The sequence below is a fragment of the Plecotus auritus genome (genome assembly GCF_963455305.1).
Source record: "Plecotus auritus genome assembly, chromosome: 4".
NCBI classification, from domain to species: Eukaryota; Metazoa; Chordata; class Mammalia; order Chiroptera; family Vespertilionidae; genus Plecotus; species Plecotus auritus.
The window spans coordinates 105,460,632-105,532,720 of NC_137775.1; the positions used below are offsets into that span (position 1 = coordinate 105,460,632).

At 42.7% G+C, this 72,089-nt stretch overlaps 1 protein-coding gene and 2 pseudogenes across 3 annotated transcripts; all 3 read right to left on the minus strand.

Annotated features, from left to right (window-relative positions):
* Window positions 1–19,772: 19,772 nt before the first annotated feature.
* Window positions 19,773–42,468, minus strand: LOC308246768 (large ribosomal subunit protein uL11-like; the record flags this gene model as incomplete). Its single annotated transcript, XM_080665140.1, has 2 exons — window positions 19,773–20,247; window positions 42,445–42,468. The coding sequence occupies 2 exons, from the start codon at window positions 42,466–42,468 to the stop codon at window positions 19,786–19,788; spliced, it is 486 nt and encodes a 161-aa protein (XP_080521266.1). The 3' UTR covers window positions 19,773–19,785.
* Window positions 42,469–43,313: 845 nt separating this feature from the next.
* On the minus strand, window positions 43,314–43,866 carry LOC308246769 (protein SPT2 homolog; annotated as a pseudogene). The gene has a single exon. The product of its transcript is annotated as a protein SPT2 homolog (transcript).
* Window positions 43,867–43,956: 90 nt separating this feature from the next.
* LOC308246770 (protein SPT2 homolog) lies at window positions 43,957–52,250 on the minus strand (annotated as a pseudogene). Its single transcript has 2 exons — window positions 51,732–52,250; window positions 43,957–44,725 (listed from the first exon to the last, which is right to left on the minus strand). The product of its transcript is annotated as a protein SPT2 homolog (transcript).
* Between the last annotated feature and the right edge of the window lie 19,839 nt (window positions 52,251–72,089).

Here is a 72,089-nt window from a genome sequence, read left to right on the forward strand (position 1 = left end):
TGTCAGAAAGAATTCAGAGAAATGGTCATAAGGTTGCTGAAAAGAATGGAAGACAAATTCAACAATATGTGTAAGAACCATGAGGAAATGAAGAAGAACCAAGAAGAAATGAAAAATGACATCGCTGCTATAAAGAATTCAATAGAAAGCATCAAGAGTAGACTAGAAGAAGCAGAGGACTGCATCTGTGAGCTAGAAGACAAGGTAGAAAAAAATTCCCAAGCACAGCAGAATCCAGAAAAAAAAAAACCTTAAAAAACATGAGGAGAGCCTAAGACAGCCGTGGGCAAACTACGGCCCACGGGCCGGATCCGGCCCGTTCGTCTGTTCTATCTGGCCCGCGGAGCCGAAAGAGCGGAGGGTTCTCTTGCTCTCCCCTCCACTCCTTCACCAGCAGCAGTGTTAACATGGCAACGTCGGGAAACACGGCCGCAGCTCCTTCTTCTGAGTGGGTAGATTTATATCTGCCCATTCAGTTGAAGGAACAACCTGTCAATCTTCCAGAGGCTCCTTGTAATGCCCGCAGACGCATCCCCCGACATCACCCTGGGAATGCGTAGACATGTTATCGTGGTGATGTAGGGAGACACACCCCTGGAGAGCACAGTATCAGAGCATTAGCTAAAAAGGAGACCAACAACACTGTTCCCACTAAAGTTGATGTTTTAAAGACCAAAAACCTTTCAACCCAGTCTACATTGCCATCTACATCTACGTCCCGGGCATAATTTGGAAGTTGCACTAAAGAAAATGTTTAATTTACTGTTTACACATTTTGTTCTTTTCTATTTGGTTTAATTTTAAATTATTTTATTATATTTAAGTTTAATTTGAAAGGCTTTTGTACCTTTCCTTTGTTAGGCAATTTTATTTTGCCTTTGCCATCTTCAATATAAGGTATGTTATTGTGCTATGATTTCTCCATTTTTTGAAGTTTCAAATTATAATAATTAGTGTTTACATTCTTCTTGTTAAAATGTTTGAAATGAATAAAACTATTGAAATAAAAAAGACCGTACCCTTTTATGTAATGATGTTTACTTTGAATTTATATTAGTTCACATAAACACTCCATCCATGCTTTTGTTCCGGCCCTCCGGTCCAGTTTAAGAACCCATTGTGGCCCTCGAGTCAAAAAGTTTGCCCACCCTTGGCCTAAGGGAACTTTGGGACAACATGAAAGAAAACAACATCCATATAATAGGAGTGCCAGAAGGAGAGGAAACTGAGCAAGGAATAGAAAACCTGTCTGAAGAAATAATGACAGAAAAGTTCCCTGATATAGGGAGGAAAAAACTCACACAAATCCAAGAAGCTCACAGAGTCCTAAACAAAATGAACCCCAAAGACTGATGCCAAGGCACATTATAATTAAACTAGAGGCCCGGTGCATGAAACTTGTGCAGTGGGGGTGTGGGGGGGGGAGTCCCTCAGCCCAGCCTGTGCCCTCTCATAGTCCGGAGCTCTCTGAGAATGTCCAACTGATGGCAGTTGGACATACTTAGCACTGCCATGGAGGCAAGAGAGGCTGCTGCCACGGCCGCTGTGTTCACCAGCCTTGAGCCCAGCTTCTGCCTGAGTGGTGCTCCCCCTGTGGGAGTGCACTGATTACCAGGGGCACCTTCCACGTTGAGAATCTGTTCCCTCGTGGTCATTGTGTGTCATAGCGACTGGTCATTCTGCCGTTGGGCTGAATCCAGCTCTCCAATATCCCCCAAGGGGTCCTGGATTGTGAGAGGGCACATGCCTGGCCGAGGGACCCCACTGGTGCACGATCGGGGTCGGTGAGAGACACGGTATGTGGGCCAGCTGAAGAGAGACTGTGGGAAGGTTCCAGAGCATGTCCGGCCTGTCTTTCTCAGTCCAGATCAGCCAGACCCAGCAGCAAGCTAACCTATCGGTCGGAGCATCTGCCCCCTGGTGGTCAGTGCATGTCATAGTGACTGGTCGACCATCTACTGTCTGCCCCCTGGTAGTCAGTGCATGTCATAGTGAGCAGTTGAGTGGCCTTAGCATATCATTAGCAAACTATGCTTTGATTGGTTGAAAGGCTGACTGAATGACCGAACACTTAGCATATTAGGCTTTTATTATATAGGATTGGCAAACACCAACAAGAAAGTAAGAATATTAAAAGTGGTCAGAGAGACAGAAAGTTACCTACAAAGGATCCCCCATCAGACTAGCAATTGATTTCTCAACAGAAACACATCAGGCCAGAAAGGAATGGAATGAAATATACAAAGTCATGCAAAGGAAGGGTCTGAATCCAAGAATACTGTACCCAGGAAGAATATCAATCAAAATTGAGGGGGAAATCAGGAGCTTCATGGACAAAAAAGGACAAGAGAGTTTATCACCACCAAACCAGCAATGCAAGAAATGCTAAAGGGTCTTGTTTGCAAGACACAGCCCCCTGTTCTCCTGAGCACTGAGCCACACATCACCACTTCAGGCTGTCCACCTGGCCCCTCCCCCTTATGATGTAACCAGTGTTACATCACCGCTTCAGCTGGCCACCGGATCCCACCGCCACTGGCTCACATGACCACATCTGGGTATTCCTGAGGCCCTGGCTCACCAAACCAACTTCCGACTGGCACCAGGCCTCTCCCCATGATGATGTAACCAGGTCCTGCTGGCCACTGGATCCCACCGCCCCAGGCGCACATGACCACATCCGGGTATTCACAAGGCCCTGGCTTACATTACCAACTTCCGGCTGGCACCAGGCCCCTCCCCATGATTACATAACAAGATCCACCTGGCCACCTGACCCCCCTGCCATGGCCATGGGCCACCGGACCACTTCAGCGTATGCCCCAGGCCGTGGCACAACTGACCAACATCCATCTGGCTACCTGGGCCATCCCCTTAGGTTCGAGACACCGCCCCTGGTACGTCAAGCACTGATCCACACGGGCCGAGTTTTTTGTCTCCTCAGGCGGAGGGTGGACTTCCCAAATTGCTGGAAGTTGGGTTAAAGGCCTAAAACCCACAGCCCCAGATAAACTTCTTCTGATAGCCTGCCTCCGAATCCGTGGGGAGAGCGGCAAGCAAGGGGCCACCAGCCCTCCTTCAAAAAAGCCATGGGGGTCCATCTGCCTTGGGACTTCCTATTGTCCCCACCATGGGGGCATCTCACCCTCGAGTGGCCTTCAACACAGACAGCCTTGCCTACGGGCTTTAAAATCCGGGCCAGAGTTCTGTTAAACCCCTTAAAAACCTTTCCCTTGGGGGAGCCAATTCCTTGCCCTACAGTGTCACTTACGGGTGGCGGGGCCCTTAGGTCTGGCTTTCTGCCTCACTTTCTGGGAACGCCCTTCCTTGAGGACAGTGACCTTCCTGGTGCCATCCAGTGTCCGGACCACAGGGAAGTGGGGCTTTGGCAACCGCTTGTGACCCTTCTCCGCATTAGGTGGCCCCACCAGCCTATCCACTAGACCACCTAGAGCTGTTGACGGGGCCTAAGCGCTAGCTCAACTGACCACTTCTGGGTGTTCACCTGGGCGAGCCCACACTGGCGATTATGTCACCATTTGCAGCTGTCCACCTGGCCTTACCTCTGAAAAGGTAACCAGGTCCAGCTGGCCACCATACCCCAGCGCCCCTGACTCACGTGACCAAAAACAGGCTGGCACCAGGCCCCTCCCCTGATGACATAACCACGTCCAGCAGGGAACCTGACGTCACCGCCCCCCAATGCCCTGGGCCACCCAACCTCTTCTGGGTATGCCCAAGGCCTTGGCACACCTGACCAATGTCCGGCTGGCCAACTGTAACCTCCCCCTTGTTTTTGAGACACTGCCCATTGTTCGCCTGAGCACTGAGCCACAATGGCTGGGCTTCTTCGTTCCTCACGTGGAGGGTGGACTTCTCTAATCACTGAAAGTTAGATTAAAGGCCTAACACCCACAGCCCCAAATCACCTTCTCCTCATTGGCAGCCTCCGACCCAGTGGGGAAGGCGGTTTACCGCCAGCCAACCTTCCAGACAGCCATGGGGGTCCATCTGCCTCAGGACTCCCGATCATCCCTACCATGGTAAATCTCATCCTGGAGTGGCCTTCAACCCAGAAAAAAACTGCTTGTGGGCTTTGAAATTCTGGCCAGAGTTGAGTTAAGACACAGAAAACCGTTTCCCTTATGGCACCCAACTCCAGGCTCCTCCAGTGTAACTAATGGGTGGTGAGGCCTCAGGGCTAGCTTTCGGCCACACATGTGGCAAATGCCCTTCCTTAAGTACATGGACCTTCTTGGTGCCATCAAGGGTCCGGACCACAAGGTAGTGGGGATTGGGCAACCTCTTCTGACCCTTCTCCACATTAGGTGGTCACACCAGCCTATCCACTATGCCACCTCCAGCTGTTGACCGGGCCAAAAGCGCTGGCTCACCTGACGACTTGCATGGGTACACGTGGGTGAGCAAACCCCGGCAGTTATGTCTCCGCTTCCGATTGTCCACTGGGCCCTTGCCCCTGATGACGTAACCATGTCCAGCTGGCCACAGGACACCACTGCTGCTGGCTAACTTGACCAAATTCCGGCTGGAACCTGACTCTGCCCCAGGATAACGTCACCAGGTCCTGCAGGCCACCAACCCACCCCACCGCTCAGGGATCATAGGACACTTCCAGTTATTTCCCAGGCCCGGCATCTCCGACCAACATCCAGCAGGCCACCTGGACACTCCTCCTTGTTTTTGAGACACCGCACCATGTTCACCCGAGCACTGAGTCACAGTGGCTTGGGTTCATGGCACCCTATGCTGACTGTGGACTTCCCAAATCGATGGAAGTTGGGTTAAAGGCCTAAACCCACAGCCCCAGATCACCTTCTCCTCATAGCCTGCTTCCGATCCCGTGTGGAGCACGGCAAGGAAGGGGCCACCAGGCCTCATTCAAAAAAGCCACGAGGGTCCATCTGCCATGGGACTCCACATCGTCCCCACCAAGAGGGAATCTCAACATGGAGTCGCCTTCGAACCAGACAAAACTGCCTGTGGGCTTTGAAATCTAGGCCAGAATTGTGTTAAGCCCCAGAAAAGAGTTTCCCTTCTGGAAGCCAAATCTGGGCCCATCCAGTGTCACTAATGGGTGGGGGGACTGAGGGGGAGCTTTCGGCAACAATTATAGCAAATGCCCTTCATTGAAGACATGGACCTTGTTGGTGCCATCGAGTGTCCGGACCACAGGGAAGTGGGGCTATGGCGAACCCTTGTGACCTTCCTCCACAATAGGTGGCCCCACCAGCCTATCCACTAGTCCACGTAGAGCTGTTGACTGGACCCCAAGCTGTAGCTAACCTAACCACGTCTGGGTGTTACCTGGGCAAGCCCACTCCAGTGGTTATGTCAACATTTGTGGTTGTTTATCTAGCCCCTCCCCTGATGATGTAACCAGGTCCAGCTAGTCATCGGAAACCAGAGCCCATGGCAGACATGCCCTACATCCGGATGGCACCAGTCCCATCCACCTGATTACATAACAAGTTACAGCTGGCCACCAGAACCCACAGCCCCTGGCTCACGTGAACACATCCGGGTATGCCAGATATCCTGGCTCACATGACCACCTGCTGCCTAACACCTGGCTTCTTCCCATGATGACTGCACCAGGTCCACATGAGCTCCGACCGACCCCACACCACAGGGATCACTGGACAGTTCTGGGTATTTCCCAGGCCCTGACACCACTGACCAACATCCAGTTGGCCACCTGGGCCCTCCCTCTTGTTATTCAGAAACCGCTCCTAGTTCGCACAACCAGCGAGGGACACTGCCCATGCTTCTTTGCCCCTCAGGCGGAGGGTGGTCTCCCCAAAGGGCTGGAAGTTCGGTTAAAAGCCTAAAACCTACAGCTGAAGATCACTATCTTCACAAAAGCTGCTTCTGATCCCGTCAATACGGGGGCAAGCAGGGGGCTGCCAGCCCTCTTTCAAGAAAGAAAGGGGGTCCATCAGCCTCGGGACTCCGCATCGTCCCCAACATGGGGGCATCTCGCCCTGCAATGGCCTTCGACCTAGAAAAAAATGACAGCTGGCTTAGAAATCCAGGTTGGATTTTCTTTAAGCCCCAGACAACCTTTTCCCTTCTTGCAGCCAACTAGAGTTCCCTCCAGTGTCAATAATGGGTGGGTGGGGGGGCCAAGGGACAGATTTCAGCCTCACTCATGGCAAAAGCCCTTCCTTGAGGACATAGACCTACTTGGTGCCATCCATATCTGCACCACAGGAAAGTGGGGTTTTGGAGACCCCTTGTGACCCTCCTCCTCATTAGGTGGCCCCAACTTCCTATCCACTGGAACACCTCCAGCTGTTCACCTGGCCACAAGCGTTCGCTCACATGACACTTCCGTGTGTTGACCTGAGTAAATCCAGCCGCCGTTTACATCACCATTTCTGGCTTTCCACCGGGACGGCCCTCTGATAAGGTAACCAGGTCCAGCTGGCGAATGGACCCCAGCGCCCTTGGTTCACGTGACCAACTTCTTGCGGGCACCTGGCCCCTCCCCCTGATGACGAAAGCAGGTCGGGCTTTCCATCAACCCCACATCCTCTGTCTCACTTTACAACTTCCAGGGTGTGCCAAAGGCCGTGACTCACGTAACCAGCTTCAGCCTGGCACCTGGCCCCTATCGTTGATGAGGTAAAAAGGTCTGGAAGCTGACCCAACCCCCAACACCCACCCCCGGATCACAGGACACTTCCGGGTATTTCGCAGTACCTGACACACCTGACCCACATCCAGTTGGCCACCTGGGCCCTCCCCCTTGTTTTCCAGCCACTGCTCATCCTTGGCCCGACCACTGAGCAACAATCCCCGATCTTTTGTGCCCCTCAGGCGGAGGGTGGACTTCCCAAATAGCTAGAAGTTGGGATAAAGGCCTAAACATACAGCCCCAGATCACCTTCTCCTCATAGCCTGCCTCCGACCCCTGGTGGAGGGCGGCAAGCATGTGGCTGTCAGCCTTCATTCAAAAAAGCCGTCAGGGACCATTTGCCACGGGACTCCACTACGTCCCCACCATGAGGTAATCTCAACCTGGAGTCGACTTCAACACACAAGTCTGCCTGTGTGCTCTGAAATCTAGGCCAGAATTGTGTTAAGCCCCAGAAAACCATTTCCCTCCTGGCACCTACTCTGGGCCTATCCAGTGTCACTAACGTGTGGGGGGCCAGAGGGCTACCTTTCGGCCTCAATTAGAGCAAATGCCCTTCCCTGAGGAAATGGACCATGTTGGTGCCATCCAGTGTCCGCACCACAGGGAAGTGGCCTTTGGCGACCCCTTGTGACCCTCCTCCGCAATAGGTGGTACCACCAGCCTATGCATTAGACCACCTAGGGCTATTGACTGGACTCCAAGCTCTAGCTAATCTGACCACTTCGGGTGTTCCCCGAGGCGAGCCCACCCCAGTGGTTATCTCACCGTTTGTGGTTGTCCACCTGGCCCCTCCCATGATGATGTAACCAGGTCCAGATGGCCACCGGAAACCAGAGGCCCTGGCTACGAGGCCTATCTCCGGATGGGGGCAGTCTCCTGTACCTGATGACATAACAAGTTATAGCTGGCCACCACACCCCACAGCCCCTGGCTCACGTGACCACATCTGGGTATGCCAGAAGTCCTGGCTCACGTGACCCCCTGCTGGCTAACACCTGGTTTCTTCCCATGATGACTTCACCAGATCCACATGGCCTCCTACCGACCCCGCACGCCCAGGGATCCCGGGACAGTTCCGGGTATTTCCCAGGCCCTGATACGCCTGACCAACATCCAGTTGGTCACCTGGACCCTCCCCGTGGTTTTCCAGACACCGCTCCTTGTTCACACGACCACGGAACAACACTGCCCGTGCTTCTTTGCCCCTCAGGCGGAGGCTGGTCTCCAAAAAGAGCTGGAAGTTCGGTTAAAAGTCTAAAATCGACAGCTGAAGATCCCCATGTTCTCAAAGGCTGCCTCCGGTCCCATCCATAGGGTGGCAAGCAGGGGGCTGCCAGCACTCTTTCAAGAAAGCCAGGGGGTCCATCTGCCTCGGGACTCCGCATCGTCCCCAACATGGGGGCATCTCGCCCTGCAATGGACTTTGACCCAGACAAAACTGACCAAGGGCTTAGAAATCCAGTAAGGAGTTGCTTTAAGCCCCAGACAACCTTTTCCCTTCTTGCCGCCAACTTAAGTTCCCTCCAGTGTCACTAATGGCTGTGTGGGGGGCGGCTGAGGGACAGATTTCAGCCTCACTCATGGCAAACGCCTTTCCTTGAGGACACAAACCTACTTGGTGCCATCCAGGATTCGGACCACAGGGAAGTGGGGTTTTGGTGACCCCTTGTGACCCTCCTTCGCATCAGGTGGCCCCAACTTCCGATCCACTGGAACACCTCCAGTTGTTGACCAGGCCTCACCTGAAGCTTCCCTGTGTTGACCAGGGCAAACCCACCCTCCCGGTTACGTCACCGTTTCTGGCTTTCCACCGGGCCAGCCCCCTGATGAGGTAACCAGGTCAAGCTGGCTAACGGGCCCTGGAGCCCTTGGTTCACGTGACCAAATTCGGGAGGGCACCTGGCCCCTCCCCCTGATGACGTAATCAGGTCGGGCTTCCCATCCACCCCACCTCCTCTGTCTCACTTGAAAACATCCGGGGTGTGCCCAAGGCCCTGACTCAAGTGACCAACCTCAGGCTAGCACCTGGCCCCTCCCCTGATGAGGGAAAGATTTAGGGCAGCCGACCCGACCCCCACAGCCCCCCTCACCGCCCAGGGATCACAGGACACTTCCGGGTATTTCCTAGTCCCTGACACCCCTGACCCACATCCAGTTGGCGCCCTGGGCCCTCCCCCTAGTTTTCCAGACACCCCTCCTCGTTGGCCCGACCACTGAGCCACAATTCCCGGCCTTTTGTGCCCCTCAGGGGAAGGGTGGACTTCCCAAATCGCTAGAAGTTGGGTTAAAGGCCTAAACATACAGCCCCAGATCACCTTCTCCTCATATTCTGCCTTTGATTTCTGGTGGAGGGCGGCAAGCATGGGGCTGCCAGCCCTCATTCAAAAAAGCCATCCGGGTCTATCTACCGCGGGACTCTGCTATGTCTCCACCGTGAGGGAATCTCAACCTGGTGTCGACTTCAACACACAAGACTGCCTGTGCGCTTTGAAATCTAGGCCAGAATAGCAAACGCCCTTCCTTGAGGACTTGGACCTACTTGCTGCCATCCAGGATCCGGACCACAGGGAAGTGGGGTTTTGGTGACCCCTTGTTACCCTCCTCCCCATTAGGTGGCCCCAACTTCGTATCCACTGGAACACCTCCAGCTGTTGACCAGCCTCAAGCGTTCGCTCACCTGACGCTTCCCTGTGTTGACCTGGGCAAATCCACACTCCCGGTTACGTCACTGTTTTTGGCTTTCCACCGGTCCGGCAACCTGATGAGGTAACCAGGTCCAGCTGGTGAACGGGCCAAGGCGCCTTTGGTTCATGTGACCAACTTCTCGAGGGCACCTGGCCCCTCCCCCTGATGATGTAACCAGGTCGGGCTTCCCATCTACCCCACCTCCTCTGTCTCACTTGAAAACATCCGGGGTGTGCCCAAGGCCCTGCCTCTTGTTACCAACCTTAGGCTAGCACCTGGCCCCTCCCCTTTATGTGGGAAAGAGGTCGGGTAGTGGAACCCCATGCTCCCCCCCCCCACCCGCTCAGTCCCCAGTTCACAGGACACTTCTGGGTTTTTCCCAGTCCCTGACACCCCTGACCAACCTCCAGTTGGCTACCTGGGCCCTCCCCCTTGTTTTCCAGACATCGCTCCTTGATCGCCTGTCCACTGAGCCTCACTGCCCGAGTCTTGGCCCCTCCGGCGGAGGGTGGCCTCCCCAAATGCTGGAAGTTCTTTTAATTGCCTAAACCCTATAGCTGAATATCCCCATCTTCTCATGGGCTGCCTCTGATCCTTTTGAGAAATTCATGGGGTTAAGGCAGGGTTTTGGGTTAGTGTTTGGGGAGGGTTAGGGTTAGTGCTAGGGTTAGGGTTAGGGCTATGGTTAGGGTTAGGGCTAGGTTTAGGTTTAGGGTTTGGGTTAGGGTTAGGGTTATGGTATATAAACATTTGGAATTCACAATGAATGAGCTTGAATCACTTGGCATAAGTGAAAAGAGTAGCTACTTATGAAAAAAGCAGGAGAAACACTTGGATTTCATAATGTTTGAGCGTGAATCACTGTACAAAAGTGAATCAAACACTGAGAATTCACAATGATAGACTTGGGAAATATTTAGGAATGTGCCTCATACACTTGGAATTCATGTTAAAAGAGCTTTAATATTGAAAGGACACAATTTAGTTACTGGGAAATGTATTCAAAGAGCTGAGAAGTGAGTTCAATACCGTTTACATTTATTATTCCGTCAAAATGAGTTGGCGTTTTTGGATGAAAGTTGGTTAAAAATTCTTTTTCATAGATCTGATATAACAGTATTAAAGTATTCAAAACTCTGAGGAATCAAAATGATAGTTAGGCTAGTGTTCAAAATAGTAATAATTTTCGCTTCAAGAGCTGGTATATATGTAATAACGCTGTATAAACCCTTGGAATTCACAATGAAAGAGCTTGAAACACTGGACAAAAATGAAAAGAGCTGGAATATATGGGAAAAAGCTGTATAAACACTTGACTTCACAATGAATGAGCCTGAATCACTGGACAAAAGTCAATCCAACACTGCGAATTCACAATGATAGATTAGGGAAATATTTAGGAATGTACTTCAATCACTAGGTTTACCTGTTCATAGAGCCGTAATATCTGATGGACACTGTTTAATCACTTGGAAATCATGTTCTAAGAGTAGAGAACTGAGTTTGATTCTGGTTACATTTATAATTCAGTCTCAATGATTTGGCGTTTTTGAAAGAGGGTTGGTTAAACATTTGAACATTCATTTTCATGGGGCTCAGATACCTTAAAAAGTTATTTTCATACAGCAGATATAACAGTTTAGGGTTAGGGTTAGTGTTAGGGCTAGTGTTAGGGTTAGGTTTTGGTTTAGGGCTAGGGTTAGTGTTAGGTTAGGGCTAGGGCTGGTTTAAGGTAAGGGATAGGACTAAAGCTAGTGCTAGGGTTTGCTTTACGGTTAGGGCTAGTTATAGGGCTAGGCATAGGGCTCAGGTTAGGGCTTAGGTTAGGGTTAGGGCTAGGGTTCGGGCTAGGGCAGCCGTGGGCAAACTATGGCCCGTGGGCAGGATCCGGCCCATTTGGCTGTTCTATCCGGCCCGCGGAGCCAAAAGAGCGGAGGGTTCTCTTGCTCTCCCCTCCGCTCCTTCACCAGCAGCAGTGTTAACATGGCAATGTCGGGAAACACGGCCGCAGCTCCTTCTTCTGAGTGGGCGGATTTGTATCCGCCCATTCAGTAGAAGGAACAACCCCTCAATCTTCCAGAGGCTCCTTGTAATGCCCGTGGACGCGTCCCCCGACATCACCCTGGGAATGCGTAGACACGCCCCTGGAGAGCACAGTATCAGAGCATTAGCTAAAAAGGAGACCAACAACACTGTTCCCACTGAAGTTGATGTTTTAAAGACCAAAAACCTTTCAACCCAGTCTACATTGCCATCTACGTCCCGGGCATAATTTGGAAGTTGCACTAAAGAAAATGTTTAATTTACTGTTTACACATTTTGTTCTTTTCTATTTGTTTTAGTTTTAAATTATTTTATTATATTTAAGTTTAATTTGAAAGGCTTTTGTACCTTTCCTTTGTTAGGCAATTTTATTTTGCCTTTGCCATCTTCAATATAAGGTATGTTATTGTGCTATGATTCCTCCATTTTTTTGAAGTTTCAAATTATAATAATTAGTGTTTACATTCTTCTTGTTAAAATATTTGAAATGAATGTTGTGGGGCGACCCGCAAGAGACGACCACCAGAGACTGAGATCAAAATTTATGAGCCTTTATTGAGCTGGCAAGCGACTGCAGTTGCAGCACTTCACCGCGGTAAAGGCCGAACTGCAGTGCAGTCCACAGGTGTTACAGCAAATTTATACTCGGGAACCACAAGAGGGAGTTAGGACAGTTACAATGACAACCCAAAGGTTACAAAAGCTATTTCAGCCGTTTCTAAGAAACTCAGGGCACAGGTGCAACGCCTGGGCACGCTTGGCCTGAGCATGAACCACCACCTCCCTCCAAATTCCAACCGACCCATTGTTCCGTGACTTCCCTTGGTCTTAAGGCATCCTGCCTCCTGGCAACGGAGTGGCTGTGCAATGTTTGTGGCCCAGAACAATGAATAAAACTATTGAAATAAAAAAAGACCGTACCCTTTTATGTAACGATGTTTACTTTGAATTTATATTAGTTCTCACAAACACCTCATCCATGCTTTTGTTCCGGCCCTCCGGTCCAGTTTAAGAACCAATTGTGGCCCTCGAGTCAAAAAGTTTGCCCACCCTTGGGCTAGGGTTAGGGTTAGTGCTAGGGTTAGGGTTAGGGTTAAGGTTAGGGCTAGGAGAGAAACCAAGATGGCTGCATAGGTAAGCACCTAAACTGCTGCCTCACACAATAATTCCAAAACTACAACTCAAAGACAGAACGGACATCATCGATAACCACAGGAAGGCTGGCTGAGTGGAAATTCTACAACTAGAAGGAAAGAGGAAAGCTCACGGAGAATCAGAGGAGCAGCAAAGGAGGGCTGAGGTACAGAGATGCGTGCAGAGAGGAAGGCAACTGAGTGCCTGGCTGACTTTCTCTGGCTGGAGGGGGAAGGAAGCCCCCAACTGCACTGAACCCAAGTTCCGACTGCACTGAACCCAAGTTCCGACTGCACTGAAACCCAGTTCTGGGCGAAACCCCATGGACCCAGGCTCATACAGTGGGAGTCTGGACTGTCAGGTAGAGAGAAAGGCACACGGAGACTCGGAGACCCGGGGTAGCCGTGATGGGTCTGGAGGCGCCCGCGCGCACACAAGTGCTCACAGAGAAAGCTGAATGCGGAGGTTGCCGCAGGCATTCCCTAGTGGAAGGGAGTTGGAAGCTCCTGACTGCACTGAACCCTAGTTCCGACTGCACTGAACCCCAGTTCCAGGCGAGCCCCTGGGGACCCACGCTCTTACAGGGGGAATCTGGACTGTCAGGCGGAAACTCAGGGGAGTCGCGGAAGGTAGAGGTCTAGATGCGCACGCGCAAGGGCAGGGCTGACGGGAAGCCAACACTATCTGCTCCACCCTGAGACTCCGCCCCATCCAAGCTGAGCACAGAGGCTTTTGTGATTTTGCAAGTCTAATCCTATAAGGCTGTCTCCAGCACCAAACTTCTCCCAGCGTAGACACAGCTGATCCTCACAGCCAACTAGCCTGGAGGTCAATTCCTCCCAGTGATACCAACAACAATCAAGACTTAACTACAACAAGGCTGTACACACAGTCCACAAAGGGGTGCACCAAGAGTGTCCACCTCAGGGCCATATAGGAAACCTAGCACACAAAGCTACCCTACCAACTCAGGGAATCAGTGAAAATGAGGAGGCAAAGAAACAGATAACAAACGAAAGAAATGGAGGAAAACAAACGACTGGATATAGAATTCAAAACCACAGTTATAAGGCTTTTCAAAAATATCCTAGAAAAGGCTGATAAATTTAGCGAGACCCTCGAGGATATGAAAAAGGACCAACTAGAAATTAAACATACACTGACTGAAATAAAAAATATTATACAGAGACCCAACAGCAGACTAGAGGAATGCAAGGATCAAGTCAAAGATTTGAAAAACAAAGAAGCAAAAAACACTCAATCGGAAAAGCAAAAAGAAAAAAGAATCCAAAAAGTTGAAGATAGTGTAAGAAGCCTCTGGGACAACTTCAAGCGTACCAACATCAGAATTATTGGGGTGCCAGAAGAAGAGAGAGAGCAAGATACTGAAAACCTATTTGAAGAAATAATGACTGAAAACTTCCCCTACCTGGTGAAAGAAATAGACTTACAAGTCCAGGAAGCACACAGAACTCCAAACAAGAGGAATCCAAAGAGGACCACACCAAGACCATAATTAAAATGCCACGGGCAAAAGACAAAGAGAGAATATTAAAAGCAGCAAGAGAAAAACAGTTAATTACCTACAAGGGAGCACCCATACGATTGTCAGCTGATTTCTCAACAGAAACTATGCAGGCCAGACGGGAGTGGCAAGAAATATTCAAAGTGATGAAAAGCAAGAACCTACAACCAAGATTACTCTACCCAGCAAAGTTATCATTCAGAATGGAAGGTCAGATAAAGAGCTTCACAGATAAGAAAAAGCTAAAGGAGTTCATCACCACTAAACCAGTATTATATGAAATGCTGAAAGGTGTTCTTTAAGAAGAGGAAGAAGAAAAAAGTAAAGATAAAAATTATGAACAGCAAAAACACATCTATCAACAAGTGAAACTAAAAATCAAGTGAATTAAAAATCTGAGGAACAAAATAAACTGGTGAATATAATAGAATTAGGGGCATAGAAAGGGAGCGGACTGATAATTCTCAGGGGGGAAGGGTATGGGCGGTGCAGGAAGACACTGGACAAAAATTGTACACTTATGGATGAGGACAGTGGGGGGGAGGTAAGGGCAGAGGGTGGGGTGGGAACCGGGTGGAGGGGAGCTATAGGGGGGAAAAGGAGAAACAATTGTAATAATCTGAACAATAAATATTTATTAAATTAAAAAAATAAAAAAGGAAATAAAAGGTTAGGGCTAGGTTTAGGATTATGGTTAGGGTTAGGGTTAGGGCTAGGTTTAGGGTTAGGGTTAGGGTTAGGGCTAGGGCTAGAGCTAGGGTTTGCGATAGGGATAGGGTTATGGTTAGGGCTAGGGATAGGGCTAGGGCTAGGGCTCTGGTTAGAGCTAAGGTTAGGGTAAGGGGTAGGGCTAGGGTTAAGGTTAGTACTAGGGTTATGGTTTGGGTTCTGGTTAGGGTTAGGGTTTGGCTTACGGTTAGGGCTAGGGCTAGGGATAATATAGGGCTAGGGTTAGTGTCAGGGTTAGAGTTAAACCTAGGGCTAGGGTTAGGGTTAGGGTTAGGGTTAGGGTTAGGATTAGGGCTAGAGTTAGGGTTAGGTTTAAGTTTAGGGTTAGGTTTAGGGCTCGGGTTAAGGTTAGGTTTAGGGTTAGGGTTAGGTTAGGGCTAGGGTTAGGGTTAGGAATAGGACTAGGGCTAGAGCTAGGCATAAGGCTAGGGTTAGGGTTAGGGTTAGGGTTAGAGTAGGGTTAGGACTAGGACCAGGGATAGGATACGGCTAGGGTTAGGGTTAGGGTTAGGGTTAGGGCTGGGGTTAGAGTAGGGTTAGGACTAGGACCAGGGTTAGCATACAGCTAGGGTTAGGGTTAGGGTTAGGGTTAGGGCTGGGGTTAGGGTTAGGGTTAGGCCTAGGATTAGTGTTAGGGTTAGGGTTAGGGTTAGGGCTAGGGCTAGGGCTAGGGCTAGGGTTACGGTTTGCGTTAGGGTTAGGGCTAGGGCTAGGGTTAAGGTTAGGATTAGGGCTAGGACTAGGTTTAAGGTTAAGGATAGGGCTAAATCTAGGGTTAGGGTTTGCGTTAGGGTTAGTGTTAGGGTTAGGGCTAGGGATAGGGCTAGGGCTAGTGCTCCAGTTAGGGCTAGGGTTAGGGTTAGTGCTAGGGTTAAGGTTAGAGCTATGGTTAGGGTTAGAGCTATAGTTAGGGTTAGGGTTAGGGCTAGGTTTAGGGTTAGGTTTGTGTTAGGGCTAGGGTTAGGGTTAGGGCTAAAGGTAGGGTTACGTTTAAGGTTAGGGCTAGGGCTAGGTTTAGGGCTAGGGCTAGGGCTCGAGCTAGTGCTAGGGCTAAGGCTAGGGCGAGGGCTAGGGTAAGGGTTAGGGTTTGGGTTAGAATTAGGTTTAGAGTGAGGGGAAGGCTAGGGTTATTATTGAACTAGGGTTAGGGTTAGGGTTAGTGTTTGGGTTAGGGTTAGGGTTAGGGTTAGGTCTAGGGTTAAGATTAGGGTTATGGTGTATAATTCACAATGAACGAGCTTGAATCACTGTACAAAAGTGAATCAAACACTGAGAATTCACAATGATAGACTAGGGAAATATTTAGGATTGTGCCTCATACACTAGGAATACATGTTAAAAGAGCTTTAATATCTGAAGGACACAATTTACTTACTGGGAAATAGTGTTCAAAGAGCTGAGAAGTGAGTGCAATACTGTTTACATTTATTATTCCGGCAAAATGAGTTGGCGTTTTTGGAAGAAAGTTGGTTAAACACTTAAAAATTCATTTTCATAGTCCTGATATAACAGTATGAAAGTACTCAAAACTCTTAGGAATCAAAATGATAGGCTAGTGTTCAAAGTAGTAATAGTTTACGTTTAAAAAGCTGGTATATATGGAAAAAAAGCTGTATAAACACTTGGAATTCACAATGAATGAGCCTGAAACACTGGACAAAACTCAATCCAACACTGAGAATTCACAACGATAGATTAGGGAAATATTTAGGAATGTACTTGAAACACTAGGTTTACCTGTTCATAGAGCCATAATATCTGATGGACACTGTTTAATCACCTGGCTATCGTGTTCAAAGAGTAGTGACCTGAGTTGGATTCTGGTTACATTTATAATTCAGTCTCAATGAGTTGGTGTTTTTGAAAGAAGGTTGGTTCAACATTTAAACATTCATTTTCATAGTGCTCAGATACCTTAAAAAGTTATTTTCATACAGCAGATATAAGAGTCTAGGGTTTGGGTTAGGGTTAGGGCTAGGGCCAAGGTTAGGGTTAGGGTTAGTGTAGGGGCTAGTTTAGGGCTAGGGTTTGCGATAAGGTTAGGGTTAGGGTTAGGGCTAGGCATAGGGCTAGGAATAGGGTTAGGGTTAGGGTAGAGTTAGGGTTAGGGCTAGTATTAGGATTAATGCTATGGTTAGGTTTAGGGATATAATTAGGGTTAAGGTAAGGGCTAGGTTTAGGTTTAGGGTTAGGGTTAGGCTTAGGGCTAGGGCCTGGGTTAGGGTTAGGGTTAGGGTAAGGGCTAGGTCTAGGGCTGGGCTTTGTGTTAGGGTTAGTTTTAAGCTTATGGCTAGGTCTAGGGTTAGAGCTAAGGCTACGGCTTGGGTTAGGGTTAGAGTTAGAGTTAGGTCTAGGGCTAGGGCTAGGGTTACGGTTTGCATTAGTGTTAGGGTTAAGCTCAGGGTTAGGTCTAGGGTTAGGGTTAGTGCTGGGCTTACTGCTAGGGCTAGGGCAAAGTTTAGATTTAGTGTTGGGCTAGGGTTAGGGTTAGGGTTTGGGTTAAGGTTAGGGTTAGGGTTAAGGCTAGGGTTAGGGTTAAGTTTAGGGTTAGGGTTACTGCTAGGGTAAGGGTTAGGGTTAAGGTTAGGGTTATGGTGTATAAACATTTGAAATTCACAATGAATGAGCTTGAATCACTGTGCAAAAGTGAATCAAACACTGAGAATTCACAATGATAGACTAGGGAAATATTTAGGTTTCTGACTCATACACTAGGAATACATGTTAAAGAGCGTTAATATCTGAAGGACACAATTTACTCACTTGGAAATCAAGTTCAAAGGGCTGAGAAGTGAGTGCTGTACTGTTTATATTTATTATTCCGTCAAAATGAGTTGGGTTTTTGGATGAAAGTTGGTTAAACACTTAAAAATTCTTTTTCATAGACCTGATATAACAGTATAAAATTATTCAAAACACTTAGGAATCAAAATGATAATTAAGCTAGTGCTCAAAGTAGTAATAATTTACATTTAAAGAGCTGGTAAATATGGAAAAACACTGTATAAACACTTGGAATTCACAATGAAAGAGCTTGAAACACTGGACAAAAGTGAAAAGAGCTGGTAAATATGGAAAAACATTGTATAAACACTTGGAATTCACAATGAATGAGCCTGAAACACAGGACAAAACTCAATCCAACACTGACAATTCACAATGATAGACTAGGAAAATATTTAGGAATGTATTCAAAACACTAGGTATACCTGTTCTTAGAGCCGTAATACCTGATGGACACTGTTTAATCACCTGGAAATCGTGTTCAAAGAGTAGAGAACTGAGTTGGATACTGGTTACATTTATAATACAGTCTCAATGGGTTGGTGTTTTTGAAAGAAGGTTGGTTAAACATTTGAACATTCATTTTCATGGGGCTCAGATACCTTCAAAGGTTATTTTCATATAGCAGATATAACAGTTCAGGGTTAGGGTTAGAGCTGGGGTTAGGGTTAGGATTAGGGTTAGTGTTAGACTTAGGGTTTAGGGCTAGGGCTAGGGATAAGGCTAGGGTCAGGGCTCGGGTTAGGGTTAGAGTTTGGGCTAGGGCTAGGGTTAGGGCTAGGGTTAGAGATAGGGTTATGGTTAGGGCTAGGTTTAGGGCTAAAGCTAATGCTAGGCCTAAGGCTAGGGCTAGGGCTATGATTAGGGTTAGGGTACGGGTTAGGGTTAGGGTTATGGTGTATAAACATTTGGAATTCACAATAAATGAGCTTGAATCACTGGAGAAAAGTGAAAGCAACTGCTATATAGGGAAAAAAGCTGTAGAAACATTTGGAATTCACAATGAATGAGCATGAATCACTGGACAAAAGTGAATGAAACACTGAGAATTCACAGTGATAGAGAAGGGAAATATTTAGGAATGTGCTTGAAACACAAGGGTTAGGGTTAAGGTTAGGGTTAGGGTTAGGGTTAGGATTTGGGTTAGGGCTTCGATTAAGGTTAGAGTTAGGGCTAGGGCTAGGATTAGGGCTAAGGTTAAGGTTAGGGTTAAGGCTAGGTATAAGGTTAGGGTTAGTCTTAGGGTTAGGTTTAGAGGTAGGGATAGGGCTAGAGTTAGGGTAACGACTAGGGTTAGGGCTATGGCTAGAGCTAAGGTTATGGTCAGGGTTAGGGTTAGAGTTAGCATTAGGGTTAGGACCAGGGCTAGGGTTTGCATTAGGGTTAGGTTTAGGGCTAGGGACAGGGCTAGAGCTAGGGCTCAAGGTTACTTGTAGGGTTAGGGTTAGAGTTACGACTACGGTTAGGGTTAGGGCTATGGTTAGGTTTAGGGTTAGGGTTAGGGTTAGGGCTAGGTTGAGGGTTAGGGTTAGAGATACGGCTGGGGTTTGGGTTAGGGTTAGGGTTAAGGTTAGGGTTAGTGTTAAGGCTAGGGTTAGGGTTAGTGTTAATGTTAGGTCAAGGGTTTTGGTTAGACTTAGGGTTAGGACTAGAGTTAGGTAGGATTAGGGTTAGGGATAGGGCTAGGATTAGGAATAGGGTGAGGGCTAAGGCTAGGGTTAGGGTAGGGTTAGGGTTAGAGCTATGCTTAGAGTTAGGGTTAGGGTTAGGACTAGATTTAGTGTTAGGGCTAGGGTGATGGCTCGAGCTACTGCTAGGGCTAAGGCCAGAGGTATTGCTAGGGTTAGGGTTAGGGTTTGGGTTAGTGTTTGGGATAGGGCTATGGGTAAGATAGGGCTAGGGTTAGTGCTAGGGTTAGGGTTAAGGATATGGTTTGGGTTAGTCTTAAGGCTAGGACCAGGGCTAAGATAGGGCAAGGGTTAGGCTTAGGGTTAAGGTTAGGGATAGGATTAGGATTAGGATTAGAGTTAGGGATAGGGATAGGGTTAGGGCTAGGGTTAGGGTTAGGGTTTGGTTTAGGGTTACGGCTTGGGTTAGGCCTAAGGTAAGGGTTAGGGTTAGGTTTAGGGATATGGTGTATAAACCCTAAGGGTTAGGGTTAGGGTTAGGTTTAGGGATATGGTGTACAAACATTTATTTTTTTTTTCCTTTTCCTTTGTAGTTCTTAACTAGCCGGACATTCCACTGTACCACTGTTGATATCATCTATGATGTCATGAGGGTGGCGGCCATCAACATTGCACCCCACAGATTGGGCAGTCCCCAGGATCTCTTTAATGGTTCCAGAGAGTTCTCTAGCTAAAGATCGGTGCCGCATCTGTCGGGCAATGCTGACAATCTCATCGAAAGTGATATTTCCACTGTGCTTAATGTTTTTTTGCTTCTTTCTGTCTCTTGGCGGTTCTTTGAGGGCTTTGATGATCAGGGCAGAGGCAGAAGGCACTACTTCAATCTGGGCCTGTCTGTTCTGAATGGTCAGTTTCACTGTAATCCTCAGACCCTTCCAATCACCAGTTGCTTTGGCGATGTCATCACCAACCTTTTTTGGAGACAGGCCCAGGGGGCCGATCTTGGGGGCCAGGGCAGACATGGCACCCACTTCCCCACCGGTGCACCTCAGGTATACCTAAGGCGTGCGGGCTGCAACGCCGCCACAGGTGTTCCGGTCCTCCCTCCCCATTTGCACGTGGGGAAGCTGAGGCCCAGAAAGAGTAAGAGGCTTGGCTAGGGCTTCACGGCGCCCTGAACGCGGCACCAGAAAGGCCTCTAGTAGGCAGCAGCTTAAAAGCGCGACACGGTAAAAGTAATTGCGGAGGGGCCGCAGGCCCGACGGGCTGCTGGGAAAAGGGCTGGTGTATAAACATTTAAAATTCACAATAAATGAGCTTGAATCACTTGAAAAAAGTGAAAAGAACTGCTATATAAGGAAAAAAGCTGGAGAAACACTTGGAATTCACAATGAATTCGCTTGCATCACTGTACAAAAGTGAAGCAAACACTGAGAAATCACAATGATAGATGGGAAATATTTAGGAATATGACTCATACACTAGGAATTCATGTTAAAAGAGCTTTAATATCTGAAGGACACTATTCAGTCACTGGCAAATCTTGTACATAGAGCTGAGAAGTAAGTGCAATACTGTTTATTTACATTTATTATTCCGTCAAAATGAGTTGGCCTTTTTGGATGAAAGTCATTTAAAAATTCATCTTCACAGACCTAATATAACAGTATGAAAGTATTCAAAACTCTTAGGAATCAAAATGATAATTAAGCTAGTGTTCAAAGTATTAATAATTTATAAAGAGCTGGTATGATACCTGTATGAAAATGTTAAAACTCTCAGAGCTCAAAATAACAGACGAGGGAAATGTCTAGGACAGTATCTGAAAGACTGAATATGTTTGTAGAACCTTAAAACCTCTGTGCGGTGTTGAAATACTAAGACTTTGTATATAAAGGGCTGTGAAAGTTTGGATATTCGTTAAAATAGTAATCACTCACATGAAAAGAGCTGGTATTTATAGAAAAACGCTGAACAAACACTTGAAATTCACAATGAAAGAGGTTGATTCACTGGACAAAGGTGAATCAAACACTGAGAATTCGCAATGATACACTAGGGAAATATATAGGAATGTGCTTGAAACTTTAGGAATACATGTTACAGATTTTATATCAGAAGGACACTTTTTAATCACAGGAAAATCGTGTTCAAAGACCTGAGAAGAGCATGCGATACTGTTTACATTTGTAATTCAGTTTAAAAGAGTTGGGGTTTTCAGAAGAAAGTCGGTTAAACACTTAAAAATACATTTTCACACAGCTGACATGACAGTATGAAAGTGTTCAAAACTCTTAGAAATCAAAATGACAGTTTGCTAATTTTCAAAGTATTAATAATTTAATTACAAATAGCTGGTATGATACCTGTATGAAAATGTTAAAACTCTCAGAGCTCAAAATTACAGACCATGGAAATGTCTAGGACAGTATCTGCAAGAATACGAATACGTTTGAAGAACTTCAGTACCTCCACTGCACTGTTGAAATTCTCGGAATTAGTATTCAAAGAGCTGTGGAAAGTACATTAGTCTTTAAAATAGTAATCACTCACGTTTAAGAGCTGGTATATATGGAAGAACTCTGAATCAACACTTGCAATTCACAATGAATTGGCTTCACTCACTGGCCCAAAGGGTATCAAAAAACGAGAATTCAATGCTGGAATAGGGACATATTTAGGAATGTGCTTGAAACGCTAGGAGTACAGAGCTTTTATATCAAAAGGACACTGTTTAGTCACTGGGAAATCGTGTTCAAAGAGCAGAGAAGTGAGTGCAATACTGTTTCCGTTTATACTTCAGTCTAAATGAGTTGGCGTGTTTGGAAGAATGTCGGTTAAACACATAAAATTAATTTTCATAGAGCTGATATGACAGTAGGAAAATATTCAAAATTCTTAGAAATCACAATGATAGGCTAAGGTGCAAATTAGAAACAACTTACATTTAAAGAGTTGTGATATAATGAAAATCTATGAACACTTAGAATTCACAATGATGGAGCTTGAATCACTGGAAAAAAGTGAATCAAACACTGAGAATTCACAATAATGCACGAGGGAAATATCTAGGAATGTGCTTGAAACTATGGGAATACATGTTCACAGAGATTTTATATCGGAATGGCAGTGTTTAGTCACAGGAACATCATGTTCAAAGACCTCAAATGGGCAAAAATTAAAACCATTTCCCCTAAGAACAAGAACAAGACAGAAATGCCCACTCTCACCACTCCTGTTTGACATAGTACTGGAAGTATTACCCACTGCAATTAGACAAGAAGAAGAAATAAAAGGCATCCAAATTGGAAAAGAAGAAGTAAACCTGTCCTTATTTGCAGATGACATGATATTGTACATAAAAAACCCGAAAGACTCCATCAAAAAACTAACAGACTTAATAAATGAATTCGGCAATGTAGCAGGATACAAAATTAACACCAAGAAATCTATGGCATTTCTATACACCAACAGTGAACTTACAGAAAGAGAGACTAAAAAAGCAATCCCATTTTCCATCGGACCAAAAAAATTAAGATATTTAGGAATAAACCTAACCAAGGAGGTAAAAGACCCATATGCGGAAAACTACAGGACACTGAAAAAAGAGATAGAGGAAGAGGTAAACAGATGGAAGAACATACCATGTTCATGGATTGGTAGAATCAACATCATTAAAATGTCCATACTACCCAAAGCAATCTATAGATTCAATGCACTCCCCATTAAAATACCAACGGCGTATTTCACAGACCTAGAAAGAACTCTCCAAAAATTCATCTGGAATAAAAAAAGACCCCGAATAGCCATAGCAATCCTGAGAAAGGAGAATAAAGTAGGAGGGATCTCAATACCAGATTTCAAGCTGTATTACAAAGCCACTGTCCTCAAAACAGCCTGGTACTGGCACAAGAACAGACATATAGATCAATGGAACAGAATAGAGAATCCAGATATCGACCCAAACCAATATGCGCATTTAATATTTGACAAAGAAGGCATGAGCATACAATGGAGTCAAGACAGTCTCTTTAATAAATGGTGTTGGGAAAATTGGACAGATACATGCAAAAAAATGAAACTAGACCACCAACTTACACCATACACAAAAATAAACTCAAAATGGGTACAGGACTTAAATATAAGACGGGAAACCATAAAAATACTGGAGGAATAAACAGGCAGCAAAATCTCAGACATATGCCAAAAGAACTTTTTCACTGATACTGCCCCTAGGGCAATGGAAGCCAAAGAGAAAATAAACAAATGGGACTACATCAAAATAAAAAGCTTTTTCATAGCAAAAGAAACCATCAACAAAACAACAAGAAACCCCACTGTATGGGAGAACATATTTGCAAATGTTATCACTGATAAAGGTTTAATCTCCAACATCTACAGGCAGCTTATACAACTTAATAAAAGGAAGATAAATGATCCAATAAAAAAATGGGCAACAGACCTAAATAGAATCTTTTCGAAAGAAGAAAGAAGGAGGGCCAAGAGACACATGAAAACATGCTCAAAGTCACTAATTATCCGAGAGATGCAAATCAAAACGACAATGCGATACCATCTCACACCTGTTAGAATGGCTATCATCAACAAATCAACAAACGACAAGTGTTGGCGAGGATGCGGAGAAAAAGAAACCCTCGTGCACTGCTGGTGGGAATGCAGACTGGTGCAGCCACTGTGGAGAACAGTATGGAGTTTCCTCAAAAAACTGAAAATGGAACTCCCATTTGACCCAGTAATCCCACTCCTGGGAATATATCCTAAGAAACTAGAAACACCAATCAGAAAGAATATATGCACCCCTATGTTCATAGCAGCACAATTTACCATAGCTAAGATTTGGAAACAGCCTAAGTGCCCGTCAGCAGATGAATGGATCAGAAAACTATGGTACATCTACACAATGGAATACTATGCTGCCATAAAAAAGAAGGAATTACTACCATTTGTAGGCACCTGGATGGAATTAGAGAACATTATGCTAAGTGAAATAAGCCAGTCAATGAAAGAAAAATACCACATGATCTCACTCATTTGGGGATAATGAAAATCATTATAAACTGATGAACAAAAAGATAGATACAGAGGCAGTAAAGAATCAAACAGACTGTCAAATTACAGCAGTAAGGTTAGGGAGAGGTGGGGGAAATAAGAGATCAACTGAAGGACTAATATGCATGTATATAAGAGTAACCAACGGATGCAAAACATTGGGGGGTGAGGCATGTATGGGAGTGGGGTGGGGGGGGGGAATGGTAAGATATGTACACATATAATACCTTAATAAAAAAAATAAAGAAAAATAAAATAAAATAAAATAAAAACAAAATTGAAAAAAAAAATAAATAATAATATAAATAAATAAATAAATAAATAAATAAATAAATAAATAAAATAGTAATCACTCACGTTTAAGAGCTGGTATATATGGAAGAACTCTGAATCAACACTTGCAATTCACAATGAATTGGCTTCACTCACTGGCCAAAAGTGAATCAAAAAACGAGAATTCAATGCTGGAATAGGGACATATTTAGGAATGTGCTTGAAACGCTAGGAGTACATGTTCACAGAGCTTTTATATCAAAAGGACACTGTTTAGTCACTGGGAAATCGTGTTCAAAGAGCAGAGAAGTGAGTGCAATACTGTTTCCGTTTATACTTCAGTCTAAATGAGTTGGCGTGTTTGGAAGAATGTCGGTTAAACACATAAAATTAATTTTCATAGAGCTGATATGACAGTAGGAAAATATTCAAAATTCTTAGAAATCACAATGATAGGCTAAGGTGCAAATTAGAAACAACTTACATTTAAAGAGTTGTGATATAATGAAAAACTATGAACACTTAGAATTCACAATGATGGAGCTTGAATCACTGGAAAAAAGTGAATCAAACACTGAGAATTCACAATAATGCACGAGGGAAATATCTAGGAATGTGCTTGAAACTATGGGAATACATGTTCACAGAGATTTTATATCGGAAGGGCAGTGTTTAGTCACAGGAACATCATGTTCAAAGACCTCAAAAGGGCGCGTGACACTTTTTACATTTGTAATTCAGTCTAAATGAGTTGGGATGTTTAGAAGAAAGCTGGTAAAACACTAAAAAATACATTTTCATACAGCTGATCTGACAGTATGAAAGTATTCAAAACTCTTTGAATTCACAATGATAGTTGGCTAGTGTTCAAATACTAATAATTTAACTATAAAGATCTCGTATGATACCTGCAAGAAAATGATAAAACTCTCAGAACTCAAAATAGCAGACCAGGGAAATGTCTAGGATTGTGTCTGAAAGACTTGGAATAGGTTTGTAGAACCTTAATACCTATGTGCAGTGTTGAAATACTGAGAATTAGTATTCAAAGAGTTCTGAAAGGTAGGATATTCTTTAAAATAGTAATTACGTTTAAGAGCTGGTTTGTATGGAAGAACGCTGAATCAACACTTGCAATTCACAATGAATGGGTTTCACTCACTGGCCAAAAGTGAATGAAAAAATGAGAATTCAATGGAAGAATAGGGAGATATTTAGGAATGTGCTTGAAACGCTAGGAGTACATGTTCACAGAGCTTTTATATCAAAAGGACACAGTTTAGTCACTGGGAAATCCTGTTCAAAGATCTGAGAACTGAGTGGGATACTGGTTCCATTTATAATTTAGACTAAATGCGTTGACGTTTTTGAAAAAATGTTGGTTAAACACGTAAACATTCAATTTCATAGGGCTCAGATGCCTTTAAGGAAACGTTAAAACTCTAAGTGCTCAAATTTACAGACCAGAGAAATGTCTAGGAATGTATCTGAAACACGTGGCATATGTTTGTAGAACATTCATACTTCTAGTGCACTGTTGAAATACTGAGAATTTGTATTTAAAGGGCTGTGAAAGGTAGGATGGTCTTTAAAATAGTAATCACTCACGTTTAAAGAGCTGGTATATAAGGAAAAACGTTGTATAAACACTTGGAATTCACAATGAAGGAGCTTGAATCACTGGACAAGAGTGAAACTAACACTGAACATTCACAAGGATAGACTAGGGTAATATCTAGGAATGTGCTTGAAACTTTAGGAATGCATGTTCTCAGAGATTTTATATCATAAGGACAGTGTTTAGTCGCAGGAACATCGTGTTCAAAGACCTGAGAAGTGCCTGCAATTCTGTTTATATTAGTAATTCAGTCTGAGTTGGGATTTTTAGAAGATAGCAGGTTAAACACTAAGAAATACATTTTCATACAGCTGATATGACAGCATGAAAGTATTCTAAACTTTTAGAAATCAAAATGATTGTTGGCTTGTGCTCAAATTATTAATAATTTAAGTATAAAGAGCTGATATGATACCTGTATGAAAATGTTAAAACTCTCAGAGCTCAAAATAACAGACCATGGAAATGTCTAGGACAGTATCTGAAAGACTTCGAATACGTTAGAAGAACCTTAATTCCTCTGTGCAGTGTTGAAATATAGAGAACTGGTATTTAAAGAGCTGTGAAAAGTAAGGGAGTCTTTAAAATAGTAATCACTCACGTTTACGAGCTGGTATATATGGAAGAACTCTGAATCAACACTTGCAATTCACAATGAATGGGCTTCACTCATGGCCCAAAGGGAATCAAAAAACGAGAATTCAATGCTGGAATAGGGACATATTTAGGAATGTGCTTGAAACGCTAGGAGTACATGTTCACAGAGCTTTTATATCAATAGGACACTGTTTAGTCACTGGGAAATCGTGTTCAAAGAGCAGAGAAGTGAGTGCAATACTGTTTCCGTTTATAATTCAGTCTAAATGAGTTGGCGTGTTTGGAAGAATGTTGGTTAAACACGTAAAATTAATTTTCATAGAGCTGATACGACAGTAGGAAAATATTCAAAATTCTTAGAAATCACAATGATAGGCTAAGGTGCAAATTAGAAACAACTTACATTTAAAGAGTTGTGATATAATGAAAATCTATGAACACTTGGAATTCACAATGAAGGAGCTTGAATCACTGGACAAAAGTGAATCAAACACTGAGAATTCACAATAATGCACTAGGGAAATATCTAGGAATGTGCTTGAAACTATAGGAATACATGTTCACAGAGATTTTATATCGGAATGGCAGTGTTTAGTCACAGGAAAATCATGTTCAAAGAACTCAGAAGGGCGTGTGACACTTTTTTCATTCGTAATTAAGTCTAAATGAGTTGGGATGTTTAGAAGAAAGCTGGTTAAACACTAAAAAATACATTTTCATACAGCTGATCTGACAGTATGAAAGTATTCAAAACTCTTTGAATTCACAATGATAGTTGGCTAGTGTTCAAATACTAATAATTTAACTATAAAGATCTCGTATGATACCTGCAAGAAAATGATAAAACTCTCAGAACTCAAAATAGCAGACCAGGGAAATGTCTAGGATTGTGTCTGAAAGACTTGGAATAGGTTTGTAGAACCTTAATACCTATGTGCAGTGTTGAAATACTGAGAATTAGTATTCAAAGAGTTCTGAAAGGTAGGATATTCTTTAAAATAGTAATTACGTTTAAGAGCTGGTTTGTATGGAAGAACGCTGAATCAACACTTGCAATTCACAATGAATGGGTTTCACTCACTGGCCAAAAGTGAATGAAAAAATGAGAATTCAATGGAAGAATAGGGAGATATTTAGGAATGTGCTTGAAACGCTAGGAGTACATGTTCACAGAGCTTTTATATCAAAAGGACACAGTTTAGTCACTGGGAAATCCTGTTCAAAGATCTGAGAACTGAGTGGGATACTGGTTCCATTTATAATTTAGACTAAATGCGTTGACGTTTTTGAAAAAATGTTGGTTAAACACGTAAACATTCAATTTCATAGGGCTCAGATGCCTTTAAGGAAACGTTAAAACTCTAAGTGCTCAAATTTACAGACCAGAGAAATGTCTAGGAATGTATCTGAAACACGTGGCATATGTTTGTAGAACATTCATACTTCTAGTGCACTGTTGAAATACTGAGAATTTGTATTTAAAGGGCTGTGAAAGGTAGGATGGTCTTTAAAATAGTAATCACTCACGTTTAAAGAGCTGGTATATAAGGAAAAACGTTGTATAAACACTTGGAATTCACAATGAAGGAGCTTGAATCACTGGACAAGAGTGAAACTAACACTGAACATTCACAAGGATAGACTAGGGTAATATCTAGGAATGTGCTTGAAACTTTAGGAATGCATGTTCTCAGAGATTTTATATCGTAAGGACAGTGTTTAGTCGCAGGAACATCGTGTTCAAAGACCTGAGAAGTGCCTGCAATTCTGTTTATATTAGTAATTCAGTCTGAGTTGGGATTTTTAGAAGATAGCAGGTTAAACACTAAGAAATACATTTTCATACAGCTGATATGACAGCATGAAAGTATTCTAAACTTTTAGAAATCAAAATGATTGTTGGCTTGTGCTCAAATTATTAATAATTTAAGTATAAAGAGCTGATATGATACCTGTATGAAAATGTTAAAACTCTCAGAGCTCAAAATAACAGACCATGGAAATGTCTAGGACAGTATCTGAAAGACTTCGAATACGTTAGAAGAACCTTAATTCCTCTGTGCAGTGTTGAAATATAGAGAACTGGTATTTAAAGAGCTGTGAAAAGTAAGGGAGTCTTTAAAATAGTAATCACTCACGTTTACGAGCTGGTATATATGGAAGAACTCTGAATCAACACTTGCAATTCACAATGAATGGGCTTCACTCATGGCCCAAAGGGAATCAAAAAACGAGAATTCAATGCTGGAATAGGGACATATTTAGGAATGTGCTTGAAACGCTAGGAGTACATGTTCACAGAGCTTTTATATCAATAGGACACTGTTTAGTCACTGGGAAATCGTGTTCAAAGAGCAGAGAAGTGAGTGCAATACTGTTTCCGTTTATAATTCAGTCTAAATGAGTTGGCGTGTTTGGAAGAATGTCGGTTAAACACGTAAAATTAATTTTCATAGAGCTGATACGACAGTAGGAAAATATTCAAAATTCTTAGAAATCACAATGATAGGCTAAGGTGCAAATTAGAAACAACTTACATTTAAAGAGTTGTGATATAATGAAAATCTATGAACACTTGGAATTCACAATGAAGGAGCTTGAATCACTGGACAAAAGTGAATCAAACACTGAGAATTCACAATAATGCACTAGGGAAATATCTAGGAATGTGCTTGAAACTATAGGAATACATGTTCACAGAGATTTTATATCGGAATGGCAGTGTTTAGTCACAGGAAAATCATGTTCAAAGAACTCAGAAGGGCGTGTGACACTTTTTTCATTCGTAATTAAGTCTAAATGAGTTGGGATGTTTAGAAGAAAGCTGGTTAAACACTAAAAAATACATTTTCATACAGCTGATCTGACAGTATGAAAGTATTCAAAACTCTTTGAATTCACAATGATAGTTGGCTAGTGTTCAAATACTAATAATTTAACTATAAAGATCTCGTATGATACCTGCAAGAAAATGATAAAACTCTCAGAACTCAAAATAGCAGACCAGGGAAATGTCTAGGATTGTGTCTGAAAGACTTGGAATAGGTTTGTAGAACCTTAATACCTATGTGCAGTGTTGAAATACTGAGAATTAGTATTCAAAGAGTTCTGAAAGGTAGGATATTCTTTAAAATAGTAATTACGTTTAAGAGCTGGTTTGTATGGAAGAACGCTGAATCAACACTTGCAATTCACAATGAATGGGTTTCACTCACTGGCCAAAAGTGAATGAAAAAATGAGAATTCAATGGAAGAATAGGGAGATATTTAGGAATGTGCTTGAAACGCTAGGAGTACATGTTCACAGAGCTTTTATATCAAAAGGACACAGTTTGGTCACTGGGAAATCCTGTTCAAAGATCTGAGAACTGAGTGGGATACTGGTTCCATTTATAATTTAGACTAAATGCGTTGACGTTTTTGAAAAAATGTTGGTTAAACACGTAAACATTCAATTTCATAGGGCTCAGATGCCTTTAAGGAAACGTTAAAACTCTAAGTGCTCAAATTTACAGACCAGAGAAATGTCTAGGAATGTATCTGAAACACGTGGCATATGTTTGTAGAACATTCATATTTCTAGTGCACTGTTGAAATACTGAGAATTTGTATTTAAAGGGCTGTGAAAGGTAGGATGGTCTTTAAAATAGTAATCACTCACGTTTAAAGAGCTGGTATATAAGGAAAAACGTTGTATAAACACTTGGAATTCACAATGAAGGAGCTTGAATCACTGGACAAGAGTGAAACTAACACTGAACATTCACAAGGATAGACTAGGGTAATATCTAGGAATGTGCTTGAAACTTTAGGAATGCATGTTCTCAGAGATTTTATATCGTAAGGACAGTGTTTAGTCGCAGGAACATCGTGTTCAAAGACCTGAGAAGTGCCTGCAATTCTGTTTATATTAGTAATTCAGTCTGAGTTGGGATTTTTAGAAGATAGCAGGTTAAACACTAAGAAATACATTTTCATACAGCTGATATGACAGCATGAAAGTATTCTAAACTTTTAGAAATCAAAATGATTGTTGGCTTGTGCTCAAATTATTAATAATTTAAGTATAAAGAGCTGATATGATACCTGTATGAAAATGTTAAAACTCTCAGAGCTCAAAATAACAGACCATGGAAATGTCTAGGACAGTATCTGAAAGACTTCGAATACGTTAGAAGAACCTTAATTCCTCTGTGCAGTGTTGAAATATAGAGAACTGGTATTTAAAGAGCTGTGAAAAGTAAGGGAGTCTTTAAAATAGTAATCACTCACGTTTACGAGCTGGTATATATGGAAGAACTCTGAATCAACACTTGCAATTCACAATGAATGGGCTTCACTCATGGCCCAAAGGGAATCAAAAAACGAGAATTCAATGCTGGAATAGGGACATATTTAGGAATGTGCTTGAAACGCTAGGAGTACATGTTCACAGAGCTTTTATATCAATAGGACACTGTTTAGTCACTGGGAAATCGTGTTCAAAGAGCAGAGAAGTGAGTGCAATACTGTTTCCGTTTATAATTCAGTCTAAATGAGTTGGCGTGTTTGGAAGAATGTCGGTTAAACACGTAAAATTAATTTTCATAGAGCTGATACGACAGTAGGAAAATATTCAAAATTCTTAGAAATCACAATGATAGGCTAAGGTGCAAATTAGAAACAACTTACATTTAAAGAGTTGTGATATAATGAAAATCTATGAACACTTGGAATTCACAATGAAGGAGCTTGAATCACTGGACAAAAGTGAATCAAACACTGAGAATTCACAATAATGCACTAGGGAAATATCTAGGAATGTGCTTGAAACTATAGGAATACATGTTCACAGAGATTTTATATCGGAATGGCAGTGTTTAGTCACAGGAAAATCATGTTCAAAGAACTCAGAAGGGCGTGTGACACTTTTTTCATTCGTAATTAAGTCTAAATGAGTTGGGATGTTTAGAAGAAAGCTGGTTAAACACTAAAAAATACATTTTCATACAGCTGATATGACAGCATGAAAGTATTCAAAACTCTTAGAATTCAAAATGATAGTTGGCTAGTGTTCAAATACTAATAATTTAAGTATAAAGAGCTGGTATGATACCTGTAAGAAAATGATAAAACTCTCAGAGCTCAAAATAGCAGACCAGGGAAATGTCTAGGATTGTATCTGAAAGACTTGGAATACGTTTGTAGAAACTTAATACCTATGTGCAGTGTTGAAATACTGAGAATTAGTATTCAAAGAGCTGTGAACAGTAGGATAGTCTTTCAAATAGTAATCACTCACGTTTAAGAGCTGGTATATATGGAAGAATGCTGAATCAACTCGTGCAATTCACAATGAATGGGCTTTGATCATTGGACAAAAGTGAATCAAACACTGAGAATTCATAGTGGTAGACAAGGCAAATATTTAGGAATGTGCTTCACATACTAGTAATATATGTTCAAAGGCCTTTAATATCTGAAGGAAACTATTTATTCACTGGGAAATCATGTTCAAAGATCTGAGAACTGAGTTGGATACCGGTTCCATTTATAATTTAGTCTAAATGCGTTGACATTTTTGATAGAATGTTGGTTAAACACGTAAACATTCAATTTCATAGGGCTCAGATGCCTTTAAGAAAACGTTAATACTCTAAGTGCTCAAATTTACAGACCAGAGAAATGTCTAGGAATGTATCTGAAACACGTGGCCTATGTTTGTAGAACATTAATACTTCTAGTGCACTGTTGAAATACTGAGAATTTGTATTTAAAGGGCTGTGAAGGGTAGTATAGTCTTTAAAATAGTACTCACTCACGTTTCAAGAGCTGGTATATATGGAAAAACGTTGTATAAACACTTGGAGTTCACAATGAAGGAGCTTGAATCACTGGACAAGAGTGAAACAAACACTGAAAATTCACAGTGATAGACTAAGGTAATATCTAGGAATGTGCTTGAAACTTTAGGAATACATGTTCTCAGAGATTTATATCGAAAGGACAGTGTTTAGTCACAGGAACATCGTGTTAAAGACCTGGGAAGTGCGTGCGATATTGTTTATATTAGTAATTCAGTGTAAATGAGGTGGGGTTTTGGAAGAAAGTTGGTTAAACATTTAAAAGTACATTTTCATACAGCCATGACAGTATGAAAGTATTCAAAACTTTTAGAAATCACAATGATAGTTGGCTAGAGTTCAAAGTATTAATAATTTAATTATAAAGAGCTGGTATGATACCCATATGAAAATGTTAAAACTCTCAGAGCTCAAAATAACAGACCATGGAAATGTCTAGGACAGTATCTGAAAGACTACGAATACGTTTGAAAAACTTCAGTACCTCCACTGCACTGTTGAAATTCTCGGAATTGGTATTCAAAGAGCTGTGGAAAGTACATTAGTCTTTAAAATAGTAATCAATCATGTTTTAAGAGCCGGTATTTATAAAAAAACGTTGTATAAACACTTGGAATTCACAATGAAGGAGCTTGAATCACTGGACAAAAGTGAATCAAACACTGAGAATTCACAATAATGCACTAGGGAAATATCTAGGAATGTGCTTGAAACTATAGGAATACATGTTCACAGAGATTTTATATCGGAAGGGCAGTGTTTAGTCACAGGAAAATCATGTTCAAAGACCTCAGAAGGGCGTGTGACACTTTACATTTGTAATTCAGTCTACATGAGTTGGGATGTTTAGAAGAAAGCTGGTTAAACACTAAAAAATACATTTTCATACAGCTGATATGACATCATGAAAGTATTCAAAACTCTTAGAATTCAAAATGATAGTTGGCTAGTGTTCAAATACTAATAATTTAAGTATATAGAGCTGGTATGATACCTGTAAGAAAATGATAAAACTCTCAGAGCTCAAAATAGCAGACCAGGGAAATGTCTAGGATTGTATCTGAAAGACTTGGAATACGTTTGTAGAACCTTAATACCTATGTGCAGTGTTGAAATACTGAGAATTAGTATTCAAAGTGCTTTGAAAGGTAGGATAGTCTTTAAAATAGTAATCACTCACATTTAAAGTGCTGGTGTATATGCTAAAAAGATGTATAAACACTTGGAATTCAGAAAGAGGGAATAATGGTGGCGGAATAGACAGACGTGTTCCGAGCCTTGTCCCGGAGCAGAATGAAAGAACAGCTGAGGGTCTCACGAGGAGTGTTTGTTGGCAAGTTGGGATACAGCTGAACTCCAGAAGAAGGTGGGGGACTGCTAGATGGGTTCCCCTTACCAGGCAGCACCAACTGCGCCTGGGTCCCCTCCTGGAGCTGCGGGCTTGGACACGGAATCTGCGCCATCTTGAACTGGAACTTGGAGCTTATCGGAAGCCTAAGAATCCACAACTGCGGCACCCATGGAACAGCTGCCAGCCCCAGAACAACGCTCTCCAATTGGCGCAAACACATGGGTTCAGAGGAGCTCTACACTCCACCATGGAAAGGTCAGATTTCGCCTGGGATAAGGTGAGGTCTCTGGTCCCTGCGGGAGAGAGGAACGCGCGATTTGCAGGAGCTGGAGGACCAGGGAAGTCTGTGCCTAGAAAAATCCGTGGCTGTTGGGGCTAGCGTGATCTATGAATGTGGAAAGGGGTCCTCAGAGCTGCTAACAGAAGGGCTCTTTAAACAGCAACCCATTTTGATCTGAAGTGCAGGGACACCCTAAGAATTTCAGGCTGCCTAGACTTACGCGCAGCCCCGGAGTTCGCCGGATGCATAGACTTACGCGCAGCCCCGGAGTTCGCACACTTGGGCTTTTTCCTCTTGAAATTCTTGCTTTTGATTACTAAGCCCAACACATAGGATCACCCAGTTGGGGACACACTGGGAGACTGCAGGGGAAGGTTGTTTTTCTGGAACCTCGGGATCGGAGAGGGGTGTGACCATCGGAGAGCCAGCTCTGAGGCAGCCCACTCCCACAAACCGGTAGTGAGTGCCACAGGGAAAGAAGGCTCTAACACTGCCTAGAGAGGCCATAGATAGACCCGGAAGTCAATCCAGAAACACTGCCACCCAGGGGCTGAATCACAAATTGACTCTTGTGTAATCAAAAATAAAGGAATACGAGAAATTAAGACACACCGCCTGCTTAAAATCAGGACTGGCTTACAACACTGAAGAGCAGTGGAATGCAGGGAACTGCAATACTGTCCGGACTGAGAAACAGGCGTGCCAAACAGAACAACAGAGGAAGTGAATGACCTTCACTACTCCACATTTAATTTTTATTTTTTATTTTTTTATTTTCATTTTTTGCATCTTTTACTCAAGAAACTAATTTTTTTCCTTTTTTCCTCACTTGATTTTACCTTTTTAATTATTACATTTTTATTTTCAATCCGTATTATTACTACTGCTATTTTATCTTTTTTTTTTTAAAGTGTCATTTTATTTTCTCTTAATTTTATTTTGGGATTAGTGTTCTACATTCTATTTTCATCTTCCCTTTAGCATCGTTTTACTCTATCTCAACTCTACCTTTATGCCATCACTCTCTTCCTAACTTTCCCCTTTTCGGTGTCCTGTTTATCTTACCCCTTTCCTGCTTTAGATTTTTCCTATTCTTTCTGTTTACCCCTTGTTAAAATTTCACCCTACTTACATATATAATCTCCAATCCCCTGCTCCAAGTCCATACACACCTCTCTCTTCGCTGTCTCAACTATCCAAAAAATTGTTTTTCTCTCTGTCCTTTTGTTATTGTTCGCTTGAATGTAGATTATATCGAATTTTTATGCTTTTTTGTGAGATTGTTTTGCTTATTCTTCTTTTGTTTGTTTATTTTTTTGTTTGTATTGTGCTTCAGCTTTCCCTTGCCTCACTCAATATTAGTTGGTGTTGTAGTTTGTATTAATCCCCAGGCACTTGTTGCTGGCATTTGCTGGGATTAGTGATTGTTCTATTGAAGTTTAATCCCCAATATATATAGTCTGTTCGCCTTTCTCTCTTAGTCTCTTTCTTGTCTCTCTTACTTTTTTTTCTTTTTTTTCTTTCCCTTTAACCAATTTCATTTTGACACTCCTTGTTCTTTTTTTCTTTTTTCTTTCTTTTTCCTCTTCTTCTTTCTCTCCTATCACCTAATTTGCCTTTCTCTGGTGGTCACCTTTATGGGAGGTTATTAATATCGTGAATACATTTCTGTTCAGTGCCTTGTGAGTTGTACCTGGTAGTGCTGTATTTTGTGCCCTTAAATCAATGCAGGAGAGAGAGAACTACATAACCAGACATCCAGAGAAGAGAGACCATGGGGAGACAAAGAAACAGCCCGCATATGAAAGAAAAGCAGGCATCACCGGAAAAGGAAGTAAACGAAATGGAGGCAAGCAACCTTCCAGAAAAAGAATTCAGAGAAATGTCATAAGGGGCTGAAAAGAATGGAAGACAAATTCGACAATATGAGCAAGAACCAAGAGGAAATGAAGAACCAAGAAGAAATGAAAAATGACATCGCTGCTGTAAAGAACTCAATAGAAAGCATCAAGAGTAGACTAGAAGAAGCAGAGGACCACATCAGTGAGCTAGAAGACAAGATGGGGGAAAAAAACCCAAGTAGAGCAGCTTCTAGAGAAAAAAATTAAAAGGCAGGAGGAGAGTCTAAGGGAACTTTGGGACAACACGAAACAAAACAACATCCGCATAATAGGGGTTCCAGAAGGAAAGGAAGCTGAGCAAGGAATAGAAAACCTGTGTGAAGAAATAATGACAGAAAACTTCCCTGATATAGGGAAGAAAAAACCCACACAAACCCAAGAAGCTCACAGCATCCCAAGAGAAATGAACGCCAAAGTGCCGACGCCAAGGCATATTATAATTAAATTGGCAAACACCAACGACAAAGAAAGAATCTTAAAAGCGGCAAGAGAGAGACAGAAAATTATACACAAAGGAACCCCCATCAGTCTAGCGACTGATTTCTCAACAGAAACTCATTAGGCCAGAAGGGAATGGAATGAAATATACAAAGTTATGCAAAGGAAGGGTCTGAATCCAAGAATACTGTACCCAGCAAGGCTATAAATCAAAATTGAAGGTGAAATCAGGAGCCTTACAGACAAAAAAGGACTAAGGGAATTTATTACCACCAAACCAGCAATGCAAGAAATGCTAAAGGGTCTGCTGTAAAAAAAAAAAAAAAAAAAAAAAAAAAAAAAAAAAAAAAAAGAAATAGGAAGCGAAGAAGGAACACGGGGTAAAGAATAAAAATGGTGACAAATAAGTACTTATCAATAATAACTTTAAATGTAAATGGATTAAATGCCCCAATCAAAAGACATAGGGTAACGGATTGGATAAGAAAACAAGACTCATATATCTGCTGTCTACAGGAAACCCACCTCAGAAAAAAAGACCCACACAGACTGAGGGTGAAGGGATGGGAAAAGGTTTTCCAGGCAAATGGAAATGAAAAAGAAAGCTGGGGTAGCAATACTTATATCTGACAAATTAGATCTCAAAGTGAAGGACATAACAAGAGATAAGGAAGGCCACTTCATAATACTAAAGGGAGCAATCCAACAAGAAGAAATAACTCTGGTAAACATATATGCATAAAATACAGGACCACCCAAATACATAAAAAAAAAAACTCCTGGAGGATATCAAGGGAGAGATTGACAGCAATGTATCATAGTTGGAGACTTTAATACCCCACTATCACCATTGGACAAATCCTCTAAACAAAAAATCAGCAAAGAAACATCAATCCTAAATGACTCACTAGACCAGATGGAATTAATTGACATCTTCAGAACATTTCACCCCAAAGCCACAGAATATACATTCTTCTCAAGTGCACATGGGTCTTTTTCAAAGATAGATCATATGTTGGGACATAGGCAAAGTCTCTTCAAATTCAAGGATAGAAATCATATCAAGCATCTTCTCAGACCACAGTGGCATAAAACTGGAAATCAACTACAATAAAAACAACCCAAAGAAAACAAACACATGGAGACTAAACAGCATGCTATTAAACAATGACTGGTTACCAGAGAGATCAAAGAAGAAATAAAAAACATCATGGCAACAAATGACAATGAAAACACAACAATCCAAATTCTATGGGACACAGCAAAAGCAGTCTTGCGAGGGAAGTTCATAGCTCTACAAGCCTACTTCAAAAAAACAAGAAACAATGGTAATAAATTACCTAACCCCACAACTCAAAGAGTTAGAAAAAGAGCAACAAGAAAAGCCCAGTGTAAGCAGAAGAAAGGAAATAATAAAGATCAGAGCACAGATAAACGACATAGAGACCAAAGAAACAATACAAAAGATCAACAAAACCAAGAGCTGGTTCTTTGAAAGGATAAACAAGATTGATGAACCTCTAGCCAGGCTCACCAAGAAGCAAAGAGAGAGGACCCAAATAAACAAAATCAGAAATGAAAGCGGTGAAATAACAACAGACCCGCCGAAATACAAAGGATTGTTAAAAAATACTATGAACAACTCTATTCCAACAAACTGGACAACCTGGAGGAAATGGACATATTCCTAGAAAAATATAACCTTCCAAAACTCAATCAGAAGAACCTAAACAGCTCAATATGCCAGTAACTGTGGAAGAAATTAAAGCAGTCATCAAAAAGCTTCCAACAAACAAAAGCCCGGGGACAGACAGCTTCACAGGAGAGTTTTACCAAACATTCAAGGAAGAACTGACACCTATCCTCCTCAGACTATTCCAAAAAATTCAAGAGGAAGGAACACTTCCAAGCTCCTTCTATGAAGCCAGCATCACCCTAATACCAAAACCAGATAAAGACAACACAATGAAGGAGGATTACAGGCCAATATCCCTCATGAATGTAGATGCCAAAATCCTCAACAAAATTCTAGCAAATCGGATCCAGCAGTACATCAGAAAGATCATACACCATGACCAAGTAGGGTTTATCCCGGGAATGCAAGGATGGTACAATATCCGCAAATCAATAAATGTGATACATCACATAAACAAATTGAGAGATAAAAATCACATAGTCATATCAATTGATGCAGAAAAAGCATTTGACAAAATCCAACCTCCTTTCTTGATAGGAACTCTCAACAAGGTGGGAATAGAAGGATCATACCTCAACATAATAAAAGATATATATGATAAACCCACAGCGAACATCATACTCAATGGGCAAAAACTAAAACCATTTCCCCTAAGAACAGCAACAAGGCAGGGATGCCCACTCTCACCACTCCTGTTTGACATAGTACTGGAAGTATTAGCCACTGCAATTAGACAAGAAGAAGAAATAAAAGGCATCTAAATTGGAAAAGAAGAAGTAAACCTGTCCTTATTTGCAGATGACATGATATTGTACATACAAAACCCGAAAGACTCCATCAAAAAACTAACAGACTTAATAAATGAATTTGGCAATGTAGCAGGATACAAAATTAACGCCAAGAAATCTATGGCATTTCTATACACCAATAGTGAACTTACAGAAAGAGAGACTAAAAAAGCAATCCCATTTACCATCACACCTAAAAAATTAAGATACTTAGGAATATACCTAACCAAGGAGGTAAAAGACCTATACGCGGAAAACTACAGGACACTGAAGAAAGAGATAGAGGAAGTCGTAAACAGATGGAAGAACATACCATGTTCATGGATTGGTAGAATCAACATCATTAAAGTGTCCATACTACCCAAAGCATTCTATAGATTCAATGCACTCCCCATTAAAATACCAACGGCGTATTTCACAGACCTAGAAAGAACTCTCCAAAAATTCATCTGGAATAAATAAAGACCTCAAATAGCCATAGCAATCCTGAGAAAGGAGAATAAAGTAGGAGGGATCTCAATACCAGATTTCAAGCTGTATTACAAAGCCACTGTCCTCAAAACAGCCTGGTACTGGCACAAGAACAGACATATACATCAATGGAATAGAATAGAGAATCCAGATATCGACCCAAACCACTATGCACAATTAATATTTGACAAAGGAGGCATGAACATACAATGGAGTAAAAACAGTCTCTTCAATAAAGATTGGACAGATACATGCAAAAAAATGAAACTAGATCACCAGCTTACACCATACACAAAAATAAACTCAAAATTGATACAGGACTTAAATATAAGACGGGAAACCATAAAAATAGTAGAGGAATCCACAGGCAGCGAAATCTCAGACATATGCCAAAAGACTTTTTCACTGATACTGCCCCTAGGGCAACGGAAGTCAAAGAGAAAATAAACAAATGAGACTACATCAAAATAAAAAGGTTTTTCACAGCAAAAGAAACCATCAACAAAACAACAAGAAAGCCCACTGCATGGAAGAACATATTTGCCAATGTTATCACTGATAAGAGTTTAATCTCCAACATTTACAGGGAACTCATACAAATTAACAAAAGGAAGACAAACAACCCAATCAAAAAATGGGCAACAGATCTAAATAGATATTTTTCATAAGAGGACAGAAGGAAGGCCAGGAGACATATGAAAACATGCTCAAAGTCACTAATCATCCGAGAGATGCAAATCAAAACGACAATGAGGTACCATCTCACACATGTCAGAATGGCTATCATCAACAAATCAACAAATGACAAGGATGCGGAGAAAAAGGAACCCTCATGCACTACTGGTGATTATGCAGACTGGTGCAGCCACTGCGGAGAACAGTATGGAGTTTCCTGAAAAAACTGAAAATGGAACTCCCATTTGACCCAGTAATCCCACTCCTAAGAATATATCCTAAGAAACTAGAAACACCCATCAGAAAGGATATATGCACCCCTATGTTCATAGCAGCACAATTTACAATAGCTAAGATTGGGAAACAGCCTAGGTGCCCGTCAGCAGATGACTGGATCAGAAAACTGTGGTACATCTACACAATGGAATACTATGCTGCCATAAAAAAGCAGGAATTCTTACCATTTGTAGCAACCTGGATGGAATTGGAGAACATTATGCTAAGTGAAATAAGCCAGTCAATGAAATAAAAATATCACTTGATCTCACGCATTTGGGGATAATAAAAAACATTATAAACTGATGAACAAAAAGATTGATACAGAGGCAGTAAAGCATCAAACAGACTGTCAAATTACAGCGGTAAGGTTAGGGAGAGGTGGGGGAAATAAGAGATCAACTGAAGGACTTATATGCATCCATATAAGAGTAACCAACCGATGCAAAACATTGGGAGGTGAGGGCATGTATGGGAGTGGGGTGGGGCGGGGCAATGGTAAGATATGTACACATATAATACCTTAATAAAAAAAAAAGTTAAAAATAAATAAATAAAAAACCGTGGTACATCTACACAATGGAATACTACACTGCTGTGAAAAGGAAGGATCTCCTACCAGTCACAACAGCATGGATGGTCCTGGAGAGAAAGATAAATATCTCATGATCTCACTCATTTGTGAAATATAATAAACAACATAAACTGATGAACAAAAAATAGATCCAGAGACTTAGAAGCATCGAACAGACCATCCAACCTCAGAGGGAAGGCAGGGAGGGTGGGAGGGTGAGGTAAGAGACCAACCAAAGGACTTGTATGTATGCATATAAGCATAACCAATGAACACAGACAATAGGGAGTGAGGGCATGTGCTGGGGGGTGGGAGCAGCCAGGGAGAGGCCAATTGGGGAAATGGAGACATATGTAATACTTTAAACAATAAAAAATTTTATAAAATTAAAAGAAACTCCTGGTAAAGTTCTCTTCTTACACCAGTTTTTTTCCAACTAAATCTTTTAGAAAGGAATGTTATTTCTTAACAATGAGCTTAAAATCAGTACGTCCAATGCAAAATTTTGGTACTCTTTGAAACTTTATTTATTTATTTATTTATTTATTTATTTTCTCTTGATACACATGAATTTAGCTTTTGTGTGTTGGTTTTTTTTTTGTTTTTTTTTGCCATTAATTGCTAAGGAATTTTAAGATAAAAATACAAAGTCATTAACATCAAGAGACACAAAGGCACTTTGGATTCCAAAATATCTTTATAATGGGGGAGTAAGGGGAGCCTCACGTGTCACTTGCTTATTTTTTAAACTATTACTCTTTCAGTTCTAATCTTTGAATAAAATATTTTTTCTACAATATAAAATGACTTTTTAGATCAAAACCAGCACAGTAACATTGTCTATTTTACAATAAATCTGAAAGGAAAATTTGGAAAAGAATATTCTTACACCATATAGCATAACTTGTTTTTTAACTTGAATTTTTTTTTGTTAATTGCCTAATCACCTAAATCAGTGAATAAGAATGCTCAGCATCCAATCCATGAATATAGAATACAATATAATTTATTCTACTTTTTATTTCAAAATCACAGAGATGACATCCATATAAATTATAAAGCCTACTCTACATTTTCAAGTTCTCAATCCAAATATATAGATTAGAACAGGTCACTTTATTGCTGACAATATTCATGGAAGGGTCAGATTCCTCATAAAAAGACAAAATAAGTTTGATTGGGAGCCGGCCATTGCCCTACTCACCCATCAACAGAATTATGGAAGTCAAGAGGCAATATTTTTTCATTTTTAAAATAGCAAAGGAACTAAAGAAGATTGGCTGGCTGTTGAGTGGGCCCCACATTAGAGTGCATAGCTCATCAGGATCGAGGCTGGCATCTGTGAGCAGTTAACTTCCTAAGCGCACTCACTGGGCATTATGTCATCTGCACTACAGCTCTCACCCTGGAAATTATTTGAAAATACATTATGCTCAAAATATACACTTAGTGGCCAGATTATTATGATCTCTGGATGCATCATAATTGGGCCACTCAGTGTATATACTATATAATAAAAAGCTAATATGCAAATTGTCCCCTCGACCAGCAGGCAGGCCGGCCAACCGCCCATGTCCCCTCCCCCTGGCCAGGCTGGCTGGAGAGTATTATGCATTCAGAGATCATAATAATCTGGCCACTCGGTGTATAGTATCCATTCCTTGTCCTTGAGGATCCAAGTATCTATACTAATAAAAGCCTAAGTGGCCCTCGCACGTGACGTTGCCACAAGATGGCTGCCACAAGATGGCCAAGTGCACAGAGGAGGTGGGGCGCAGCAGCCACTTCGTGTGGTGAGGCCTGCGGGTCGAGCATCTCCTCCGCCTCACACAGAGGAGGTGGGTCCCGGCGGAGAAGGCAAGTTGCGGCAGGGGAGGGCATTTGGGGGTGATCAGGCCAGCAGGGGAGCAGTTAGGTGTCAATCAGGCCAGCAGGGGAGTGGTTAGGGGGTGATCGGGCTGGCAGGCCGAAACAGTTAGGGGCAATCAGGCAGGCAGGCAGGCAGGCAAGCGGTTATGAGCCAGCAGTCCTGGATTGTGAGAGGGATGTCCAACTGCCAGCATAGGCCCGATCCCGCACATCCCCCAAGGGGTCCCAGATTGGAGAGAGTGCAGGCCGGGCTGAGGGACACCCTCCCCCCACCCCTGTGCATGAATTTCATGCACTGGGCCACTAGTAAATCTAAAATTATAATGGGCTTCTTCAGTCCAAAGGCAGGACTTCTTTGCAGTAGAGTGTCTCCAGTGTTTCACAAAAATAAATAAAAGCAGCAGCTAACGTCTTTTCAGCTTCTTGACCTCTCCGCATTTTGTTGCTTCTTCCTCCGATCTCATTTCCTCTAAGTCCTCTTGCATACCTGGTCTTAAACTCTTTGCTTCTTTATCTTTGTATTTTTTTTGGTCATAGCCAAAGAATGTGCTTAGATATTTCTTCCTGAGATTCTCCTTCATCTTTGATAAAATCTTCCATTTTGGAGTCATAGTTCTCATCTTCCTCCTCTACATATTCTCACTGTCTTTTGTAACCACCAGGGAAGGGAAACCCTTGAGAACGTTGGGCAGCTCTATAGCCAGCTAAAGAAGGCTTCATTCCATTCATCTGTCCATTGGTGGGCTGGGTAATGATATTCTTAGAAGATATTGTTTCTGAGACAAAAGTGCATTTGGGCTTATGGGGGGATCTAAGCTACTAACTATTCACCCAGGTCCCAAGCTGCTCACTGGTCTTCTAGGGCCTGAACTGCTGACAGTCTGTCTAGCTGAAACTGCCACTTACTGATCGCCCAGAGCCACTGACTAACCGCCTGGGGGGCACTGAGCCACTCATTGGTCGTCAGTTATGTGGATTGTGCACAGGCCACCCAGAGTCACCAGAACTGACCACTGACTTCCTAGAACCACCTGGGCCACTGATAGGTCATCCAGAGCCACCTATACTGCTGACTGTCCTTCCAGGAGGATTTAAGTCACTGGCTGGCCTCTTGGTCCCACTGATTGATCGAGTGCTCAGGTCCTGAGCTGGAGCTGCCATTCTGGTGCCTGGGCTATGGAGCCAGAACTAACCATAGGCCGAAGACTCCCTGTGATGGGCTGCCCAGGAGCTGGGCTGGAGCTGCTGCCTGACTGCCTGACACCTGGACTCTTAGCCTTATGTGGGGAGACCACAGGTCCAGGTCTGGAATGGCTAGGATGGAGAGGAGATTTTTTGGCTGTGTGCTCAGTAACAGATTTCTGAGTCCCTTTAGCAGAAGTCTTTGGAACACTTGGTGAAAAGGTGCTCAAGTGGGTCTTTCCAGCCCCATTGTAAACAGGCCTGTCATGGCCCTTCCGAATTGAGGCTTGGGAGCAGTTGCTAGATCCTACTTTGGTCCTCTCTCCTGGCATGGATTTGGATGAAAACAAACCTAAATGTTTCTTATTATCTGTGCTGGGTCTGGATTTCTTCTCAGCACAAGGAATGGGAGTACCTTTGGGAGAAGGATGCTTGTCCCTGGAAACTCTGCTAGGTTTTATGCCTATACTTTCTGTCTGAGAGGGCACCGTTTTGGTCAGAGGTAGTCTTGCATCTGCTTCGGGCTTCTTTTTCATATGTCTTCATTCAAGAAGTTTTCACTCCCTAAGTTCTGTGCAGTCATAGGCCACTTTTCTGGGTTTTTTTTCACTACCTTGATTTCCACTGGTTCATACTGTTGGAAGCTACCCATTGTCTTCCCTATCAGAAAAGTGTAAATAAGGAATGCAGAAAGCTCGTGAACCTTGAGCTCTTTCAAAGGCCAAAGCTATACACTGATTGTTTAGTCGAAACAATGGTGACTCAAGCAATTTCCTGACCAAATAGTCTCAAAGTAAATCTTTACTAATATTTACTGACCTTTAAGATAGTCTGTTACCAGAATTGCCTGCCTAAGGGCAATATGTGTATCTAAAATTGAAAGCCTGGCGGGCCCTGGGCACCAGTGAAGTCCTTGCCCTTGTGCTGGACTCTCTGCCTGGCCCCCCATTATTTCCAAATTATTATTTCTTGTCTTGTCTCACCATTTGCCCATGGCCCTTCTCCAGATCCCGAACCCTGAACCACATGGGATGTGGACTCTCACATCTGGCACCTTGAATGATGGATGTCTGGAGAAGAATATTTGCCTAGAGCAGAAAAATGAAGTTTCACCAGCAAGGTGGGGAAAAAAATTCACCGGAGAGGTGGGGAAATTTGCCGCATGCAAAGCCCACAGCCAACTGCAGAAGTTGCGATCTGTAAGTAGGGTGGGAATGTCTTTTTTTAGCCAGGCTAATGGAGCAGAATTTGTCAAAAGGGGAGAAGCTTTATTGTAGACTTTTGGTTTGCATGCTTAAGGATAAAGGAATTAAAGTGTCAGAAAGTATTCTCTTATAGTTTTTGTGTGTTATTATAGAACATAATCCCTGGTTTCCTGAAGAAGGTACATTAGATGTTGAATGTTGGGCAAGAGTTAGTCATAACTTGAAAAAAACCTCAGCAGCAGGGGAAAAATTTGCCTCCAAATTGTTTCTCCTTGTGGAACATGGTATTGCATTTGCTAGAGCCTTTTAGAGAAACAAAAGAGGATAAACTCCCTCCCCTTGCACCCTCTACTCCTAAAGAGGAGCAAAAAGAAAAATTGGAGGAATGGCCTTCATGGCCACCTCCACCTCCATGTCCTAATCCTGAAACATTTAATTCACCATTAATAGAATCACCTATGCAAAGAGCTATCTGAGAAGGATTAAAGGACATGAGGGTGGAGGACCAACTTGCTTTTCCTATTATACAAGTAGCTGACCCACAGCTCCCAAATCATATAATAAGACAGCATGAAAAATTTGACTTTAAAATGATAAAGGCCTTGAGTAAAAGCATAGTTCAGAATGGTCCTACAGCTCCTTTTACCGGAGAAATTATGACTAATATTTCTGAAGCATTCTTAGATCCTTATGATTGGTATTCTCTGGCTTGCACAACTCTGGATGGAGGAGATTATTTACTATGCAAGGGAGGATTTTTGGAAAAATGTCAGGAGCAAGCCCATGCAAACTGCAGGCTGAATGCTCAAATAACTTATGAAATGCTGACAGGACTGGGACAATATAATGACCTGCAAAATCAGCTAAATTATGTGCAACAGGCATATGAGCAAATTAGACTTTGTGGAAGAAGAGCTTGGTGGGCTTTACCATCAAAAGGGGACCCTGAGGGAGCTTTTAGTAAATGTATGCAGGGGCCTACAGAGTCATTTTCTGACTTTGTGGCTTGCCTCACTCAAGCAGTGAGATGCCAGATTCAACATGAAACAGCAGGAGACATGTTAATTCAGCAATTAGCTTATGAAAATGCCAATGCTGATTGTAAAAAATGCCTGACACCTCTGAGAAAAAATAGTACCATTACAGAAATAATTCGAGCATGTCAGAATGTGGGGTCAGGCACTTTTCAAGCATACTTCCTCACAGCCGCTGTAACCGTGGGGAATAAAAGGTGTTATAATTGTGGAGGAACAGGACATTTTAAAAAAGAATGTAGGCAACCAAGAAGGACACAAGGTGGCGATCTAGGGAAAGGCGTGAGCATTCTGCCTCCCAATTCAATCAACACAGATCAAACTTCTCTGTGTCCTAGAAGTCAGAAGGGAAACCATTGGGTTGGTCAACATAGATGGAAATTTCATAAAAATGGGCAGCCATTAGATCAAGACATAGGGAATAGCCAACCTCAGGGAAATGGCCCCCCAGCCCTGTCATCAATAGGGGAAATTTGCCCTGCAAGGCCTACAGTGGACTCCCTCATCTGAGCCATTCCAGGGAGCCTAGTTCTTAACAGTACTATAGCGGTCAATTTGACCCCCGATATGGCTCGGCAAGCTGTTCCTACAGGAATCTGGGGACCTGTGCCAGCAAGAACTTTAGGATTAATCTTAGGGAGAAGTGGAAAAACTCTGAAAGGACTAACTGTTCTGCCTGGAGTCATAGATTCAGACTATGAGGGAGAAATTAAGGTAATATTAGAATGTAATCATATTATGCCAATTACTTCAGGAAAAAGAATTGCTCAGATACTACTTCTACCTTTTATTCAGCAAGGCAAAGCTATAAATAGGAAAAGAGGAACACAAGGATTTGGAAGCTCAGATATCTATTGGATACATGAAATTAGCAAAACCCATCCTATGATTAATTTAAGAATAGAGAGAAAATGGTTTAAAGGTTTAGTAGACACTGGAGGGGATGTCAGCATTATCAGCAAAGAATTCTGGCCTCCAAGTCGGTCCATGGTAGAAGCTATAAGCTCTATCATGGGGTCGGAATTCCTGATAATACACAACACAGTGCTGCTGTGTTAAGGTGGCAAGATGAAAGACAGACAGGACAGTTTCAGCCTTACATAGTATCTGGGATTGCAGTCAACTTATAGAGCCGGGATGTTTTAGAAGGTTTATAAGCTTTTATTATTACCGGCAAAGGACAGCAGTTAATAACTCAGATGGAATATTAGACTGGTCAAAACTTAGGAAAAAAATAATCATGGAATTAAAGAACCCATCCAAGCCAAAGGGAACCCAGGAAGACGAGGACTAGGATATCAACCTTTTGAGGAGTGGTCACTGCTCAATCTCCTCACCCTCATGCAGATCCTATACAATGGAAAGATGATAGACCTATATGGGTGGATCAGTGGCCATTAACCAAGAAAAAATTAGGTCATATTCATGAATTAATATAGGAACAAATAGAGGCTGGCCACATAGAGCCTTCCAATAGTCCTTGGAATACACCCATATTTACTACTAGAGGCCCGGTGCATGAAATTCGTGCACAGAGGGGAGGGGGTGTCCCCCAGCCCAGCCTGCACCCTCTCCAATCTGGGGCCCCTCGGTGGATGTCCGACTGCTGATTTAGGCCTGATCCCTGTGGAACCACAATCTGGGACCACTGGCTCCTAACCGCTTGCCTGCCTGCTTGCCTGATTACCCCTAACCGCTTCTGCCTGCCAGCCTGATCGTCCTCTAACCGCTCCCCTGCTGACCTGATTGATACCTAACTGCTCCCCTGCCGGCCCAGTTGCCCCCAACTGCCCTTCCTTGCCGGCCTGATCACCCACAACTGCCCTCCCCTGCTGGTCTGATTGCCCACAACTGCACTCCCCTGCCTCAACCCACCTACTCCGCTGGGACCTGCCTCCTCTGGACTGCACAGAGCCGTGGGACCCCCAGGCCTCACCGCATGGAGCAGCCGCTGGGCCCCGCTTTCACTGTGCATATGGCCACCTTGTGGCGGCGGCCGCCTGTGACGACGTTGCACAGGAGGGCCACCTAGGCTTTTATTAGTATAGATACCTAAGAAGGCAACAGGAAAATGGCAATTGTTACATGATCTTAGAGTGGTTAACACTGCTATGCATACCATGGAAGCTTTACAGCCTGGACTCCCAGCACCTTTTCAAATCCCTCTAGATTGGTCTCTTATAGTAGTAGATCTAAAGGATTGTTTCTTCACCATTCCCTTGGCACCTCAAGATAAACAGAGATTTGCATTTTCAGTGCCAGCTATTAATAATATAGAACCTATGAAAAGATATCAATGAAAAGTTTTGCCTCAAGGAATGGCCAATGGCTCCACCTAGTGTCAAAAATATGTAGCTCAAGCTGTTCAGCCTTTAAGGGACAAATATTCCCAATGTTACATTATTCATTACATGGATGACTTGCTCTCAGCAAGTCCATGGGAAAAGCAGACTTTGGCCATGTAAAAATTGTTCCAGAAAAGGTACAGAAAGAAATGCCTTTCAAATATCTGGGAACCATAATTGAAAACCAACATATTAGGCCTCAAAAGGTGGAAATAAGGTTGCCTTAAAACTTTAAATGACTTCCAAAAATTATTAGGGGACATTAACTGGTTAAGACCTTATCTGAAGATCTCTACAGGAGAAATGACAAATTTATTTAATACTAGAGGCCCGATGCACGAAATTCGTGCACAGAGGGGGGATTCCCTCAACTCAGCCTGCACCCTCTCAATTGGGGACCCCTTGCAGGATGTCTGACTGCCATTTTAGGCCTGACCCCAGGGATATCCAGGGTTATATGGCAGTCAGATATCCCCCTCACAATCTGGGACCACTGGCTCCTAACTGCTCACCTGCCTGCCTGCCTGCCTGATTGCCCTAACTGCTTCTGCCTGCCGGCCTGATCACCCCTAACTGCCCTCTCCTGCAGGCCTGATGTCGTCCCCAACTGCTTTCCTCTGCTGGCCAATTTGGTTCTGATTGGTTGGTTCCTATGCCAGCGTCAAAAGCTCTGCCTCCTAGACAGCCATTGGCTCCCCACAACACCCAGATGTGGTTCTCATTGGTTGGTTTCAATGCCAGCCAGTGTCAACTGGCTAGGTTAATGAGGACCTTGCACCTGGAGCCACGCCTTACAGCTGCAGACAATCGACTACCCTAGCCGCAGATAGCAGCAGCCCCAAGCAACCCACTGAAGATAAGGAGTGGGAGGAGAATGAGACAAATAGCCCAGAGGTCACCTGGGGGATGGTGAAGAAGACGGTCCAGAAAGCTGAGCGAATTTGTAAGGAGACCAGAACCCCAAGAATGCTTAAGACTGTCTTTCTTGCCCTGCTAGCAGTCATCAGCTGTGCGGTAATGCTACCAAATTAGGCAAATGGGGAAGTATTTTGGACTTATGTTCCTGACCCTCCATGGGTAAGACCCCTTACGTGGGTTGATCCCCTGCCTAATGTAGTCACCAATAACACCAAACACATTGGTGACCCAGGAGGAACATGGGTGGGGCAAGGAAGTATATGGGCAAAGTATAATTACATGGGTGTCGCCACCCAGTTTCCCTTTTGTATGACACAGAACCAAACCACAGCTCCATTGTGTGTAAAATTAAAAAGAGGCTTCTGGCTAACATGGACACCAAAGGAGGGGGAAGCAAAAGCCCAAATACATCTACTATCACTACTTGCTCTGGGGAGAGGTGCAGAAAATGTAACTTTACTAAAACACCCCCCACTAAGCCATTATGTAAAAAGTCTTATTAATGGCACCCCACCGAGGAAGAAATTAATTGGCAAGACTGTTATAGTGACCACCCCACCAGCAGCAAACTTAATAACAGTTTTTCCTTTGTGGATTGGAGCCCCTATGGGTCTGCATATAGTAACAATCGCACCCCAAAATGGAAGGGGAACGCATCCTATCTATATGTTGAAGCTAATCACTCCATTTCATGGCATGGAGGAGGATTTGTTGGATCTCAATTTCAACATGACAATTGGCCCCTACAAAATACGCAATGGAAATTAGCTGCTGCACTTGCACATATTAAATGGTATAGTTTTAACTATAGCTCAGATAATTCCATTCGTACCTTATGGGGAACTCCCAATAAGACAGTATTTGCCACCGCCTGTGTATTTGATCTGTTTGTACTCCTCTCAGGCCCCATCCAGATGCAACTTAATATTACAAGCCATGTGTATGCGGTGTCGTGCACAGGCTGCACACTATCCCGTTGTATTAATTCTACATTCCAAAAGGATTCCCTCATGATGTTAAAACAACCAGCTTTCGCTTAGTTTCCTACTAACCTAACCGAGCCTTGGGAATCTCATCAAACCTATTAACTATTACATGATCTGGTAAAAATCTTAAAAAGACAAAAAAGATTTCCTGGAATGTTAATTGCAGGACTCTTTGCCCTCGTAATGTTACTTACTTCTGTGGGCATTGCTGCTTCATCCATGGTACAAACTGTTCAAACTTCTCAGTTTGTACAACCAGTTAAGGAAAATGTAACTAAGACCTGTCTATACAAAAAAGAATTGACAGCCATTTTGAGATAGAATTATCAGCATTAAAGTCTACAGTCTTGTGGATGGGTGATAAAATCCACAGCTTAGAGCAAAGAATATCTTTGTAGTGTCATTATAATTTTTCCCCAGATTTGTGTTACTACCCCAACCCCTGTTCCCTATTGGGAATCAATAAAAAATCACTTTCTTGGTGCTTGGGGTAAAGGTAATACAACCCTTGATATTTTAGAATTACAACACCATATTGTACATTATCCCAGGCAAACTTAGAAATTAATTCCTTAGATGCCTGGCAGCAATTTAAAAAAGACTTGAAAGAATTTAATCTCTTCCACTGGATCTCCTTACATTTGCCTCTCAGCATAACCACTATTGCTTGTCTTATGTTTATTTCTAGTCTGCAGATGCAGAATGAAGAGTCTTAAAAGGACTTGACCCCTTCAGGTGGCATTCACTTTTCAATATTTATTAAGAAAAAGAAAAGGAGATGTTGAAAGCTACCCATTGCCTTCCCTTTTGCAAAGGCCAAAGCTATGCACTGATTGTTTAGTTGAGACAATGGGCTCAAGCAATTTCATGACCAAATAGTCTCAAAGTAAAGCTTTACTAATATTTACTGACCTTTAAGATTGTCTGTCTGTTACCAGAATTGCCTGCCTAAAGGCAATATGTGTATCTAAAATTGAATAAAAGTCTGGCAGGTCCTGGGCACCAGTGAAGTCCTTGCCCTTGCATTGGACTCTCTGCCTGGCCCCCATTATTTCCACATTATTATTTCTTGTCTTGTCTCATCATTTGCCCATGGCCCTTCTCCAGATCCCAAACCCAGAACCACGCGGGACATGGGACTCTCACATCATACTGCTTTTTCTCAGCCAGCTTGAGTAGGTCAGTGAATTTCATGATGGTGGGGCACTTTAAGGGGGACCTTTAGTTTACTTTCAACTTTGGGAGGAGGTTCTTGCTCTGATGCCGCTTGATTTTATTCTAAGAATGCTTCCTCTTCTTCTGTTTCATACTCTTGGTCTGTTCCCTGACTAGTGGCTTCCCATTGCCTGTCTTTTCTTTGACTTTTCCTCAACAGGAATCCCATTTAACCATGGAAATTGTCCTTTGTCCTCTTGGCCATAGCTCTTGCTTTCTTCTCATGTTTTCGCTCAATTCAGTTTTTCACTAGTTCTTCTTTTCTCCTTTTTTTCGCTAAGGCTTTTTGTCCGAGTTCATCCACTTTTCTTCTGAGAAAAGCTTGTATGCTGCTGATTGGACAACCTTAACTTTTGAGTCTTTTTTGGGAGGACCCACTGCCAAACTATACCTTTTCGGTATGCTGTTGGTTCCTTGTCCTTTAGAAGCTATCATGAGAATTTCCCTAAAATCCATGTTGACCAAACTGGATAGAATGGGCCAGCTCTCAGAGAGGAGTGAAAGCACATCTTACCCAGTGGCCAGCTGCAGCCAAATGAACTGGCTGGCCGCCTCTTTCCTACCTCTACTCAGCATGACCAATTCCAGCGCTGTCCAGGCGGTCTGCCTGCCCCCTTCCTCAAGCAGCCTATATCCTTACAAGTCCAATGCTGCGCTCCCACCTTTGAAACTTTAAATAAAAGTTTTACATCCACAAGATAAATTAGTAGATTGTTCCACATTCATTGACATAATCATTCAATTGAGAATAAGTTACTTTAGTTTAATTGTTAAATCTTAGTTCTGCCTGGCTGGTATGACTCAGTGGATTGAGTATTCTTTCAGGCACCAAGAGGTTGCTGGTTCGATTCCTTGTCAGGGCACATGCCAGGGTTGTGGGTTCAATCCCCAGAAGGGGGCATGCAGGAGGCTGCTGATTGAAGTGATATCTCTATCTCATCAATGTTTCAGTCTCTCTCTCCCTTTCCCTTCCTCTCTCTCTGAAAATCAGTATTACCATATATTTTTAAAAGTCTTAGTTCAGAAAATGGTGATAGACATGTACTCCCAAAATGTCTAAATACTTGCTTATATGGTGAAGAAACAAAAGTTCATATTGATTTTTTACTAACAATCAATAATCTTACTCATTTAATATCTTTTTTATTTATTTCAGAGAGGAAGAGAGATATAACATGCATATAAATACATATCCTTTAAAACAGTATATGAAATATATAATCAAAGAAAATGTGCAATGGCAACAAAACACATAAGATGCCTAGGTGCCCCGGCCCACGGGGCAGCAACGAGGGCACGCAGGAACCACCTAAGAGAATGAAACAAACAAGGAACGCGAAGAACGGAGGCAAGACAAGGTTCCTAATCAAGCCTCGTTTTTTTATTCGAGTGTTGCGGTATATAAGCACTCAAGAGGGGAGGGGTAGGATAGGGAGTTGCCATGGGATGATTGGTTGGGGACTGGGTATCTGTCCTAGCTGATCGGTTATTCTGATATGGGGGGTTCTTCTGGCCCTTGGGTGCGTGGGCTTTCCTTGTCCTTGCTTTGTCCTTGCTCAATCAGGAAGTAGGGCTGACCAGGAAGTAAGACCAAATTCTTCTTTTATGGCCCCCGGCATCTCCTCCCTTTCTGTTTTTAAGCGGGAGTGGGCTTTAACCGAGAGAGGGAGTAGTGACCCGGCTCCTCCCGTGGGTTTCCCAAGCCCACAGGTAACGACTGTCTCCTCTTGTCTTCATGGCTGAATTATTTCCTGCTAATTCCTCTCTGTTGCAGGAATCCATATGGTCCTGGAGTTTTTTTCTGAAAATATACAAACATATTCTCGACCAAAAGTTAATAAAGGTGTCTTTTCTATAAATTTGACTTGGGATCCTTTTTATTTTTGCCCAAATAATTTTCCTTTGGCTTATTTTGACACCATGTGTGTTTTTCATGGGTGTCTTGCTGTTAGCATAACAAATGAAAATTAATTTTCAAAGTAAAAATTTTTCTAGATGTAATTTACTTACAAGGTATTTTTTCTTACATAATATTACTCCACTATCCCCCCTTTTTTTGATTTAATTATTAGGAGGCTTTTGGAAAATATAATGCAGCCTTGATAACTTTAAATTTTAATTTTTTGCACAAAAATATGACTGCTTTAGGTTCATTGCATGTTAAGCAATTTTACCATGAAATGAACTACAAATAGAAATTTTGGTTAATACTTTAGGAACAGCCTTTTGTACAATTAGATTTTCTTGAATATTCCCTTATTTCAATTTAGCCAATTTAAATTAATCTGAAAACTTGACCATTTTACTGTCAAATTTAATACTTTAACAACAATTTTAGTTAATGGAAAGGATTATATGCATCCTTGAGAAAGCCCTGAGCATTCCTGGATTTAGGCTAGATTTAGGTATAGGGCAGCTGCCATCAACCACTTCTCTGTTGCCTGGGTCTCAGTCTTAGCTGGGCCAAGTCTCTTGTTTGTAACTGGGTCTCAGTCTTAGCTGGGCCAAATCTGTTTGTTGCCTGGGTCCCAATCTGAGCTGGGCATGGGAAGCACTGTTATGCCCAGATTTCGTGATTCCCAAAGACCACGAGGGAGCCGAGTCCGATGCAAAAGCAAAGAGCCTTTTAATCGAGCTAGCTCGAGCTCAGTCCCACACACACACACACAGGCGCAGCGGCGAGGTGGAGAGAGAGAGAGAGTCAGCCCCCAAACGCGCTGATTTATAGGGGGCCTGGGAGAGGTAGGAGGGGTGAGGTAGTGTGGTCTCTGCTGATTGGTCGGGATCAGGTTGCACATGGGGCAGGGTGCGGCTTACCTTCCCCTTGCATTTCTATTGGCTAATCCAAAAGTGTGGGTTGGGCTCTTGAAGAGGTTCTAGGGCAGGAACCTGACTCCACGAGGTGGAGGACATAGAACAAAAGGAACATGGAGTCTCCCCGCCCTTTCAGCACGAAGCAGCCATGGGGCAGGAGACCTCCCTCAGAAGGGGCGAGTGTTCAAACCCCTGTAATGTTGCGGGGGTGAGGATCTGTGCCACACCTCTGTTGACCCCCAAGTTCTCTCCTGATGGCCCCCTGCGACTGTGCCTGTCTTAGGTTGCCCCTCCCTTGAGGAGTCTTACCCGTCATTGACTAACCAGCCATCCTCCAGGGCCAAGCAGGGTGATGTGAGGTTCAGTTCTGTCTCCTTGGTAGCCTATGCCCCTATGGCCTCCATGCCCAGCACCTGCCTTGGGATCCCCCCACTGGTGGGGGGCCCCGGCATTGATCATATATCTTGGGGAACCCAGGTTTCTTTCTCCAGGGAAGGCCCAGCTCACGCCATTGTGCGAGAGACAGATCTATGGTACCATCCAACATGAGGTTTCAACCTCAGAATGAACTGAAAACTCAAGCAACAGCTGTGGGCAATTGAATTGTGAGAAGAGGGTTCCTTTTGACAAAAAGGGCCAATATAGAATGCTCAAGTACCTTCCCAAGAGGCTTTTCACACAGTGGAAGGAATTGAATCCTTTCATGAACATTAAAAAAATTTTAGATTTTTAAGTTTGTTTGGATTAATTGTACAATATGCTGTTTGTAAAATATCAAAAATTATAATGACATTGTAGAATAATATCATGTAAGGATATTCTTTGCTTTAGGCCATGGCAATTCAATTTCAAACTGGCTGTCAATTTCTTTTTGTATAGACAAGGTCTAGTTACATTTCTGCACCTCTCAAGTTTCTCCTTTTTTATTAAGCTGGAATTTTATTTTTTAAGAGTATCCCCATTAGCTAATTTGCATATACAGAGGGATCATGGGAAGCCTTCAGTAACTTTCTTAGAATACTTAATCAAATTGCTTACAAAGACATTGGCTTATTCCAAAGGAAAGGGTTGGCCCCTATGGCTTCCAAGGTGGCGGCCCCAGGGGGAGCGGCAAGACATGTGGCCATCATGGTGGCTGTCTAATCTGTTCTTTTAAAAGACAGTCAAATTTATATTGCAGACAAACAAAAATCTCACTAGCTGTTTCTGGTCTTTATTAGAATTGTTTATAAAAACATTGGCTTTTTATTTAGCTGAAAACCTTGATTATAATTTAAAAAGCTAATTTATTTAAGTAATTAAAGTAGGTATCTTCATTTAAAAAGCAAAGCAAATTTAGTAAATGTTTATGTCTGATTCACAAGCAGCAAATGTTGCCCCGCCTCTAGCTTAATTAAGAATGCAGGCGGCTACCAGTCAGGCAGTAAATGGTGGCTTCTAATCTGTTCTTAAATTTTACTTGGATTCAATTACTTATAAAAACATTGGCTTCTTATGTAACTTAATTTATATGAGACCTTGATTATAATATAAAAGCTAATTTATAAGTTAACTTAAGTAGGTATCTTTAATTAAAAAGCAAAGAAACTTATTCAGTAAAAATTATAAGTCTGATACTTATTGGTCTGATCCAAAAGCATAAACACTGTTCTACCCCAGCCCATTCAAAATGCAGGCTGCTTTTAACTTTTGTCTTTCTTGAAATTCTACTGCTGTTGAAATTTTTGGTTATATTTAAGAAATATATTGATTTTGCCCTTCTCAGAGGCGAAAACCTTCATAACACTTAATATATATATATATGTGTGTAAAATATATTACTTAATTTTTATTTGATAACGCTTTCCATGCGATTTCAAGTATATTAGATCGGTTAAATTTAAAAATATTTCTTTTAAGAGAGAACAGACTTTTGAAAAACATTTCAGGGCCCATGAAATGTCCAAAAGTTATTCTCAAAAACCTTGAAATATACTTGGAAAGATCAAATATATATATTTATATATATGTTTTAAAGATTATATACTTAAATTATCTTAAAGAATATCAATTAAATCTATACTGAATCACAGAATTAATCCTCTTTTTAAAATCAGATCAATAAGTAATATTTTTTGAATTCCTAATTATCAGAGAAAACAGTATTTTATTTTCTCAAAAACACGTTTTTATATTTTAGGCATTTAATTACCACATTTATATAATTTCTCCCAATTTAATTTGAACCTTGAAATTTTAGAGCTGGCAAGTCAAATATTTAGTAGTTCTTTATTAATAACCCTTTATACTTTTAAGAATATATTTCAAAATCCAATAATTAACTTTAAATGGACCATGTTTTTTCTGCCCGGGGCAATTGAGAAGCAAACTTGTAGGTATTCAAATGTAAAATGGCCTTTAAAGAATGGCTACTGGTGGAAAGCTGATTTCAAAGGATCCACTTTTTATTTAAGAGTTTGCCACTAAAGGAAAAACTTTTAGGCTACCAAAACAGGTTTTTTGGCCTAGCCGCTTGACCTTTTCAGGGAAGGGCGGCTAGCAAACCTGTAGCCATTTAAATGCAAATTATCATTCTTTAAAGATGGCTGCTGGCGGGAACTGGTCTACCTGTTTTTCTGGGGGAAGGGCGTCTACCCCTTCCTCCATTAACAAAGGGCGTTAGCTTTAAAACCTTTTCATGGCGAGAAGAGACCTTAAACTTTCAGAGCTTCAAATTTTAGGTAGCAAATTAAATACTTAGCATTTCTCAAATCAATAATACTTTTACATTTTTAAGAAAAATACAAGACATAATCAATTAATAGATTCAATTCTGTCCTCTAGGTTTTTTATGAGGCAAATTTAAACTTTACTTTTTATTTGCCAGTAGCTCTGTAAAACTCGGTTTGGTTTATTCTAATGTAAATTACCACATTTTTCAAAGATAGTTCCTGGCAGGAAACTAGATTACCTGTCTTCTGGGGGAAGGGCGTCTACCCCTTCCTCCATTAACAAAGGGCGTAGCCAGTTACCTGGGCTACTTAGCTCTTTATAATTAATACATTATTTATCTATATTTCAACAATTTCTTTGAGATTCTAGAGTCAATTATAATTATTTTCAAGCATTCACTTTGGATAAATTCTATAACAGAGACAAATTTATTTATGTTCTTGTAGGCCTTAAAAGTTAACTTTTTTAACAAGGTTCATTAGCATTGTATTTTAGCCGATAGGGCCTGGGGCGGGTTTTTAGTTTTAGTTTTTCGTCTGTTGGGGGGTGATTTTGTTGAGGGAGGAGTATTCTGTTGGGTAGGACTTAGGGTGGAAAGCTCAGCCTCGAGGGCTTGAATTTCTTTAATAAGTTGGACATGCTCTCGTTTCTGCTGTAAAATTTCCTTTAAAGAAGAAACTTCTCGAGCAAGGGTTATTTTAGCTTGTCTGATGGGGTCAGATGGACGGGAGTTTTCCTTAAGAATCTCCTCTCCTGTTTTGATGACCTCTTTAACATCAGGGTCTTGAGAATGGATTTTTAGAATGTCATGAATTAAGTTCCAATAAGAAAAGGCAGTAACGGGAATCTTCTCAGGGCCAAGGGCCCGATAAAAATCCTGTAGGGCATATCCTACCCGTTCCCAGCGTTTTTGATTAATAGTTCCTTCTAGGGGGAACCAAGGGCAGGTATCAAGAACAAACTCAAAGAACTGCCTAAGGTCTTTTCTTTTAACCCTTATTCCTCACGCTCTGAGGGATATCTTGACACCGTCAAGGAACATTTCATGGGCACTCAGAATTCCCCATTATTGGTCGACTGGATGGCTCTCCGAGTGACTCCTTCTCCCACGTAAGCCTCTGGGACGTATAACCCCCGTTCCAGGTCAGCCTGAATTTTCCCGTCAACCCAGGGATTCAGGGGAATTACTCTCTTTTCGACTCTACCCTTTACTCCCTTGCTTGCGTGAAACAGTCGGTAGGTATAATCCGCCTACACAGATCCACACAGACGGGAAGACCCCTTTTGCCTTTTTCAGGGAGTAGGAATTCCCTTTGTTGAGTCTGTGAGGTGAACGACCTTTTGTTCAAAGCAAGCTCAAGGTTTTAAGAGTAGATCTAATTGGAGAGAATTCGCAACAAGAAAGCCGGGCGACGGTACTAATTCAAGTGAATCAGAGTTCTCACAGCCGGAGATGGGTACCCTTCACTCTTCCCCAAATCGGCAAGTGAGTGCTTATTAGTGGGCAGGAAAGAATCGACCAAGAGAGCCAATAATAGCAGTCGAGCAAAAAGGGGTGAAATGTTCTGAAATCTTGTTTGAAAAATCGTCTACCTACCTTCTTCCGATCTGTCTCACGGCGGGTGGGACCATGGCGATCTAATGCCGAGTCTTCACTCGCGGGTCCTCGCGGCGACTCTGGGGGGGTGCCTGGCCAGGGCTTCTCCGGTAGACGTTCTCGTCGGGGGGGGGGGGGGGGGGGTCCCCAGGTCACCCCACGTTGGGCGCCAGATGCCCCGGCCCGCGGGGCAGCAACGAGGGCACGCAGGAACCACCTAAGAGAATGAAACAAACAAGGAACGTGAAGAACGGAGGCAAGACAAGGTTCCTGATCAAGCCTCGTTTTTTTATTCGAGTGTCGCGGTATATAAGCACTCAAGAGGGGAGGGGTAGGATAGGGAGTTGCCATGGGATGATTGGTTGGGGACTGGGTATCTGTCCTAGCTGATCGGTTATTCTGATATGGGGGGTTCTTCTGGCCCTTGGGCGCGTGGGCTTTCCTTGTCCTTGCTTTGTCCTTGCTCAATCAGGAAGTAGGGCTGACCAGGAAGTAAGACCAAATTCTTCTTTTATGGCCCCCGGCACCTAGGAATGATCTTAACAAAAATGTGCACAATCTGTATAAATAAAATTTTTAAATGCTACCCAATAACAGACACTTGAACAACTGGACAGTAACATCGTATTCTTGGGGGGAAAAAACAAAAAACCGTAATGATGTCAATCTCCCAGTGTTGATTATAAATTTATTATGATTTGATTAAAATTTCAGCAAGATTTTTAAGACCAAAACAAGCTCATTTAAGTTCACATGTTAAAATGAAAAATGTAAAAGAAAATTCTTGCCTGGCCAGCATTGCTCAGTGGTTGACCCATGAATCAGGAGGTTATAATTCAATTCCTGGTCAGGGCACATGTCCTGATTGCAGGCTTGATCTCCCTAGTGGGGAGTGTGCAGGAGACAACTGATCGATGATTCTCTGTCATCATTGATGTTTCTCTGTCTCTCTCTCTCCTTTCCTCTCTGAAATTAATAAAAATATTTTTAAATAAAATTCTGAGAAAAATGAACGAATAAAAGCTACCCCAACCAGATAGAATAATGTATCTACACCAGGGGTGGGCAAACTTTTTGACTCGAGGGCCACAATGGGTTCTTAAACTGGACCAGAGGGCCAGAACAAAAGCATGGATGGAGTGTTTGTGTGAACTAATATAAATTCAAAGTAAAGGAGCGGAGGGGAGAGCAAGAGGACCCTCCGCTCTTTCAGCTCCGCGGGCCGGATAGAACAGCCAAACAGGCCAGATCCGGCCTGCGGGCCGTAGTTTGCCCATGGCTGATCTACACTAATAAAAGAGTAAGATGCAAATTGACCATATCTTTGTGATGCCCACCAGCCAATCAGGAGTGAGGATGCAAATTAACAAAAATGGGTTAATTTGCATACGCAGGCGCAGAGCAGCGGGGGGCAGGGTGGGACACTTGCATCATCGCCATAGCGACCATGCAGGCATTCTGCACTGCCCCAGCCACTCCGGGCCTCTGGGCAGCGTGGGAAGGTGGAAAGGCGGTTCCAGGCCAGAGCGAAAAGGTTATTCTTGAGCAAAGGCAGTGCTGGCAGCCAAGGTAAGGAAGGCCCATTCTTGCACGAATCTTAATGCATCGGCCTCTAGTTGTTTTATAAAGCTACAGTAATTAAAAAACTTGGGTAATGTCCTATAAATAGATAAACTGATAAAACAGAAAACAAAGTCCTCCCCTGCAGGCCTGTTCCCCCCAACTGCCCTCCCCTGCAGGCCTGTTCCTCCCAACTGCCATCCCCTGCCAGCCATCTTGTGGTGACCATCTTGTGACCACATGAGGGTGGCCATCTTGTGGGAGGGTCAATTTGCATATTACCTCTTTATTATATAGGATGTTGTATTAACCTTTAGTTCTCTTGCAGATTTAAATGCAGCTGCCCCCAATTACAAAAAAAACTTGGGTAATGTCCTATAAATAGATAAACTGATGGAACAGAAAACAAAGTCCAGTAATAGACTCAAATACATATGGAAATTTGGTAAAATAAAAATATCTCCTTAGGTCAGTGGGAAAATATGCATTATATAATAAAGAGTGTTGGAACAACTGAGTGGGGAAAAATATTGAACCAAAAATTAACTCATTTTACTCATAACTAATATAAAAACTGAAAGCTACCAAAAACCTAAGGGTACAAAGATATCAAAAGTGAAAGAATGGAAAAAAATATATTAAGCAAACATAAACCAAATAAAAAGTATATGATAACACACGAGACTTGAAGGCAAAAAGCATTACTATAAATAAAGAGCACTTCATATCAATAATTTCATTTTACCAGGAATATCCAAATTCACAAGCACTTCATAACATGAAATCAAAGTACATAGAAGAGAGCTACAAGGGAAACTAGACACATTTGTAATCGTAATAAATTTAACATATACTGCAGGCAGGCCTGACAGCAGCTGAATGGCTTGGCTTCCCGGCCCTATGGGGCACATTAAGATTCAATCATGAAATTCCAGCAAATGTAGTCAGTTACCATTCTTATTGTGTTTATGCAAACAATCAGGCCAAATTGAATAAACATAAGGGTAATTTTAAGGAGAAAAATTCTATTTCAATAGGGGTTATTAAAACTGAAGTGTTTTCTTTCCCTTCTATCGAATCATTTGTTAGTTTGTCTCTGCCAGGTCACAAGCCCAACTCCTTCTATGCCCAGACCTCATCATCCTTCTGACAGACAGCAAGGATCTCTTGGCTCTGAAAAGAAAACTCTCTCCCTCTTCAGCATGGAAGTAAGCAGAGGAACCCCGCCGACGTCCATTTTCCCTGAAAGAATTCAGAGCCAGGATCCTTGAGGTAATATATTAGGCAGTAAGGCAGACATGAGCAGAGCAAGGACGATGGGCCAACTGGCACTACCAGATGTAACTAAGTCTTTCCACCCCTACGTATGTGAGACAAGGGGCATAGCCAAAGGGGTTCTCACCCAAAGTCTTGGCCCCTAGAATAGGCCAGTAGCCTACTTGTCCAAAAGATTCAACCCCGTTGCGTCTGGGTGGCCCGCCTGCCTCTGGGCAGTAGCAGCTACTACCATACTTGTCAAGGAAGCAGACGAAGCAGCCCAGAAGGCTGTCCTGAAACCAGTGGGGCCTCTACAGATTCTAGTGACTCTTCAGACCCTGACCTACCCACCTCACCAGCTTACATGGAAACCCAATCTAGAAAAGCTGAAATCCATAACCAATCTTTACTCAAGTCCTTACAGGCTTTACAGTCTACCCAGAAAGCAGTCCAGAAGCACATTCAAGACGCTCTGCCTGTACCAAACTTCTGATCCTGTCTATCCTTTCCAATCTAGTAACTCTATTTAGGTAAATAAATTTGCCACCCAAGGACTGACTCCTTCCTACCTGGAAAGGACCACACACCCTCATCTTGACCACCCCCACAGCAGTCAAGGTCAATGGGATCCCGATGTGGCTTCATCACACCGGGCTTAAGGCAGCCCAGGCAGAATAAAGAATCCAAGACTCTTAAACAGACCCACTAAAGCTGATACTCTTGCATATACTCCTGGCCCTCATTCCGGGCCCTGATCTTAGAAACTGATTTATTAACCTTATTCAACAGAAAATTAATTCTATCAAGCTCATGGTCCTCAGGGGTAGATATGATCCTCTCCCCAACAATGACCCACAAGAGTCAACGATTTGAGTCAGTACATAAAACCAGTGGGGAATGAAGCATACTAGTAATCCCTCCTTTGGAAAACCTGCTATTTGAAATTCTCTGCTATTTTTAGATAGTCCCTTGCTCTATAAGTCAACTCTGTCATTTTTAGACAGTCTCTTATTCTGTCAAATAACTTTACTTTTTAGCTTAAATAATAGGAAAGATAAACTTAACTGTCTGACCTTGCAAGCTAGCCATCCAACGTAAGGGGCTGATACACTGATACTGACATGTACTCCCATACCAGGTGTCTGTATAGATATGATATGTACTCAAGGTTACAAGTTGTCTGTATAGATATGACAGATGTTTGTTAGATATGATATATACTCAAGGTTACAAGCTGCCTGCAAAAATAACTTACACAAAGACCTAGAAGGATGTAAAAAGGGAATACTCCTTCCTGTGTTTGTTCATAATTTGACAGAGGTATTCTGCTCTGAACCCGCACAAAATAAAGATGACTCCTAACTAATTGACCCATTAAGGCCTCTTGTGTAGTTCGCTGATTTATGATACAACAAGAGCAGGTGATATTTAGGAAAAGCGCAGCACACTTGGCAGGTTATGTTTATAAGACAACCCCAAAGCAACAAGACATGCACGGGTGAGGGTGGTCAACAGGCTCCTGCTTGGACCCTTAAGGTCTAAAGCTGAGGCAATTAGGCTAACTTTCCCTCCTGAAACCAGGTATTTCCATGGAAATCTCTTAGGAAGAAATGGGGGAAACTATAGGTTCTTTCTTAACTTACCTAACAGTTTAAAATCAACATGCACAATGCAAAGCTGTGGTCCTCTTTACTATTCCCACCTTTGGAACGATAAAATAAAAGCTTTACATCCAGAAGCTAAACTAGTAGATTGTTCCAAATTTCATTGATAAAATCATCCAGTCCCAAAAATGTTACTTTAGATAACTTGATAAATCTTAGTTCAGGACAGGGTGGAGTAGATGTACTTCCAAAGTTTACATTCTATAAAATATCTGGTTACTTGCTTATGTGGGAGAGAAACAAACTTTCCTCTAAACTCAAGGTTTTCTTCTGGTCTAATAATCAAATAGATCTGACACAGATTTGCAACAGAAATAACCACCTGTAAGACATACATACGGATGGGCCCCTCACATACATGAGAGAGTCGGAGACCCTGCCTGCAGGAGAGGCTGAAACAGAAAGAAAACGTGGGTACCTACACAAGGCATTCGGAGCTTGGGGCCTTCAAGTCCTTGCAAAATGACATGAGCAGATGCTTTAGTAGAGAGATGCTATTCCTAATATGTACACTAGGGGACAGCAGAGAAGAGAATTTCCTTGGCAGGAAAAGGGGCGGGGCCACAGGTTCTGTCTGAATCCTGCTCCTTGATAAACAGCTTAAGATCAAGATTCCAAAAAGCGGCATCATGGTGCCAGAATGGTGATCCCTTCATAAGGAATGTGAATTGTCTGTGACACCAGTATTCTTTAGATTGGTAAATGTATGAACAAATTCCTTTCTAGAAATATACTTCCTCATGGTACAATTTTTTAATGTTCCACAGGACATGTTTGCTAATAGTCCCAATGTCTTCAGTTTCTCTATAAGATGAAGCAAAGCATGAATAATCTATGTTCAGTAACCCCACTCCTCACCAAAACTCTCACTATGTCACAACACACAATAAACTAAAACACACACCGTTTCCCACACCAGCTATCCCCTGCTGGTCCTCTGTAGGCGGACACCCTTTCTGCCTCATCTTTCCACAGGTTTTGTGGAGATGCCTCCGGTCCTATGGAAATGCCCCTAAGTGTCTGCTGAGGTACATGGACCGGCCTCAGCGACATGGTGCCACCTGAGGCAGAGAGATGTGTCTCGGGCTCACTTCATGGCAGGGCTGAGCTGCCTGCACATTCACTGGACGCCAGCACCACAGGCTGATGGCACAAATGCCATGTGGGTCAGAGAGGAAACTCAGGTGCTTCCTGCAAAGAACATGACCCCCTGGGAGACAGAATTCCACGAGGAACCACTGCAGGCATCTGAATATTGTTGCTTTTCTTCTCAATGCTCATACGTCACTCTCTAAGGACCGTTCTATACTGTAAATAAGAATCAATAATCTTGACCTTTTAGTTTCCAGAATTCACCATCAAAAGTTTCCCTCTTTGAAATTGTAACATTTGTCATATTGTGACTTTCTCACATTACCTACAGGGGACACAATTTCATTTACATAAACTTCTGATTTCTAGAACACCAAGCGTCCAGACCCTGACCTCATTTTAAATGCAAAGAAAGTTGTTCCTACTTGATTGAATCATTAAAAAACTTAAAACTAAGAAAAAGAATTTTTCTACCTCCTCACATTATATTTCTTCATGTTTTTTCCAAGCTTAAACTGCCTACATATGTGTGGCAGGTTTTTTGCATTTAATCATCACTAATTAGAGAGAGAGAGAGACGGGGGGAGACAGACAGAGAAACATCCATGTGACAGAGAAACATGGATTGGTTGCTGGGATCCCAGCCTCACCCTTTGTTGTGCACAGGAGGACAGTCCAGCCACCGGCAGCTCTACACAGGTTTCTACGTGGCTAACACACAGCATCATTGTTCTTGTAAAGCTGGGGAGAGGGAAACAAAAAGCAGCTTAGCACAGAAGAAGGAACAGGAGAGAGCCAGGAGGGGCACATTGGCTTTCTAGACAGGAGCCTCGGGGCGCTGTGGCTCCTGGAGAAAGAAAACTCCAAGTGACAAAAGTGAGCAGAGAAAGCTGGCCTCACTTGTGGCCCAGCTCTCATCCTGACCACAGCCCCATAGCCAGCCCCCCACTGCCCTCAGTTCATCCCCTGCTCCCCTATCCCCTCAGCTCCTCCCACTGCTCCCCTCTCCCCTCAGCTCCTCCCACTCCTCCGCTCTCCCCTCAGCTCCTCCCCCTGCTCCCCTCTTCCCTCAGCTCCCCCCAACTGCTCCCTTCTCCCCTCAGCTCCTCCCTCTCCCCTCTCCCCTCACTCCTCCCCCTGCTCAACTCTCTCAGCTCCTCCCACTGCTCCCTCTCCCCTCAACTCCTCCCTCTCCCCTCTCCCCTCAGCTCCTCCCCCCTGCTCAACTCTCTCAGCTCCTCCCACTGCTCCCTCTCCCCTCAGCTCCTCCCTCTCCCCTCTCCCATCAGCTCCTCCCCTTGCCCCCCTCTCCCCTCAGCTCCTCCCACTGCTCCCTCTTCCCTCAGCTCCTCCCCCTGCTCCATTCTCCCCTCAGCTCCTCCCCCTGCTCCATTCTCCCCTCAGCTCCTCCACCTGCTCCCCTCTAGCCTCAGCTCCTCCACCTGCTCCCCTCTAGCCTCAGCTCCTCCCTCTCCCCTCTCCCCTTAGCTCCTCCCCCTGCTCCCCTCTCCCCTAAGCTCCTCCCACTGCTCCCTCTCCCCTCAGCTCCTCTCACTGCTCACCTCTCCCCTCAGCTCCTCCCCTTGCGCCCCTATCCCCTTAGCTCCTCCTGTTTCTCCCCTCTCCCCTCAGCACCTCCCCGTGCTCCCCTCTCCCCTCGGCTCCTCCCCCTTCCTCCCCTCTCCCCTCAGCTCCTCCCACTGCTCCCCTCTCCCCTCAGGTCCCAGCCATGCTGCTTCCTTCTCTTCCTTCTTCAGGCAGTCTGCACTTTGGGAATGGGAGGGAATTGTACAGTTTTTCTAATTTGTCAAGTCTATTGTTAGGAAACTGTTTATGTCACTTACTTCAAACCTAAATTGGTAATTTGCATTTTCTCTTTTTCTTCCTGGATAACATTTATTGATTTTTCCCCCAATAAATAATATTTGGTTTCAGTACATTTGTATAGTGTTTGTTTATTTACTTTTTCACAAGTACTCATATCTTTGTTCAACACTTTCAGCTATATACCTTGGACCTAGTTTGCTCATTTTTCTAGCTTAAGGTGGCAGTTAGGGCTACTGACTTTATGCTTTTCTTTGTGTCTAATATAAGCATTTACGACTTGAAATTTTTCTTAATTAGTTAATTTCATTCCACAAATTTTAATGTGTTATGTTTATATTCAGTTCCAAATATAGTCTAATTTTCTTTCTGATTTTTTTCTTTGACCCTTTTCTACCAAGGGCCATTTGGATATTTTTAACATACAAAGATGTGAACTTAAAAATTAGCCTGCTATATTTTGTCACACATTTAATTAACCCTCCCCTAATGCCATGGCAGGGCCAGACCCAATGATTTCTCGGGCCTTATAAAGGCCCGCAGGCCAGACCTTCCCCAACCCTGATGTAGAAGATTGTAGTTTTATTCCCAGCAATTTTTGTGACTGAATTCTAAACTAATTATTTTGTATGAAAGAACGTACACTATATATTTCAATTCTTTTCCATTGAGACAGTTTTGTGGCCTACAATGTATTCTATCTTGGTGAATATTCCCAATACATTTGGGTGGAAATGCTCTCTACTGTTGTTGGATAGAGGTTTCTATAAATGACAATGAATTTAAATCAAGTAATAAACCATAACTCTCAGGTGCTGATATTCTTATTGGTTTTTCCCCCTAATTTGTTCTATCAATTACTGAGAGAAGAGTGTTAAAATCTCAAGGTTTTCTGGAATTGTCTATTGCATCTTTCAATTTTGTCAGTTTTGTGTATTTTGAAGTTATATTATTTAATCATTCATATTTAGGAGTATCTTCTTGTTGAAATGATCTTTTCATTATTATGGAATAGCCCTTTTTAACACTGATTATTTTCATTGTTCTAATATTTCTTTAATGTTAATTAATATAATCACTTTACTTTTCTTATAATATTAATGTAGCCACCGCAGCTTTCTTACAAGAATTTTTATGTAATTTTAAAGAAATAATTTTACTTGTAAACCTTTTGGTCCATTTATAACTTTACAATTAAAATGTGGGGAGCAGGGGGCAGCTGGTGTGGCTTGGTGATTGAGCATTGACCTATGACCCAGGAGGTCCCAGGTTTGATTCCCAGTCGGGGCACATGCCTGGGTTTCGGGCTCGATCCCCAGTGTGGGGTGTGCAGGAGGCAGCCAATTGATGATTCTCTCTCATCATTGATGTTTCTATCTCTCTCTCCCTCTCCCTTCCTCTCTGAAATCAATAAAAATATATTTTTAAAAATGAGGTAGGGAGAAGGGGGACAGACATCTGTAATAATCTCAACAATAAAGATTAAAAAAAGAAAAAGGGGGGACTATTTATGAAGAATTAATCCACTTAAGAAAATAAATTCAGAACTATCCTTTAAAAAACTAAAATAAAATTAGATAGTTTGTGTGTGTGTGTGTGTGTATACTAAGCATCTCAATGAGTCTTTTAATCCAGTCATACATTGTCTGCATTTTTCATTTGACGATTTAGTCCACTTCTTATTTCATTTCTTTTGTTTATTTAATATCCTCACTCGAGGATATGTTTACTGATTTTTTTTTTTTTGGCAAGAGAGGGAGAAAGAGAGACACAGAAACATTGATGTGAGAGAGAAACATGAAAATATCAAACTAACAACTTAGGTATGTGCCTTGACCTGGAATCAAACACTCAACTTTTTGGTGTATCAGACGATGCTCCATCCAACTGAGCCAACTGGCCAGGGTTAGTCCATTTATTTTTGATGAAATATTTGCCAATCTTAGGTTTAATTCTACCAACATTTTACATTTGTTTTTATTGGCTCACTCATTTAATTTTTTTCTCTCTCAAACTTTTTCCTTTAGGCTTATGGATTATCTTTGAGCTCCATTTTATGTCCTCTGCTGACCTATTAGCATTGGCTTTTTTGGTAGTATTATTGTTTTTATGACTGTTAATTGTTTCAGTCATTGGTCTAAGATTATTTAACTTATCAAAGTCTAGCTTCATATAATAGTACTAGAGGCCCGGTGCACATAATTCGTGCACGGGGCGGGGGGTTGTCCCTCAGCCCAGCCTGCACCCTCTCCAATCTGGGACTGCTCAAGGGATGTCTGACTGCCCGTTTAGGCCTGATCCCATTGGGATCTCATTGGGATCCCATTGGGATCGGGCCTAAACGGGAAGTCCGACATCCCTCTTACAATCCAGGACTTCTGGCTCCCAACTGCTCGCCTGCCTGCCTTCCTGATTGCCACTAACCACTTCTGCCTGCCAGCTTGATCACCCCTTAACCACTACCCTGCCAGCCTGATTGATGCCTAACTGTTCCCCTGCCAGCCTGTTGTCCCCTAACTTCCCTCCCTTGCAGGCCTGGTCACCCCTAACTGCCCTCCCCTGCAGGCCTGGGTCCCCCCAACTGCCCTCCCCTGAAGGCCTGGTCACTCCTAACTGCCCTCCCCTGCAGGCCTAGTCCCCCCCAACTGCTCTCCCCTGCAGGACTGGGTCCCTCCCAACTGCCTTTCCCTGCAGGCCTGGTCGCCCCAACTTCCCTCCTCTGCCGGCATGGTCACCCCTATCTACCCTCCCTTGCAGGCTTGATTGCCCCCAACTGCCCTCCCTTGCAGGCCTGGTCCCTCCCAACTGCCCGCCCCTGCTGGCCATCTTGTGGTGGCCATCTTGTGTTCACATGGGGGCAGGATCTTTGACCACATGGGGGCAGCCATCTTGTGTGTTGGAGTGATGGTCAATCTGCATATTACTCTTTTATTAGATAGGATAGAGGCCTGGTGCATGGGTGGGGGCCAGCTGGTTTGCCCTGAAGGGTATCCTGGATCAGGGTGGGGGTTCCCTTGGGGTGTGGAGTGGACTGGGCAAGGGGCCTGTGGTGGTTTGCAGGCTGGCCACGTCCCCTGGCAACCCGTGGAGGCCCTAGTATCTGGGGTTTATTTATCTTCTACAATTGAAACTTTGTAGCCTGGAGCAGAGCCAAGCCTTCTGCTTGCTCCGTGGCGGCAGTCATTTCTCTTGGGATTTATGTATCTTCTATAATTGAAACTTTGTAGCCTTAATCGAGGCCTGGACCAGCCAGGGTGAGCAGAAAGCTTGGCTTCCTCCATCGCCACGGGCAACCCTAGCCTCCTGCTCTTTCCAGCTCCATGGCTGCCGCCATTTCTATTTGGGTTTATGTATCTTCTATCATTGAAACTTTGTAGCCTTGAGTGGAGGTTTAGGCCGGCAAGGGCAGGCAGAAAGCTTGGCTTCCTCCATCACCAGGGAAACGCAAGCCTCCCTCCTGCTCTCTGTGGCCGTAGCCATGTTGGTTGGGTTTATTTGCATATTTGCTCCTGATTGGCTGGTGGGCATGGCTTGTGGGCGTGGCTTGTGGGTGTAGCGGAGTGATGGTTAATTTGCATATTACTCTTTTATTAGATAGGATAGTATTCCATTGTGTATATGTACCACAGTTTTCTAATCCACTCATCTGCTGATGGGCACTTAGGCTGTTTCCAAATCTTAGTTATTGTAAATTGTGCTGCCATGAACATAGGGGTGCATATGTTCTGATTGGTGTTTCTGATTTCTTAAGATATATTCCTAGAAATGGGATTACTGGGTCAAATGGGCGTTCCATTTTTAGTTTTTTGAGGAAATTCCATACTCTTTTTCCACAGTGGCTGCACCAGTCTTCATTCCAATCAGCAGTGCATGAGGGTTCCTTTTTCTCTACATCCTCACCAGCACTTGTTGTTTGTTGATTTGTTGATGGTAGCCATTCTGACAGGTGCAAGATGGTACCTCATTGTTGTTTTGATTTGCATCTCTCGGATGATTAGTGATTTTTGAGCATGTTTTCATATGTCTCTTGGCCTTCTGTATGTCCTCTTTTGAAAAGTGTCTATTTGGGTCCTTTGCCCATTTTTTAATTGGATTGTTTATCTTCCTTTTGTTAAGATGTATAAATTTTGAAGATTAGACCCTTATCTGATATAACATTGGCAAATGTTCTCCCATGCAGTGGGCTTTCTTTCTTGTTGTAGTGTTGATGGTTTCTTTTGCTGTGCAGAAGCTTTTTATTTTGATTAAGTCCCATTTGTTTATTTTCTCCTTAGTTTCCATTGCCCTAGAAGCTGTATCAGTAAAGATATTGCTATGACATGTCTGAAATTTTGCTGCCTATGGATTATTCTAAGATTTTTATGGTATCTCTCTTACATTTAAGTCCTTTATCCATTTTGACTTCATTTTTGTGTATGGTGTATGTTGGTGGTCCAGTTTCTTTTTCTTTTTCTTTTCTTTTTTTTTTTTCATGTATCTGTCCCATTTTCCAAACACCATTTTTAAAAGATATCTTTATTGATATCAGAGAGAAGGGAGAGGGAGAGAGAGATAGAAACATCAATGATGGGAGAGAATAATTAATTGGCTGCCTCCTACATGCCCCCCACTGGGGATCAGGCCTGCAACCCAGACATGTGCCCTTGACTGGAATTGAACCCGGGACCCTTCAATCCACAGGCCAACACTCATTCCACAGAGCCAAACCCATTAGGGCCCCAACACCATTTATTGAAGAGTCTTGACTCATTGTATGCTCTTACCTCCCTTGTCAAATATTAATTGAGCATAATGGCTTGGGTCAATTTATAGGTTCTCTGATCTGTTCCATTGGTCTATATGTCTGTTCTTGTGCCAGTACCAAGCAGTTGTGAGAACAGTGGCTTTGAAATATAGCTTGATATCTGGTATTGTGATCCCTCCAACTTTGTTCCTCTTTCTCAGGATTGCTGCAGCTATTCTGGGTCTTTTTTATTCCATGTGAATTTTTGGAGAGTTTGTTCTAGGTCTATGAAATATGCCATAGTAAGGTTATTATTATTTTTAAAATATACTTTATTTTTTTACAGAGAGGAAGGACGAGGGATAGAGAGTTAGAAATATTGATGAGAGAGAAACACTGATCAGCTGCCTCCTGCACACCCCCTACTGGGGACGTGCCTGCAACCAAGGTACATGCCCTTGACCAGAATCGATCCTGGGACTCTTCAGTCCGCAGGCCAATGCTCTGTCCACTGAGCCAAATGGTTAGGGCTTAAGGTTACTATTGATAGGTACTTGCTTGTTGCCATTTTTAATCTTTATGCCTGTTATTTCCTCCTTTTACAACAGTCCCTTTAGCATTTCTTGCACAGCTGGCTTGGTAGTAATAAACTCCCTTAGCCTTTTCTTTTTTTGTCTGTGAATCTCCTGATTTCACCTTCAATTCTGAATGATAGCCTTGCTGGATAGAGTATCCTTGGATTCATTCCCTTCCTTTGCATCACTTTTTATGCCGGAAGCCAATTCCAGCATGTCGTAATTGCAAGAGTTTCATCGAAAGGTTGATGGAAGTTGGGGACTCAACAGGGCTGAGTCACATATGTTATCTCCTGTTGGGAATGGCTAAAGGCATTTCCCCAAACCTGAAAAGGATGATTGCTAGATGCCAGACAGCTCAGGGCATCTCAATCTACATGTTAATGCCTCCTGTTGGCCAAACACTTGAACAGTCGAAGGCAATTCCCCATTCTGAGAATGGATTCTGTACGAAACCCTACCCTTTGATATGTATAT